This window comes from Cornus florida, unplaced genomic scaffold, assembly GCF_030987335.1.
Source record: "Cornus florida cultivar Cherokee Brave unplaced genomic scaffold, ASM3098733v1 CherokeeBrave_3.0.0_Hap2_Chr11, whole genome shotgun sequence".
NCBI lineage: Eukaryota > Viridiplantae > Streptophyta > Magnoliopsida > Cornales > Cornaceae > Cornus > Cornus florida.
This window is the reverse complement of record NW_026775581.1, coordinates 112342994-112415082: the sequence shown is the minus strand read 5'-3', so window position 1 is coordinate 112415082 and position 72089 is coordinate 112342994. Positions and strand designations below refer to the sequence as shown.

Genomic DNA, 72089 nt, shown 5'->3' with positions numbered 1-72089 from the left:
GGATCATCTCTCATGGATCAGACATGCTGGAATTACATATGGTAAAAAAAAATTAAGGCCCAAAGCTAGCCAGAGGAAGCCATAAAGAACTAATCATGCAACAGCATCAGCATAGCCAGAGGGAACAAGAACCAAGACAAGACCAAAAGTCAAAATTCTAAAAGCAACTAAGATCAACAACAACAAAAGAAAGCAATATTCTAAGGGGATTGAATGCAACAGCTGGGAAGAGACCACTCAACAGCAGTTCTACAAGAAATCAAACCATTGTTGAGCTTTGAAGAGAGCAATATATATAAATAATATATCAAACGTACTGTATCCCTGATCACACCAATAAGAGCAAAAAGAGAGAGAGATTGATGGATGAATTGTGAAAGGATCTATCATTCTTTTCGCGCCAAATGAAGCAGATGGAGGCACCAAAAACAAGCTTGTGAATCAAGAATTTGAGGGATTTCGGAGGAAAATTCCATGAGGAGACTGCCAAGCTAACATAAAGGTCCCATGATTGCAGATGAACATGAATACCACAAGGGTTAGAAGAAGTTCCCAATGTGCCTAGAAAATGAGCATTCGAAAAAAATAGGTGGGAGCTAGTGAGATTCAACAGCATAGTGAGTGACAAAGGATGCAAATTTTGAGGCACTGTAGAAAGGCTAGAGAAAGATTATCTTTGGTTGAAAGTTTTTTTTATCAGAACTGTCATCCAAAGAACAAAGCAGTGTTTTGGGATTTACAAGGGGAGAATCAGTTAAGGAGGGACCAAGAGCCTAATGGAGGGAAGGAGAGAGGGCTGAAATAGTTCTAGAAACAGAATTTTGTGAAGAGAGGGGGTCCAATGAATAGAGTCCTTAGCATTCAAATTAAAATATGGAAATTGAGGCCAATCATGACGCTCAGGCACTGCCTTAATCATATGACAAGAAATCTGCCATTGATTTTTAACAGTCAAAGAATTGATTCTTCGAAATCTACGAGTGTTTGAAGAGAGCTTTCTGAACCTCTGGCGTTTACTTTGTTTTCAGTTTCGGGTTTTTGCATTATCGCATTTTCACCTCATCTGGTGTCCTAGAGCTCAGTCCTTGAAAAATATGATTCAGAACATGAGTTAATGAATTGGAGTTGTGGAATATTAAAAAAATTGGGGAGCCTGAAACACCTACATTTTTTTTCGCCTTTGCTAGATAAGTGATTTTATCACTAATAAAAGAGAGAGAAGCAAAACAAAACAAGACCCTGTGACTGCAATTAATCTTTCTAAGAACCAGGCCTAAAAATGTCCCAGCAATTGTTCAATCACCAATCTATAATTATATGATCAGGATTTTATTTATTGGGATTTTCTTGTGGCTTGTGAAGGATTAGAACAATTTTCCTATTCCTTTCCTAAAAAGAAACCGAAAAAAAGAAATTGAGTCCGGAAGTCTACGAGAGTAGTTAGTTTGAAGAAGTTAATTAAATTATACTTAAGGTAGAGATGCCACAAGCTATACACTAGTATGATGAAGCAAAGTAAAAGAGTTGCACCATTGGAAGGAAAAAGCCCCAATCTTTTAATGGGAAAAATGTAGGTAATAAAAAAAGTTCTTAATTACCACTAGACTTGCTCCTAAACTGAGAAATTCTACCAGCTAATGGTGCCCAATGACATTCAAGAGAGCATGGAACAATTAGTACCATGGTATGTTCATGCCATACACATTTCAAAGGATCACGAGCAATTGCTTAAACAGCTGCAAGGAGATGCCTATGAGAACCCTTCAATTTTGTTCTAAACTCCAAAATAACTCTTTCACTATGAATCAAAAATCCAAAAGCAGACACAATCAATAAAGAACTTAACATACCTTGTGGAAATGCATTGACTTGAATTGAGCCACTAATGAGGCATGCCAACGGATGATCAAAATTAGAGATGACCTGCTTGTAAGCTTCAGGAAAGTACAGCTAAAGCTTTTATCCATTATCAATCAGATTACTTCACATGTTCAATATATATATATAAAAGAACTCAAAAAGTTAAATTTTTATTAAGAATCCTTCAAAATCAGATCATAAGTGGTCACTTTGAGCCCGCACAAGTTTAATCCCATTCAGCTGATCCAATCACCCCTTTTCTGGTTCAAATGTGCAGAAGTTGGTTTTATAGTCCTATTGTTGGTGAAGAGAATCAATGAATAATTTTTTAATAATTCTTTTAATAGTGAATCTGACGTCTGAGTATGATGAAATTGAACCAGAAACAATGTGAGAGTGGCAATTGATGTATCCTGATAAAGAGTTAAAGACTACAAAAGCGGCAATTGGAACTGTTTAAAATAGAACTGGATTCAAGGCCGAAACTTGCTAAAATCTGACCTAGAGAGAAATTTGCAATTTCCAACAATTTAGGCTCAAATTTGACGAGCAATGGGACTCAAAATCCATATTGTGGTAGGCATAAATAACTTTAAGAAGCTCACTATGAATATTTGCTAACTACATGATCCAAAAGAATTTGAACTCAACTTCTTAACCTAATAAAAAACCATCAAGATCGTGTACATTTGTGAATCCTTAAGATACTTCTTATCCCTACATTCTGCAGCCAGACCTGCCCGCATAGAAGTACTTGTAGAGAAAAGGAGATGAGTATAAGAAGTTAAGGAAGTAAGAGAAGAAATGTAGGCATGTCACAAGATTTTGAAATATGTTTCTCGAGTGGAGGCCAAAGGGCACAGAGTCATATATCAATCAGGTATTATTTATTAACAGAGAACCTAAAGTGGCTGACATAGACGAAAATGGAGCATGGAAGTGGTCAGGCCACATAGATAACTTCAGAGAGATCGAGTGCCAACTGAGAAAGAGTCTGATCAGGTGGTCTGGGTAGACGGAAACCAGCCTTAAACATTCAGAGATGCTTGGAAATCATCTAGACTGCAGCATAACAAATGCCAATGGATTTATGCAGTCTGGTTTAGTGGATGCATTCCAAGGCACTCCTTTATATTGTAGCTGCCTGCAAAAGGTGGATTCAAGACTGGATTGTCTAGTGCAACAAGGTATTGTGCAAAGTGATTGCATTGCTCTGTGTAGATATGCCTCAGAAAGCTTACAGCATGTGTTTTTCTAACGCAAATTCACAACTGAGGCATGAGAAGCTATCCAAACTGAAGTATGTTAAAGTTAAATTGGATGGGAATTTGAGGGGCAAACAGTGGATTAATAGAGTCAACAAGGTAGCCTTGGCTGCTACCATTTATAATTTCTGGAGGGAGAGGAACAACTGAACTAAAAAAAAAAACCAAAACTTACAAGGATGTACAGACTACTGCTAAATATAATAATATACAGTTGAGGATGTCATAATTAAATTTACTGCCTCTTCAGATGTTAATAGATCTGAAATTAATGATGGGTTACAGCAAATATAGCATTTACCAGATACAATTTTTTGATTAGAATCTTGATGGCTGTAGGCTGTAGATGGTTTTTTGTTGGGAGGCCTGTTGGTGGTTATATATTTTTATTTTTCCTGGTGGTTTTTGGTCTGTTGTGTTTGAATGGTATTTGTGCATAGGCATACCCCCCTTTATCCTTGGTACTTGTACTCTGTAGATGAGTTTTTTTGTTGGGAGGCCTGTTGGTGGTTATAGATGGTTTTTTTTTTTTTTTTTTTTTTTTTTTTTTTTTTTTTTTCGGTTGTCACTTTTGTTTAAATGGTTTTTGGAAAGGAGGGAGGGGGGACTTAATTGAGGAAAGATATTCAATGTGCAAGGTGCACCGGGTCAAAAAATTGAGTATAGACCTAGCATAGGTTTAGGTTTAGGTTAGCAAACTCAAGCTAGCAAAATTTGGTGGACCAAACTTAAAGAAGGCTCTAACAGTTTAAGTTTTTAGTATAGAAATGCAAGGTCCCAAGTTCAAACCTAACCAAAATGCCTGTTGGGTCAAAATAAGGCCACAAGTGAGAGGGCCATTGTGCACAAAATAACATGAGAGTTTAAGTTGTTTGATATACTTACATGAAGGACGAAAATAATCAAGGATCAAAGGGTGTGGTAGATTATGTTATATATTCACTCAAGTATAACTGTACAAGTAATGGGTGCAAGCAAGGTTTTCAACACATAGTTGTTGCCGTTAACATTGTCGTCATGTTGTACGTGGTTGTGGGGTGAAATACAGGTTTAGAGGATTTAAATGTTAAAGTTACACCCTTTCTAACAAGTTAAGTTTTTAGAATAGATGGTGGTTAACACACATAAGAATTTACATTGTTGGAAGTATACCTACATTATTAAGGAGGAAAATATATCAAAAATCCACTATCAAGGATCAAAGGGTGTATAGGCTAAGTTGCATGAACTCAAGTACAACCGTACAAGTAACAAGTGCACGCAAGGTTTCAACATATAGTTTCGGCCGTCAACATGGTCGTCGAGTTGTGGTTGTGGTATGTAGCGGTGGTTTATAGGATTTAAATACTACACTCTTTGTAATAGTTCAATTTTTTAGAGTAGATGGTGTTTAACACCCAAAATCATAACAAAACTACAAAGAATCAAAACATAATCACGTAAGTGCACAAAATAACGTAAGCCAATCTTACGTTATTTGACAGTGTACCTAGATCAAGGAGGAAAATAGATCAATAATCCACTAGCAAGGATCAAAAGGTGTTATAGGCTCTGTTGCATGGGCTCAAGTGCGATCATACGAACAGGCACGGACAGTGACGGGCCCAGAATTTTTTTTGAGAGGGGGTGTCATCGAAGTTTTTCATATTTTTAGTAGGGGCATTTTCAAAATTTATAAATACATAATGCAAATAAAAAAAAATTCAGTAGGGGCGGTTGCCCCCACTATTCACCACATAGGTCTGTGCTTGGGCACAGATTCATTAAGGAGTCAGTGGGGACAACCGCCATTACTTAATGTTTATTTATTTATAAAATTACCTATAAATTTTGTGAAAATCTTAAAAATATCTTTACTTTTTTGTCTAAAAAATACCCCCTCTCAATTTCTAATGATACCCCACTTATTACTGTTGTTCAAAGCTGCCTCTTCTCATACAATTCTCTTTTTATCATTACGTACGAATAACTACGCATAACTAACGTAAAGAAGGTTTCAACACGTAGTTGCAACAATCAACATGGTCATCTTGTTATGTTTGTGGGGGTGTAAGGGAGATTATATAATGATATTGGTCATCAATATCGCGAAAATTAAATTTCATCCTCACCAAAAAAAAAAAAAAAAAAAAACTTAATCAAAACAAACTCGTACACAACTTTTATCCCAATAATCTGAAAGCATATTCTAATGATTTCTAATAAATTCCATTGAAAATATAAAGGTGATTTTAGATGAGGAATGGCTTATAAATTTAATTTTAAGGTGAGCACTAAAATTAAGTTATAGTGTTCATTAAATTTATATAGAATAGCTAAACAATTATGAGATGCAACATTTTAAAGTGACAAATCAAACATGACATGTTGATTGTAAATCAACATGTCATGTGATGTAAGTAAACAATATACTTTATTTAATTGTCCATATCCATCAAGTTTTTACTTGTTCATGAAATTTTTATGAATTTCTAAGTTTTTTGGTCAATTTTTTAAGGATTTTTTAAAAAAATTTCATTCACCTTGTTGCTTTCCTTATATATATAAAAAACATATTAGTATAGACTAATATAAGTATTATATGAAGTGTTTATGTGTAATATAACTATACACAAGTATTGGTAGTTTAACAATATATTTATATTAAATACATTTTAAAATAAATAAAACAAAAAATTCAAAAAATAGGTTAAATAATGTGTGATGTCCCATATCACCCTTAGAAAGAGGTTGCTGACTCTTATATGTTTGGACACTCTTTTAACAATGAAGACGCATTTTAAAAATTGTGAGCACAGAGAGTGTAAAACGGACAATATCTATACAGTGAGGTGAGTTATGACATACAAAATATTTTAAAATAAAATAAAAAAGACTATGTCTACAATCTAAGATACAAAAAATAAATAAATAAAATAAAATAAAATTATTTACATGCTTATTATGAATACTCCCATAAAAAAGATACAAAATTTATTTTTTCGGAAGTAAAAAATATATATACAAAATATTCAAAAATAGATATATTGTAGGATTCGTAGCTTAGATATGTGAACAAGTATGTTAAATCTAATAAAAAACATGTTTATAATAGATCTAGGTGAAAAATGGGTGGTCATTGCCGTAAAATTGTCAAGCTATCAAGTGTAAGGACGCAGTTTGAATCCTAAGAGTAATTTCTTTGTATTTGAGTAGGGCTAATTCGTAGCTTTCTCAGCCAATTGTGTCGAGATTGCGGTGAAATTCACTCTCACCAATATCTTGGCTCAACTAGTGTCAACCTTATCCAAGTTGAGCTGGTCAAGTCGGCCGAGTTGGGTGGTAGTGTGTGTTTAAAGTGTTGTTTGTTAACTTAATTCCTAACAAATTGTGTTTTTTATAACACAATTTGAATATCAATATTTAAACAAGTTTCACTTAAATGGAGCAGATTCTATGTGATGGATGCTTAACCTTCCACTTAATATTGAACAATTTAAAATTCAAACAAATATCAAATAGTTTCTCAATTTAATTAGCACTTGAAATTTATTATTACCCAGAAATCGAAGTTGATCTTCAAGATCAGGAAATTCTTGATATTACCGTTCTTCTTTTCTTGTTTAACAGCAGGAAAATCTTTAGACATGCAACTTCTAATTCTTCATTTTGCAGGAACTTTTCTTTCAAGCAGTAATAAATTATTTATGGTGTGTAATTAAGTCATAAGATTGATGTAAAATGCAAAAATATGTGAAGGAGTACCTGCTTAAAACGTCATTGGGATCCATGTAGTCTAGAATTTTTAATGTGATGTCCATCTTCACCATTTCAAAAGTACGAGGGAGATCAAGGTGAATAATCAGATCTGGACATTTACAAATTAACATGAGCCTACTCATCACAAAACACAGAAATGTGTGGGAGTGCGATGGAAGCATAAAAGTAATAAATTCAAATATGATATACTTGAAAACAAAATTTCAATCCATTTAAGAAGAGATTGTTGGAAGTCAAAACAAGAAACTTCCAAAAATAAGTGTGTTACGGTTTTCAAAAGAGACATTTTTTTTTTTAGAACAGAGGGAACACATATCTATTCCAAAATATACTTGCACATCAGATGTGGTGGTGTCCAAAGGCCCAAGTTCGAATTCCCTTTTTACAAGGTATTTGCTTTAACTTCCAATATATATATATATATATATATATACACACTGTATATATTTACACATGCATCGTAGGGTGGCATACCCGTATGCCTACACAATTCAAGTCATTTTTTATTTAAGTGAGATCCATTTTATTGAAAGGTGTAAATAATAATAATAAGTTTTTTATTCGAGTGCTACTTTACTTTTTCTTTTGGCTTTAGGCTGCTTCTCTTGTTATCGGCGACAAAAATAATTGCCGCAAATGCTAATATTTGCAATGGAAAGATTCTGTATCATAATTTGTGACCAAAAAAAAAAATACCGTAGCATTTTATCATTAGGGCATTTTATCATTAAGGACGCCTTTTTAGTGACAACTCTACTCGACAACTTGTCATAGAAATTTTGTATCAAAATTTTCCTTTTGTTGTGACGTGTTTTGCATTGTTATTGCAAAACAGAGCAATTCAAAAATTTATTTATTTTTCTTTTTTCTTTCTCTACCAATCTCGAAACTATGACTTAGGAAGTTAAAGACTCAAAGCTATTAGGACAAAGGTAGACAAATACAATTCAATAATCTAGGTTGTTCAAATCAATTGAATTAAATACCAAGCTTTTGCCTATAGCCAACTCATATTTTCTCCCTCTCCAAAGTGAATGTCCAGAGTTCAAGTTCCCACAAGACACAATGATAGTTAATAATGTTGACAACCGAAAACATTTTCATAAGAACAAGAGTAATGAATCCAAAAAAACAAAAAAAAAAAACTAAAATAAACTAAACTAAACTAATATATATTTTATGTAAAAAAATAAAAAAAAAGTCTTACTAACCCACATTATGTTTGGTACAGTGAAAAAGAAAAGAAATGATAACATTAATTAGAAGATAAAAGAAAAGGAAGGAAAGGAGATGGTATTGTTAACCGCTTATTGTGTTTGGTTGATTAATAAAGAAAAAAAAAAGAAATGATAATAATCATGTTTGGAAAATAAAGGAAATAAAACTATTTTAATGAATTTACTACCATATTTTTTTTCACAGGTTGTCTTTTATAAAAATAAGGTCAAAATTGGTATTAATAAAGTTTTATTAAAAATGTTAGTCTATCATTTCTTGTCATTTCCTCCTATTTTTGAGAGAATAACAAAATCAACATATGATGTCTAAATTGTATCCTTCCGAATTCCTCTCTTCATTTCTTTTCCTTTAAAAAATACCAAATATAATTCAGAGTATTTCAATTCCTTCCATTGCCCTCGACAAAACGAGGCCTAAAATTTTAATGGGCCCTCCTCAAATGAGAGAGCCTTAGGCAAGCCTTAATGGCCTATATAGTCAGTGACGATGTGGAAATTTATTTTACCATTGAACATGATCATTTATTTATTTGACTAACATGACAACTAACAATGCAACAAAACAAGAAGTCAAAAAATAGAAGTGCAGTAATCAATTAAAAAAATTTAAATATACAAAATACAAAAATTAAGTTCATTAAATTGCAGTGAAATTTAACTTATCAAAAAAAAAATTGCAGTGAAATTTAAAGAACCAGAGTGGGAAAAATAAGAAGAGATAAAAAAGTTATTGACGCATAAATCATATGAAAAAAAAAAAAAAAAAAAAAAACGTAAGAAAAATGAGAGAATTTTGAAGAGAAAAGTTAGGATTTGATTCATATGAAGGGATTAAAGAAACTTGAAAAAAGGCAAAAAAGTAAAAAGAGAAGCGAAAAAAAGAATTGGAGAAATTTTTTTTAATTTTTTAAATATATATATATACACACACACACATATATTGAGGAGTCATATTGAGACGGTGATTAGTCCTTATAATAAGGTCCTAAATTCAAATTTTAGATTGTGGACCACACATAAGTGAATGTTGAAATATATGAATCCTTAAGTTAAATCCATCTACCAAGGGTCTTGTAATTCAGTAGTATTTTCTGTACTTTTTCAAGTAGACGGTGAAAGTCCAGAGCAACAAAGTGGGTGGGTGAGTTTTTTTTGCTAATGACAAAAAATAAAAAATAAAAATTTAACCCCTCTAAAAGCATAAGTTTTTTTTTGGTTAATTATTATTTTTATTTAAGTTACACATTCTCAAACAAAATAAAATTTTAAGACAATTTATCTACAAAATTAGCTGAGATGAGAAAACTGCATTAATTCAAATGCCTCGTATATGTGATCATTGGAAATCACGTATAGTAGGAATTACAAGGATTTCCTCCACATCTCTTCACACCATATGGACCTTTTCCTAGAATGAGCTAGTATTTAGGTGGGGCCCACTCCATGTCTGGAGGATTGTGCATCCCCCGACCGACTGCAGTTAACTAGTGCTTTGTACAGTAACTTCATAACTGCATGAATGTACCTTTTGGACAAGATCCTTACATTTCTCATAAAAGATTTGGTAGTCCCCATAGTCAGAAAGAAAAATACTATTACTCTGTTCCACAAAAAGATCATGTTTTTCATTTTAATTTATCTTAAAATAGTTGTCCATTTAAAAATAATATATTTTACGTCTTTTCATATACGTTCACAGTTTAAACTTGAATATAAAGACAAATTAATAACTTTTTAAAGAGACAAGACATGTCCCACATGTTCCGTTACAAATTCTTACTTTCCAAAAGTTACATCTAAATTGGGGAGTAAAATGCATAAAAATTGTCCCACATGTTCCGTTACAAATTCTTACTCTCCAAAAGTTACATCTAAATTGGGGAGTAAAATGCATAAAAATTTATTTTTCACTTCAATGGAAATTTAAAAATGGGCGTAATAGGAAAAAAAAAAAAAAAAAAAAAAAAAAAAAATTGGTTACACAAAGAAAAGGGTGAGACTTGTCTTCATAATATTTGATCTTTTGGTTACACAAAGAAAATTAAAAGAGGAAGAAATAGAAAGGAGATTGTGTGACTTGACAGTTATTCCATTTCAAAATGAAAAAACTACTATATGGTACTTGCAAGTTGCGAGCCCATGCTCCTAGACTTACTTTTTCATAATAATTTACAACCAAACAAAAAACACTTACAAAAAACAAAAACCAAAAATAAATAAATGTTGAAGGAAAGATGCTACTCTCCAAGTTTTCGAAAGGGAGCCAAGAAAAGACATGAGGATCTAGGAAGGAAGGGGTTTAATTCTCTCCCCCCTTCCATTTTCCTCCCCTTTTTCTCATCTACCAAACATAAGAAACAACTTTCATCTTTCCCTCTCCCTTCCTTGGCCCCAAACAAGGCTATAATACAAAAATCCAAGAAAACATCCAAGCAAGAATATCAAAATTCAAAGCTAAACAACTCATTTTACCTTTGCATTCACTTGTGCAATCCGATTGGCCTTTGGTTGCCTTTTGCTCTATTAGATGATTCAAATGTCCTGAAAATATATAAGACATAACAAATTCTTTTTATCATGCAATGCTATGACACTCATTGAATCCAATTAACTCATTAATCTAAATATATACTAATATAGTAATAGGGAGAGAAAGAACACACAATATATACAAACACAGAAGCTAGCCCACCTATAATCATGTATATATGAATCTTTCTTTCTCACTTTCACTATATCTTAAATAACTAAACCATGCAACTCTGTGTGTGTGTTTGGGTGGGGGTGGGGGTGAGGGAGAGCAAAGAGAACATTCTAATATATATATATACACACACACGCATAGCGTTTAAACATTCTAAATAATAAGAAAAGAGTTGGTTAAGGATTCAATATGACAGACTAATTACCAAATTAAAGAAAACAAAAAATACATACTGATTATTTTAGTTAACATGATGAAGTTGTGCAACTCTTTTGGATCTTTTCCTTTTCATGAGGTGTTGAATATTTGTAGTGATTTTCCCTGCAAACCCAAAGAAAATTTGAGAAGACAAGTCAGAGAGATATATATATATATAGAGAGAGAGAGAGAAAAGAAAGAAAATATTGAAAAGTTTTTGGAAGATATATATATAGATGATCTGAGTACACCAATTAACTAGGTAGCTAGCAAATTGAGGGTACTTTGAAAAGAAGCCCACGAGTAGGACGCGACAAATTCGGGAAAAGATAAAAGACTAGACCATTAAATACATCACTGTTCTACTTCTTACATGCACAGAGACCACAATATATATATATATATATATATATATATGTACATAATTTACATATATATATATATATAGAGAGAGAGAGCGAGAGAGAGTATTATATATGGATACTAAATAGTAAATAGTCACATATATACAGGACGATGACAGCAGGCACTAGGCAGGGCTTTCTTCCTTCCTTTCTAGAGCAGTCTCTGGCTATACAAAGGTCGTTACCTCAATACATTTGTCGTCACTCATCTTCTATCTTCTTGCTTCTGCTGCTGCAGAGGATTAGGTCGTGTATGTACGGTTATCATCATGCGCTTTCAGTCTTTCATCTTTCTTTTCTGTTCCCATTGGCAAAGGTCGTAATACATACATACATATATAATAATAATAATAATAATAAGGAAAAAGTAAGAACACTCTATGTTTACATTAAGTAAAGTACAATTACATTTCCTAAAATTTGGTAAAAGGACCCTCAAAAGAAATTTTTTTTTTGAAAAAAAACACCCTGAAAGTTCAAAAATAGTCAAAGACATCCCTTTACATGAAAAATTGACCAAATTACCTTTTGACTGTTTAAGAGGCTTTTTAACTTTACAATTTAATAAATTGGACCAATTTACCCTCATGAATAATTTATGCATAAAAAAAAGTAAATTTTTTTTTTTTTTTTTTATATTGTTCACTTTATTTATTTATTTATTTTTTGTTATTAGTTTATAAATGTCCCAACTTCTTATAAATGTAGACGTCTAAAATAATTTTTTGATTCAATACATATATTTCAAATAAATTATATTTTGTTATTACTTCTTTTCTTTTTTTATTTATTTTTAAATTAAGATGTTTAATTTTTTCATCTAAAAAAATTAAATCAATCTCTTTTCCTTAAAAATAAAAAATATGGTACCAGTATATCTTTATGTATCTTAAATTATATATCAAATATTATGCATTTCCCAACATAGAATGGATAATAATAATAATAATAATAATAATAGAACAAAGGGGGAAAAAAAAAAAAAAAACAAACAAAGAGAAAAAAAAAAACAAAGGCATGCATAAAGTTAAGATAGTACCTGTTTGAAATACATGTATTGAATCAAAAAACCATTTTAGACATATACATTTTTTAGAAGTTGGGACATTTATAAAGTAAATAACAAAAAAAAAAAAAATGTGAACAATATAAAGTTTTTTTTTTATATGCATAAATTGTTCATGAGGGTATATTGGTCCAATTTATTAAATTGTAAAGTTAAAAAAGTCTCCTAAACGGTCAAATGGTAATTTGATCAATTTTTTCATGTAAAAGGGGTGTCTTTGTTATTTTTGAACCTTCATGAGGTGTTTTTGTACAAAAAAACAAATAAGTTTCCTCTAAGTGTTTTTTTATCAAATCTCATGAGGTGTGATTGTACTTTATCCTTTAAATTATAATAGGTATTATTGCATATATATCAACTATCTTATACTTGTCCAAATCTTTACCCATCGTGATCAAATGTGAGACAATCTAGCATAGCTAAGGTGTACCAAAATTAATAGATTTTAATGATAACAACCAAATAATAATGAACTTATAGAGTCTATTCTCTGTACATTCAAGCATTTTAACGAATCTTATTTTTGGCAAATCAAAATCTAATGACTATATAATATATTAGGCCACATATTTGATAAAAATTCTTACACTCTAATCATCTCAAGGTAAAAGAATAGTGCTTGATAATGATCCTTGTCCGATCATATTTGCTAGAGAGATAGACCTCATTGTTTTATTTTTAAGGCCTTGAGAACCAAACTTGAGTTATGAGGAAAGGTTAAAGCACACACCATTTCAATTAACTGGATCAAGAGTTTTTTGAGTTTGTTTGGTTAAGTTTTTTTAAACTACCTAACAATTTTCTAATTTTTTAAAATTATACAATAATTTATTTAATTGACAATTTTTGAAAATTGATTTTCATAAAACTCAGTTAAAAAGACGTATTTTTCTAGAACTGTATTTTCTAATTCCCTTAAAATTGTTTTCTAAGTAACAAATTAAATATCTTTCTTTTAATGTTAACTCAGATAAATTTGGACGGCTCGCTGCGCTAGTACCAATTTTATTTTATTTTTATTTATTTTTTGACATAAACCACGTGCTAAAAATATCTTACTGAAATTACAGCGGCCTGCGGCCCCACTAAAAGGAAATGATGATGCATAGGTGGAAGAAAAAGTAGAAATTCAAAATGGGCTTTCACCCCATGGATAAATATGAGTGTATTGTGACTTGTCTTTTAAGTGCTCTCTCCTTTTTTGTTTGTGCTTAAGAGAAGACCTCTCTTTCTCTTTTTTCGAAAAATTAGGTAGATTGTTATTTAAAAAATAGTTCTCAAACTTATAAAATAAAATATGAGTGTATTGGAGTATGAATCTAATTTCCAGCCAAACATACCCAATCTACCCTGATATGGTAAAGTTGAAATCTTTAACTTGGGGCCATACCCACCCAACCTACCCTGTTATGGTAAGGTTTGAAATCTAAGTAATTTGGAACCCCAATGCCCTTTTCTTATTTTGTCCTCATTCTTGATGAATGTACAATCTATATTTAACTACCACCAAAAGTCTCCCTTAGCTTTCCGCTACTTGCGAATTTGTTCTTTCATTTTCGATTTAATATTGGTGTTTGTATTGTTTTCTCATTCTCAATTTAATGTTATTGCATAGGTATTAAATTGCCGATAAAAGACCCAATATGCAAGGGAGAGGATCCTGCCTCTAGTGACCACACACACACACACATATATATATACTAATAATAATAACAATAAAACCTTCTGTTCATATTGGTACTATATTATTATTACATGAGTTATTTTGGAGTTCACAATATCTTCTGAAATATTAATTTAAATTTAGCTAAAAGAAATCAATAACAATCCCCTTTTAATTGTTTAATAATTCAATTTAGTATTTAATTCTAAATATATTAAGTCATAATCAATGTGTTTAGTAATTTTTTTTTTTTTAAATTCACATATAAGTAATAATTCAACTTGTCTGGGATAAAAATTTGTGTGTGATTTCACTTATTACTAAATACTTAAAACACTTAAAATTCAATTCAAGTGTTAAAGAAATTATCAATTTATACTTACTATAAGAAAAATAAAAAATCTCTACTTATAATTAATATTAAGAAGTTTAGTATTTAAAATCTAACCTTAAAATTTTTAATACTTAACTTCTAATTTTATCAAATAGATTAGGAGTACACTCAAACTATGTACTAAAAATATCAGTGTGTTACTTTCAGGGACAAAACAGTGTTACCAGTGATTTGGGAGATAAGTCTTTGAGGTCTTACTTTAGAACTGTACTTCTGACTTAAATAATATGTGTATTATGAGGTCGGTGCTCTAAAAAAAAAAAATAATTAAATAAATAAATAATATCACAATATTTGCCCAAAAAGTTTAGGAAAAGGACGGAAAGAGCCAATTATATCGAAATTTATATCTTTTTAATGAGTTTTTTTTTGGTCAGATTAGAGTTCGTGAATGTTAATTCTAAAAAACATATAAAATTGGTCTCACAAAACTAAACTAAGAAGACCCAAATTTAATCCTTGATTGGGCTTTATTTATTAATAAAATAAAAAATGTAAGGTTACAAAAAAAAAAAAAAAAAAAACCCCAATAATTGGAGTATGAATCTAATTTCCAGCCAAACATACCCAATCTACCCTGATATGGTAAAGTTGAAATCTTTAACTTGGAGCCACACCCGCCCAACCTACCCTGATATGGTAAGGTTTGAAATCTAAGTAATTTGGAACCCCAATGCTCTTTTCTTATTTTGTCCTCATTCTTGATGAATGTACAATCTATATTTAACTACCACCAAAAGTCTCCCTTAGCTTTCCGCTACTTGCGAATTTGTTCTTTTATTTTCGATTAAATATTGGTGTTTGTATTGTTTTCTCATTCTCAATTTAATGTTATTGCATAGGTGTTAAATTGTCGATAAAAGACCCAATATGCAAGGGAGAGGATCCTGCCTCTAGTGACGACACACACACACATATATATATATACTAATAATAATAACAATAAAACCTTCTGTTAATATTGACTATATTATTATTACATGAGTTATTTTGGAGTTCACAATATCTTCTGAAATATTAATTTAAATTTAGCTAAAAGAAATCAATAACAATCCCCTTTTAATTGTTTAATAATTCAATTTAGTATTTAATTCTAAATATATTAAGTCATAATCAATGTGTTTAGTAATTTTTTTATTTTTATTTTTAAATTCACATATAAGTAATAATTCAACTTGTCTGGGATAAAAATTTGTGTGTGATTTCACTTATTACTAAATACTTAAAACACTTAAAATTCAATTCAAGTGTTAAAGAAATTATCAATTTATACTTACTATAAGAAAAATTAAAAAATCTCTACTTATAATTAATATTCAGAAGTTTAGTATTTTAAATCTAACCTTAAAATTTTTAATACTTAACTTCTAATTTTATCAAATAGATTAGGAGAACACTCAGACTATGTACTAAAAATATCAGTGTGTTATTTTCATGGACAAAACAATGTTACCAGTGATTTGGGAGGTAAGTCTTTGAGGTCTCGCTTTAGAACCGTACTCCTGACTTAAATAATATGTGTATTATGAGGTCGATACACGTGCTCTAAAAAAAAAATAATAATATCACAACATTTGCCCAAAAAGTTTAGGAAAAGGACTGAAAGAGCCAATTATATCGAAATTACTATAATACTTTTTTTACTAATCGAAATTTTTAATTTTGTATGTTATATTTGGAAGTATTAAATCAGCGTCTTAAATTTAAAATTAAAAAAAATTAGTTTAAAATTTAAACAGAATTTTTTTCAATTTCAAAACCTGATTATGTGCTTCCTAACACAACCTATCACATATGTTCATTTCTATAAAAAAAACATGGCTGAGGTTACACTGTATTGTGGACCCAATAATAATTGCAAACAAGTACCCCAAGATCACCCGCCAACACACAATAACACAAGTACACCACCTAAACCCCTATTCGGTCGTTCCTTTCTCCTATTCTGGGCTTTTTCATATCTTAAATCCTCCGATTGCCTTTGTCCTTCAGTGGGGCTCCAAATCTACTCAGATTTGTTCCGTTGAATTTCAGACACAATCATTCATTTATGGACTCACCTTGCCATCCACTCGTGTTGTTCGCGGGCAAGTTGAGCATGTATAACATTTTCTTCGTATTTGACAATTTTTATGCTTTATTACTTCCTTTATCAATAAACATGAATAAATATTTTTAGAAAAGGTAAGCAATATTCACCTCCACTATTTTTCAATTGTACTTTATTTATCAATTTTTTATTGTATATAGATAATTTTATTTTTGGCAGATCAAAATAGATAATTTATTCAATAGTTATTTTATTTTTTATATTATTATTATTATTATTATTATTATTATTTTTACAATCGAAACACATAATTTATTCAACAAAATTAATTTTTTTTTGCTATTTTTCTTCCAGTCCTGTGAAAAGAAATGATTTATTCAATAGAATTTTTTTTTTTTTAATCAAAAGAGATAATTTATTTAATAGAAATAATTTTTTTTAATACCGTTTTATTTTATTTTATTTTATTTTTGATCTTGACAAAAAAGATAATTTCTTCAGTAAAGATATTTTTTTTGGGGGTTTTATTTTTTATTTTATTTTTCTTGTCAAAAAAGATATAGTTATTTTTATTTTTATTTTTTTGGTTCTTCACAAATCTAAAATATTAAAGATTAGAGATAAAGAGAGAAAATTTGAAAGAGTTGTTATGTCATTTAAAAAATAATAATCATTCATTTGTAAAGTTAGAGTTATAATTATCATTTCGGTTAAGATCGGAGTACACGTGTAGAAAAATGGATTGCAAATATCCGCTTACCTTTCCCAAATTTTATCAATATCCTACATAGACCCATCTAAGTTTCATAATCACACTTACCTCCTTTGAGGTTTTAGTTTATGTAATAGATTTGCCCTTACTGCTAAGCACCTGACAAAAACAAATAGAATCCGTTGATATTAGCATCCATAAAATTGAAAAAAGATCAATTTTGCCCTTGTAACACTTAAAATGAGAACAATTATTTTATGGATATAACGGTTTAATAACACATTATTATCGTTTACCAAGTTGGATGGACTTCACTCACTCGATGGGAAGGTAAATAAAATTATTACATAGAGGGGGTTTCCATAAAATATTGACCTCCCTCAGTAAGTACCCGACCTTATTCATGGATATACGCCAGCTTTATTCAAACTTGACTCACCTAATGAGCATTCATGAATGTGGTCATTCAAACACCTAATGAGCATTCATGAATGTGGTCATTCAAACTCTCACTCTATTTTTCCGTCTCTCCCCTCTCTCTCTACTAACACACAACACATAATGAGCATTCATGAATGTGGTCATTCAAACTCTCAACTCTATTTTTCCATCTCTCTACGAAGTTTTTGCTGCCGTACCTTTTTGACCGTCTCCCTACTAGGTTGACCAATTTTAAACAGGAAGATTCCCAGTATCCTCCTTTACCCAACACAATCTCCATAAGTTGATGCATCATCTTTTTGCCACATGCTATACGTTATCTCTGGTTGTAACTTTTACCTGTGTTGTGTGTGTGTGTGTGAGTGAGAGAGAGAGAGAGCTAATTCAATCACCAACTGAAAGCAACCTATTTTTCACCAGTTGTGGTTCATATGATAGCAGATCTCATCCAACCATAGAAAACTGTAAACGGACATAATAGAGAATGGTTCCAGGTACCAGAATAGCCACCAGTGGGCGTAGCTGTTACCAATTTCCCAACTCATTTTGTACTAGAGAAAAGCCTATCTATGAAAATATGATTAATCTAGGTTTGGGGTAAGTTTTGATGGAGAAGTTGTACACTTTTCCGTACTTCGTATCCCAAGTAATTTCCTCCACAGTATTTGGCTTTGGCGAAACCTTGCCTTGGCCCGAAGGAACCTTAAGCACTTGTACAATGCTCAGGTCAAGGCTCTGAGCTTTTGAATCTTAAGCACTTGTACAATGGTCGGGTCAAGGCTCTGAGCTTTTGAGAATTGCTCTTTCAAGAGCACAGTACATGAAAGTTGTAATATGCGGGAGAGAGTCGTTGTCTATCGTTGTCCTATATGGTAGAATCAATGGGCGACCAAAGAAGCGAACATTTGTCGTCTATGGTAGAATCAGCAGGGACCAAAGAAGCTAACATTTTCCTGTGTGTAATAGTCCTGTGTGTAATAGACACCAGTACTTTTGTTCCAATCGAGATTCGAATTCTCAACCTCCTCTCTCAAAGGTTGAAGCATAACTAAATTATAAAATTTCAATTCAACTTACTGTAACCTCTTTTCGTATTCCACTTCTTTTTTTCCATGTTCTTTCACATTTTTGAACTTTTTGTCCTGTTCACTGACAGTACTTGGTTAACCACACAATGTAATTCGGTATGGAAGCCAAACAATCTTTTCCACAAATCAAAGCATGCTACTTTGCATGTCAAGGCACTCCTTATCATATTTAATACAAGAAATTTATCCACAAATCATAGGTAGTGTTGAAAGACTAACAAGAAAACAATATCACATTTCATTGATTACTTCAGTGTCAGTACATATAACTCATCACATTATGGGCCTACTGCTACACAATGTTGAAAATGAACAAATAGTTCGCGCAGAACTCAATGGAAGTTCGGCATCAGCAATTTCAAGTACGGAAGAATATCTCCATCATGATTTGTTGGGCATTCGGTTTTTTATTTTAATTCTAAGTTTATGAGAAGTACCTTCTGATGGATCAGCCCTCACGTCTGTCCTCTCTATCACTACCTTAGATCCGCTGGGTTCATCTGGTTTCAATTGCACAGACACCATGCTTGTTCCAGGTTCCTCTTTCGTACCAGGTAATTCAGCTAGAGGTGCCTTCGCCTCCTCTGCCATTGACATAGGCAATCTATTTTGAGTTTCGTCGTTCTTACTCTGCAACTCTAATAAAGATGACTTGGCCTCCTCACCGATCAGTGCTAATCTAGCTTCATATTTCTCACTCTTATTTTGCAGCTCCATTGAAGAAGATGCTTTTGTATCCTCAGTCAGCAGCTTTGCCATCTCCTTTTCTTTCTGCCGCTTCTCTTTCTTTAAGCGCTTCCGTTCCAAGTAATTCGGATCGTCCCGGTGACTTTTGTGGTTGTCCCTTTTTCGTTTCTTTTCTTTATTTTTCTTCTTCTCTTTCTCTTTGCTAGACAAACTCATAGCCAGTGAACCACTATCAAGATCGCGTATTGCGACAGATAGAGTTTGCAGACTTGCATATTTATGTGTCTCTGTCTCTGCATAGTCATCTTTCATGATGGAGGGCGATGAACGATCATCAGGTGGACATGGTGCAGAAACTTTGCTCGAATCTGCAGTGCACTGGAGTTCCTTCCCGAGTTCGTCACCATCACTAGCGAGTTTGGCGCTGCCAATACTGGCAGTGACCCTGGACCCAGGATCGTGGCATGAGTTGACTTCCTCAAGATTTTGATTGCTGACGCTTGCAGCCTCAGTAAAATTTCTTTGGGGTGCATCCACAGAAACGGAACTACTGGCACCACGGTCTGCATCATTAAGCCCACCTTGAGATTTTTCAACTGTCACATTATCAGCATCGTCGGCTCTACTGGATGCAGATTGTTTCACCCTAATTTTAACCACTGGCTTCCTTTGTTCATGACTGTTGGAAGCAGTATCTGCTTCCTTGGAGGCTTCCGGAATGATCAAACCATCATGTGAAAGGTTAGGGGTGCCCGGAGGAAGTTCGTGAGGCTTAGATTGCTTAACTAGTGCCGCAAAAATATTCTTCAGTTCACTGCAAGTTTCTGCATGACCCATTCGAAGCGTTTCATCTCTGGGGACTCCATGGAGTGTTGGGGGCCTGAAAATGAGAGTATGAATTAAGGTTAATGCAATGTTAAAAAGATGTTAACTTTGGACGCTAAAGCGAGAACAATAAATTACCTTCTATTAATTGAAATAAATTATAATTGCTGAATTATTGCCTACGAAATATTCTCAAGTTATTTTCATTGCAAGGACAATTCTAACTGTTTAATATGCAGAGACTAAACACCAGATAATGTTACTCATGTATCTACAAAATATTACAGGGAGATGATTGTCAGAGCACCTGCCCGCAAGGACTTGTAAAATGCAGAACATATAATGTCGTAGAATAACATTGTTGAATGCCATAGGACTCTCAAGCAGACGAAGCAAAGCCACAAGAGTCTCGCCCTTCACATCATTGTCAGGATCAGATCGACTCCTTATTTGACATAATCGCATAGCATGCACCCCCAACTTCACCTGCCCTGCAATGGAGCAGAAACTAGGTGAGAATAAGCACCAGCAAAATGACAAGAATAAAACAAAGACTCCAATAGGCTATTGGAAGAAAAATCAATCGGTAAGAAAGAAGATTTATCCAATAAAAGTTAATAACCTCTTAAAGATGGCTCTTCCTCCAAGTATTTAATGAACAACATTAATGTTGCATCAATCCCTTTGCAATGGTACTCAAGATCAAGGAGTGCTCTACTTGCTTCAATTCGAACTTGCCATACCGTCTTTAATTCCCGAAATGGCCTAATTAGTTCACAAACACGATCCTGCAACCAGCAACAAATACTACAAGTGAGACAAATTCAAACTGCAGCTGTTTTCAGAGGGAGGTAAAAACTTACGATGGGAACAAATCCTGAAAGCTTTAACGCAATCTGAGTCAAGGTCCGGATGCAGCTGATTGTCAACACCCCATTGTAGCTTGGCATCAGCCTGGTACATGCCATTTCCACATACATGCAGTGAATAACAAGTATAAATGATATAAATCATTGTATCTAATATTCTGTGCGTGAATTGACCTGTCAAACTGCAAAAGGCGGTCGATGCGCTTGAGAAGAGATGATAAAAAGAGAATACTCTGCCACCAGATTAAAAAGTATCAGAAGGTACGGTTTAAAACAAGATCTTCAAAGTCTAGGTAAGCTATTTTTGAAACTTGGATATACCCATCTATATTCAAACAGAAACATCAACCAAAAAACAAAAAACTGAAAAATAATGACTCAATATGAATGAAGGTAGAAAATAGCTCAAACGGAGCAGTTTTTTAGGAGGAACCAAAAAGCAAAAACTACAAATGGACAATAAAAAGAGTAATACTTACAAACCTGATGGCCAAATTCAAGTTCGCCAATTGCCTGCACTAATGCAGCAAGCCAGAACACATCCGAATATGGATTACCGTTGTTATCATTATACTGCAAGATAATTAAAATAAAGAAAACAGAAAAGGAAAAATGAGAAAATATATAAAACAGAAAGGAAAAGAAACAATTAAGTATGATTGAGGTATCAAAGCAAAAATCTAAAAACAATGTTTTTTTTTAAAAAGAAAAACAACTATATTACTTGTCAAAAAAGGCAGTTGCCTCAAAAATGTTGGGTGTAAGGAAAGTCATAATTTAACTTTCAAATGCTCATTTAAGCATCAAAGTGACAAAATTGTAGCACACAGTACAAAAAAATGAGCACCATAGGAAGTAGCAAGTAAACAATAAGAAAAATAGACAAAGGCATTAACAACATAGTATTAAAGCAGAGGAAAGCATGCACTTCAGAGAAGTTGGGGCAACATAAAGCTAAATTATCATAAATATAATAGGACTTCTGTTTTTAGATGTGGAGCATCAAATGATAACTGCTTTGTACATGATGTCCTCAGGGTACATCTTATTTTCTCTTTCATTTTCCTAAAGCTACAGAGTTTGCATGCTTTATATTTTCTCATACATACTCCATTCCCAAATTGTTTGTCCACCTCCTTTCAGGATGCCCCATAATAGATCTCCACGTCACAAACTGCATTTTTAGTAGGAAATATTAGAATGTTTTCTAACACACTAATACGTGAAACTTTCAACTTCCGAGAATCAGTTCCAAAAGTTTCAACAATCATTTTTCAATATTAATGCATGTGTTTCCTTAAAAGGTTGGAATATAAAAAATGGACAAGTAATTTGGGATGGATGGAGTATCTTTTGCTTGCATCCATCAAAAAATGCACTAGTGACTAAAGTTTTGGGTCATCTTTGCTCTAAATGAGGTAATCCACAAGAAAGAACCATGATAAGTGTGATGTTGTGGCCTGAAGTTTATTTCGGGGACATTGCGAGCTGGTTGACCTGAAAAGGGAGAGGGAAGGAGAAAGAAGAGCCGGGGGGGGGGGGGGGGGGGGGGGGAGGCGATTAGGGATTGGAGTGGTATAAAATCGCAGAAAATAAAGTAGAATGAGAGCTAGGGTTAGGGGGTTAAAGCTTGTAATCTACTGATTTTTGCATAGTAAAATCTTTTGTTGGATTTTCACCGTGGACGTAAATACAACTTGCACCAAAGCATGTAAATCTTTGAGTTATTTGTGTGGCGTATTTACTTTTCTGTCGTGATTCATGATTTGTTCTTGGTTCACGGTTGTTTGCCATACCAATAAGTCATCCCATCAATCAATGACATCAAATCACAATTATAATTCGAAAAATATCCCTACTTAAAAATTATATATAAAATGCAAAAACACATCATGAGGTTTACATAAATTGATAAATTCTCTAAAGTCACAAAGAAACTTTCTTGCATGTCTAACATACCAACTCTCTCTCTCTCTCTCTCACACACACACACACACACACTCACACACACGGGAAGAACCTGTAATTTAGGTTTGTCAGCCATGATCTAGAAGAATAAACTAATCCAAAGTAAGATGGAAATGGACATATTGAACTTATAATCTCTCAGCTGCTGAATGTAGGAACACTCTTTTAACCAATTTAACAACTACATAACTGTAGGCTATATTTTTAGCTATGGTCCTTTGATCCAAGAGGTCCATGAATGGTGGAAAATGATTTGTTAAAAATAGGAATGAACTGATGGACTTGGCTTTGGCAAGAGTAAAATGCTTAAAACAAAGAGAGTTATGGCAGCTGTGTGCCTGAAAGGATGTGCTATTCAGTTCAAAGTATTGAATGCGGGTTCACAACATTAGGTAAGTCAAATAGGTCTTGCATGCGTCCAGGGAAGTTATGACAAGTTAAGCTACACGCTTGGAGCCAATTACACCAACTAGGACCTCTAGCATGCTGGGATTGCATCACTGGACCTACATCCCACTCTAAATAGCCACAACAACAAGAAACAAAACCTTTTGCCAACTAGTTGGGGGTAAACCATATGGATCCTACTTTTAAAATCTACTTTGCCCAAGGCCATACAATAAGTCAAAAACCATGTCATCATATCTTCTCTACCAACTTTATCTTTTAGTTTTGTTCTTCCCCCACCCCTAGACAGCCACACCAACACAAAACAGTCAATTTGAGTTTGAGGAAATTGGGTCCAACGTGCATCCTGAGGACAACATGACATCTCCCTCCCTCCAAAGTCAAACAGCACATATAACCCACCCTCAATCATATTTAAGGTGGGACTACCTCAACTAGCTGCCAAGCCTAGAATCCTAAGTAGTTTCATCTAAACAGTTATATGGTTTGGTCATCCCATGTGACACATTGAGCTCGTAGATTTTACTTGAGCAGTAGGCGAACATCCGAAACATGTTGACAGAAAGGCTCAGGATGTCGCACTAAAATCCATCTCAAGGAACAGCCAACACCAAGCTACCCCACACCAACACAACAAATTTCAATTAAGTTTGAGTGAATGGGTCCAAAGTGCATCAGAAGGATAACATGGCATCTCAATCCCTCTTAAATCGAACAAGACATATATAACCCACCCTCAATCAGATTAAGGTGAGCACTACCTCAACTAGCCGCCAAGCCTAAAACCCAAGTTATTCCATCTGAACAACAGTTGTATGCTTTGGAGATCCCATGGAACACATTGAAATACGCCTTAGGATGTCATACTCAAAGCCATCTCAAGGAATGGCCAAACCACAGACATGCGGCTAAGTTAACTCTTTTCTGGGCAGCCTTCAAAACTTGAGCACCTAACCATTTGACCCATAGTGAGGTTCATGCCCAAAACAATGTGCCATCGTCAAAACTAAGCATTAGGGGACTCACTCACTCACACACACACACACACACACACACACACACAAAATGGCAATACCCGAGTACAACTCATTGACTTGTAACAGCCAGAGTCGGTAGATGCGATTTGAAGTCTGAAACTTTCCAAAACTCACTCAAGACATTCCTAATTAGAATTTAATTACTCCAACACTATTAAAAGGTACTCTAGGGTTCTCTAAATATAAGCATAAAATAAGAGACACAATTACACAAGTGTAATAGAGATTGAGAGCTTTGCTTTTGGATCACAAGCGGTTTCTTCATAAAATACCATATATTACTGTCCGATTGAGTTCTAAAGCAAGGAGCTTCATTGAATAATTCAAGATTGGTAAACCACAACACCTACACATCAAAGGATTAGATGACTAGTCATTAGAGATCAAATCACGGACCCGTTGACAGAGCCATCAGTGTCAGGAAGTTACTAGGGGTTATAACGTTTAGGAACAGTTAACCTAATTGCAAACTTCACTCTCATGATGGATTTTATCTACTTGGCCTACATCCCGTGGGTTTTCCCCGATAGGAATTTTCACACAGATCTCTTGTCCTTCATTTACTTTATTGCTTTGTGATTTGGATTATTTGATTGGATGAGGTTTGCATAATTATATGATTATTTTGTTGATTAAATAGGTTAAAATTGAAATTAAGTAGAAATCATCAGTATGCAAAAAACCTATTCACCACCCTCTAGGTCTAATTAGAATACCGTACTATAACATATCAGTGCCTCAGGTCTCACAGTCCCTAGATTTCCAAATTGTTTTCTTTGATATCAGAGCATGTCAATTGTAGACTTCAAACAAACAAAAATTTTATGGAAAGAAACAATAAAGGCAAGTAAAATGTTCAAATGTTAAAAAATGAAAGACATGTTCAAATCATTAAATGCAACACTATTTTACAAAATAAAATAAATATGAGAAACAGGAAGATCAGAATGGTCAATTTTGAACAGTGGTATCATGCCTTACATGGTGTACAATGCATGTATAGCACGACACTTTTTCAAAACAAATCAATGACACAATATGTTTCCCAAATGAGGCACGAGGCAGGGAAGTTCACGAGGTAAATTAAGGCTAGAATTTTATATATTAAATGAGTTCCAACTTGGCTCTACAGCCACTTGAATAGGCCAATGCTGGACTGAGGTTGGCGCACTACTCACCACCTTTTCTTTTTTAAATTTCTATGATGGTAATCATAGCCTCATACTAGATGGCCTATTAACCAGAAGACAAAACTAGTTCATCTTACTAAGAATATTTGAATGATATTTCAAATAGAGTCAACCAGAAAAGCTAGAACCAGAATTTCCATTTATTTTCTAGACACTATTTTAACCTTGAAAGTTGAACCTAATGCAACACTTAAGACATGCAGGAATAAATTAAATCCTACACAGAGGCATCAACCTTGATTATGACAACATACCACTGAACAATCAGAAAAGTACAAAGTTTTGAACTTAATCTTTAAAATTTTTCTTTCTCACAAGTAAATTTTTGTTTATTAAAAATAGATACTCAAATAAAGTAGTCAACAAAGTCGAAGAAAGTAAGACATAGGTCAAACAAATGCAGTCAACAAATAGCATGTAACTACCTTCAAAAGTTGTAAAACAAACTCCACAGCTTCTCTTGGGCTTTTCTTATCTGTTGATCTGACCATAGCTATGGCATGTGGAATAGCCTGAAAGAAAACGAGAGAATTTAAATGGCCATTTTCGAAAAAATTAGAAGATTTATTTTCATCAAACAAGCACAATCCATCCAAGGTAAAGTCAACCACCAACCATCATAATTATTATGAAACATGAACATTATGCTTTAATTTAAAATTAAAACCAAAAAACAACTCCACTATTGTGTATTCCCAAACTAAATATTCGTTAAGATTTGGGGACATGTATCAGTTGCTTAATTTAGGTCCACAGTTGGATTGAGAGATCCCAACTAACGACACTGGTTTGGGCTGGGTTAAGACCTCAAGCAATGTCATCCAACCAATCCCAACAACATGCACAAATAATCGAAGGGAAGGAATGGAACTTTGCTTCCACTTTTTATGAGACACATGTCAGAATAGATGCCAAGCCCTATCAAAGCATGTTTAAAGAAGGTGCAAAATAGGTGGATTAAATGAAAATTCGCAATACATTCTGATCACAATAGCTGGATCAGATGAAAATCTCATATGCTTGTCTTTTCACTTTTAATGAGGCATCACAACATATTAAGGAAGCAGACAGACATTGATACAGAAAGAGCCCAAATGAAGCAAAGATAGAGTAGAGTAGCTTCAAAAAGATTTCCATTATAAGACCAGAAGCTTCTGGTATTCATGGGGGAAAATAATAGAAAAATAAAAGCAAGAAAAAGACGTAAATTCAATAAACGTCATCCACAAGAAGCCTTTTTTGAAGATGGACACACTGCTTGCGACATCGTGAGTTCAAAAATACCCACAAAAAGGGGGAAAAAAGGAAAGGAAAAAAGAAAAGAAAAAAAAGGGAGATAAATTAAAGGAAGAAAGAAATTAAATCAAAAGAAAACTAAAGGTAGCTTCCAAAATGAAAGCAGCTTTTATAAATTAAATGCAATTGTAAAGTGACTTTCAAATTTGTTGCATCTTAGAATTTAAGACCCATCTCTAAAACTTTAAATAATTATATTAAAAATAACTTGAACTTTATTTATCAAAAAAATAAAAATAAAATAACTTTAATTTGCAAGCAACCTGCAAAACACATGATAATGCCAGCACTGCTACAGTGACACCAAATCCTTCTTGTAACTTTTAGCTAGGGCTGGCAAAAAATGACCCAACCCGTCAACCCGGCCACATCTGCCCAGTAATTAATGGATTTGGGTGAACCGTTCTATGCTCCGGATAAGATATGGGTGGGACTTAAATGACGCTTGCATTTAGCAGGTTAAAAATGGGTACACATTCAACCCATATTCACTAGTCCAATATCACCTATATAAACACACACCAAAAGAAACCCTAATTCTTCAATCTCTCCCCACACGCTCTGTCTCTCTCTCTCTCTCTCTCTCTCTCTGCATCGTTGCTCTTTCTATCTCTAGCCGAACTCTTCCTCTCTCTCTTTGGCTCAATCACGATCCCCCTCCCTCTATAATTAATGTTCAAAACAAGTTAAACACAATAGCAAATTATAAATTAAGTAATCTGATCAAATCTAGCGTATTACACATCCTACCTCAATGCATTACCTCAAGTACAAAGTATTCTGGGAAATCATGAAAATCATTAGGCCTGGAACGGAAGAAGAGAACAAAACTGATCATATAACTGGTCTGCACAGGAAGTTTGTCAAATTCAAACTATGAAAATCAAGAAGCTCACTTGGGGAGTCCAATATTTGCATCAAATCTCCGACTTTTATAAAATTTAACAAGATGGAGCAAACCAGCCCAATCAGTTTCCTGATAGAGACAACACAGTGAATCACAAATCAATGTCATGAACAGAAGTTACAGCATCCAAACAGAGAGTTAAAAGCATTGCTGTTTAAACATGCAAAACCAAATAAGTAGTCTATGATAAAGCGCATGTTTTTATAATTTATTTATTTTTATGTAAGTAACATATTAAATGGTGAAGGGTCTTCCATACTTCACATAATAGATTCTCCCTCTGTCCCATATTAGATGTCCTTTTGGGGGAGTAAAGCTTTTTAAGGGGACACGTAATTATTGCATTGTCCCTTTTGAACATACTAAGACCCTTTCAATTTTAAATATATATATAATCAAGTTTGAAATTTTTTAAAACTTCAAGGGTATTTTATGGAAAGTTGTGAAATGTGTTGTTTGAACTTTTAAAGTGGACAAGTATTTTGGTGCAGCCCAAAAAGGAAAGATGGACAACTAAATTGGGATGGAGGGGGTATTAATTAGCTTCACATAAATTAATATAGGAATTACTCTATGTTCCCCATCAGTAGTTCATTAACAACTAAGTTATGGAAATTGGCTATATATAAAACCAAAATCATCAAATCAAGGAGTTAGTCCATTCCTGATGACGAAAGAACAGTTAAAATAAACATATGGTGACATTCACACACTACATTATATAGCAAAGTAACTTAAACTTTTCATCAGTAAATAAAACCTTCACATGAACAATGTAAAATAATTTAATTACTACTGTGAAGCAGGCAGCATCACAGTAATACTCCTGATAATTGTATGTGTCCTTATGTGAAACTTTCATGAGATCTGCATCTGTGAACAAGAACACAAATGTTTTCAAAAAACATGTCAAAGCACTATATTACCTCAGATGCTGTATTAGCCAATGCAAATGCTGCCTCGATCCGGACTCTCCAGAAGGCCTTGACACCACGTAAGAAAAATCAATATGCATCTTTTAAACAATAACCAAGTATATGCTTGAAAGCATGAGATAACGTAAGAGAGAATATGAAGAGAAAACCTTTGAGTCACTGAGGAAATTATTCAGAGCATTGACAACAGAAAATGAAAGCTGTGGAAATGTCTCTAGTGTTGCAATTGCTTGTGCCTGCGCAACAACATCTTTGTCCTTCTCTAATTGGTTTATCTGAATAAGCATCCGCATTTAACAAATACCTAATCAAATTAGTAATCATATGGACGAAAGAGGTGATTTCTTCAAGAAAGATATATATATATATATATATATATATATATATATATATAGAGAGAGAGAGAGAGAGAGAGAGAGATGCCCCTCAATTAATTACGAAAGCAAAATAGTAAATAAACTATTACAAACGTCCGAGCATGACGCCAGTACAGATCTGAATGCTGGGGAGGGAATAGAGACAGACTAAACCTTTGCATTATTTGACGCAAAAGGGCTGCCCCCAGACTCAAACTCACATCCTCACGCTTTTGAGCCTGAGCTTTTACCACTACACCATGAAATGACCCAAGAAACTAGATAACTTTGGTGTGATTTGCACAACATATACACAATATTGATATTAGTTGGTAGTTGGTACACAATCACTTAGACAGCAGCACAAATGACCCGTATTTCATCATGTCACACATTCATGTGAAAACGTTTTGTAGTGTCTACGTGGTCTTTAGGCAAAGTAGCTCTCCTGCAGATCAGATTCCTCACAGGTGTGAATCCAAAAGGGGTGTCAAATATAAAAGAGTTGCCCAAGTGGTTACTGCAGTATCGTTACAGTGAATAAACACAAAAAATTGCCTAAATAACGGACTCGTGAGTTTGCTCATATAAAATTGTTAGCCAGAAAAGAAATTAAGGACTTAGTTGCCCCGAAAGGACAGGCTCTAATGCTTAGCACTAGTTCCTCAACAGTCACTCAGAACTTCTGCGGGCATTTAGAAATAATACCAGCTCAAAATATAAAAGATCTGTTGCAAAGCATAAAACGGAAGCGAAAAGATAAATAAAACAAGTAGAAGACACAGATAAATAAAACAAGTAGAACCGACAGTTATTACGTGGTTCAACCACTAGGGCCTACATCCACAGCACAAAGAGCCCAAAGGGCTACATCACTTTTATAATACTCTCTCAATTCATATACAATAAAATGGTGGAGGCTCCTTTATATAGGAGAAGCAATTATGGGAATGGAAAGAGATAGAAAATAGGAAACAAGAAGAATTTTTCCCCATTGATTCCTCCAGTAACACTAAATCTTTAATAATAGGAAACAACATCAATTACTGAAAGATTTTCCTCTACTGATTCTTCTATTAAATCTTCAATACTCCCCCTCAAGTTGGAGCATGAATGCCTAACTTGCCATTGAGATGACGAGTAGCACCAAGTGTGAATGATGAAGAGAGAAGAGAGAAGACGAAGAACAATACTACCGAACACACCGACAGCCCAAACTAGTCAATAAAAAACTACCGGAGACATGGCAAAGGAGAGGACAATGCTACTGAACACACCTGCAGCTCAAACAAACTAATAAAACTGCCGAAGACACGGCAAAGACGAAGATAATGCTACCGAACACACCAGTAGCCCAAACAAGTCAACAAAAACCTGTCGGAGACACGGCAAAAGTGAGGACAATGCTACCAAACACACCGGCAGCCCATACAAGTCGATAAAAACTGCCGGAGACGTGACAAACGCGAAGAACATTACTGCCCAACAAACCGACAGCCCAAACAAGCCACAAATAGCACCGAGAAACCCTTAGCAACATTTTAGATGCTAAGGGAATACCTCAAAATAGGGGCTCTAATACCATGTTGTAAAGCATAAAACGGAAGAGAAGAGATAAATAAAATAAGTAGAACATATAGATAAATAAAATAAGTAGAACACACAAATATTACGTGGTTCAGCCACTAGGGCCTACATCCACGGCACAAAGAGCCCAAAGGGCTACACCACTTTTATAATAGTCTCTCAATTCATATACAATACAATGGTGGAGGCTTCTTTATATAGGAGAAGAAATTATGGGAATGGAAGGAGATAGAAAATAGGAAACAAGGAGGATTTTTATCCACTGATTCCTCCAGTAACACTAAATCTTCAATAATAGGAAACAACATCAATTATTGAAAGATTTTCCTCTACTGATTCCTTTATTAAATCTTCAATAACAATAAAAAGAACCAAGAAAACAGGTCCATGAACTTCATGTCTACAAATTCCAAGTAGATGAAAGATTAAAAAACAACTACTACTAACAACCAAATAATTTTGTAGAAAGAGCTTGTGTTTGAAATTGAATGATCAATTTTCCCATAAAAGAAGGCCACCAAAGAATTGGAACAATATATATTCCACTTAAAGAGGGAACTCCAACAGAAAATGAAAAAAGGCCATTCTTACCCACATCTGCAGAGGTTGATTAAAATGAATTTCAGCAAGATACTCCATTTCTGGGTCTGCCCTGAGCCACAACAGGGGAGAATCAGCACTGCAACAACCCATATTATGAAACATTCAGGTAAGAGTTCCAGAAAAAATTTCAATATCCAAATTCTAAACAGAAAATTTCACAAAAGTGCATTAATAAGATAGCATACTTGGAACGCATGTCTAGAGTGGGCCCAGCATCACCATTATCATCAGAGCCATCAGGTTTTGAAACCTTTTTTGGCTTTTGGAAACGTTTGGTAGCAAGTTTCGAATGGCATTGTATTTCCAGCAGCTGCCAAGTTTCTCCTGCCATTGGTAGAATTGGATGATCATACATGCCATCGAGCTCATGAACCCTTATACTCATCATCCCAGGCCATCCTTCATCCCCTTCTCGATTTTCAGAATCAGGTTTACCATTATGAACTATCACACTCGTATCTGGTGTAGCTGTGCATCCCCGAAGTACTGCCAGTTCAACCATATTTTTCCGTTTGCTATAGGAAAATCCCATCCTAAGTGGGTCCCAAAATAAGGATGGCGATTAAACAGATTACATCAGCTAAAGGATGTCAGTTGTCCAAAAACACAGGAGGAGCAAGATATTTAGTGCACTTAAATCGTACCTTAGAACTGGACAACCACAAGACCCCACCCAGCGAGGAAAAAATTCTTTAAGAAATGGACGCTCGAGATTTCCAACCTTATTAGCCAAGTGCCGGAACTGCATTTCAAAATTTTCACCGAATAAATGAACCTCCAGATTTCAAATGAAATTATGAAGTATCCAATCCGTTGCGAAATGCAAAAGATAAACAATCAACCATGACTAAGACATTCAAAACCCATATACCATAGAGAATACTTTTATGATTATATCAAAATGAAACAAGTATTTGGCTTTTAGGATTAACGACTCAGAGGAGGCTGGACAAAGGCATAGTATTTTGGACCCCCTTATTGTTCCATCCACATATATAATTGAACCCAGATAGTATACCCAACGGACAATTTTAATTAAAGCACAGAGTCTGAAAATTTTGAAATCTTCTAAAAGGAAAAGAAAGGTACAATAGAGTGAAATGTGAAGTTCATGCACATGCGGATACCATTGATGTGGGCTACGTTTATGAGGAAGGGAATGAAAGGAAAAATTGACCCCCTATATCACATCATGTTTTCAATTGGGAGTCGATAGAGACACCTATTGATAAATAAATGGGTATGTACTAGTGCAAAGGGAAGCTATATGAGAAGGCAGAGGTGAGGAGGTCTTAAATGAATGCTTCCATATACTTTGGAACTACTGCATCAATGGACAGAAGCAACAGGAATATAGGAAGGGCTGACTAAGAACAAGAAAAATTAAAAATACGAAGTGGTCCATTCCAACAATAGGGTTTATGTAACAAATATGATCATATCAGTTGACCATAGCCTTCTCCATTATTGGAACTTTGGCAATTGGACCTCACAATCACTAACTTGCTCCAAAATTGGAGAGTGAATATTGCGTGGTTATAGAGTAATGACAGGAAGTCCTTTCTAGAATCGACAACAAATCCCCTTGCTACTTCACAGTGCTTATGAAGGAGAGATTTAATAAAGAAGAAGAAGAAGAAGAAGAAGAATATTGAAGGGATGAGATGCCTATTGACTAAATAATGAATTGGCAGACTTCACAAAATTTCGCATTCATCAATTTTTATTTTGTGCAATGTAGATAAAATAAAGAAGAAGAAGAAGAAGAAGAAGAAGAAGAAGAAGAATATTGAAGGGATGAGATGCCTATTGACTAAATAATGAAAGTCTGCAAGCTACTCTCTTGGCAGACTTCACAAAATTTCGCATTCATCAATTTTTATTTTGTGCAATGTAAATAAAAAAAATGGAATTTCAATGTATTCGTAAATAAGAAATTATTGCAATTATTACAAAAAGCATACAGACTTTACAAACATATATACAAGTTTACCTTTTGCAGTCCATATTGGATTATTTTAGTTCACAAAGTGATGTAGTGTAGAACTTATAAATAGTTTAGTTATTTTAGACATCAATAGTAATTACTTCTGAGTTTTATGTTAGTTTTTAGTGATTTCTGGTTCTATGACTTTAACATGTAGGAGATCTCCACATTACTTAAGTGAGTTTATGCAATGCACATGTAAACTTAAGTGCCTAAAGTATGACGCTTGGAACAACTGTGGTCTTGACATGTAAGCAAGGAGAATACTTGGTTGTAGGCTATGTCACATAATTCTAACATAGGAGAGAGATTGGTTTTTAGGAGTGTGGAAAACTAAGGTGGATGCTATCAATCTCTCTTTACGCCTCATCTTCTTTGGGTTACTCCCCATACTTGCATGTTCTTTTCCTTCCATACAACGACAGTTTTGAGGACAGAAATCGCATAATAATATAAATTTTGAATCTTCCCAGACCTTCATTTGATTGATTCGATTCAGATGTCTAGCCCCATAAATGGTGGAAAATAACCCTAGCCCATTGCTTAGAGTTAATATATTTTGTCCCTTCTCTTAGACTTACTGAGTTTGTGGACTGTTTGGTATTGACAATACTTGTGGTTTATCAAATCTTATTCAATAAAGTTTATTTGTCAAATTGAACTCGGTCCTCTCTGAATTTCCCACCTCTGTTATTGTTTGGTGTCCATGCATGCTAGTAGAAATGTAGAATGGTAGTTTAAGTTTGCTATACATAAAGAACTGAATTAAATGAGCAAATTTAAGTGACCCTATAGCTGCATTACAAAGCTAAATACATGGACTCCGCTATTCTCCTTAGCATACCGGTGTCTGATACAAACCTAAATCAAACACCTGGATCCTCTCACTAATAGTGATGATGAAAAAAAAAAAAAAACTCAAATTCGTATAGTCAAAAATAGATGAAAACCCCCTTTTCACCATATTTCGTTTAATTTAAATTAGCATGAATATATTCTTACAAGAATAACAACATCATAAATTACACTTTTATATAGCATATTATGTTTCAAGTGTGCAAGACGTGTCCACATTTCTGCATCCAAGTTTTGGACACATTTCAAGCCGAATCCCCAGAATCAAAGATTTGGGACACTTACCCAAAAAATAAATGTACCCGAATCCATGTAACATAATTACAAAGTTTAAGAATGTAAACATCATTTAAGCATGGTTTATAATTATTTGTCATTCAAATCATAATACATATGATTATTTATTGTTTACTCCATGAATGAACTACGTATATGTTTTTTTTCTTATTTTGCAAACTTATGTAAATTAGGGTCTTAAAACAAAACCTTTTTCAATTAATCCACCAAATCACATGTCATTCAAGTCACGCACCTTTAACACTTCGAAGACAGAAAATAAGATATCCAAAGTTCCTCAATGAATGGCAAAGAAAAACAGAGCTAGCCATACAAACTAAGGTTTTAGACCAGAAATGTCATTTGACTCATTTTACACAAAAAATAAATAAATAAATACTTCAATAGTAATAGCACCTTGGAAAATACAGTCAAAAACTAAAATGAAAATAAAAATTAATTGCTATCTAAGTAAAAACTACAAAACCAGGGTATAAAGATGATATTAACATTAAACAACACCAAAGGCAGATGCTCTTGCAAAGAGGACTGCTCTTAAATCATTGTGCATTGTTGGGGACAATAAGCCACCTTACATCTCTTCTAGCTCAGAGAGGGCTCCCTCAAGTTGGAGTACTTTATTGGACAATATACCAGGCATATCTCTTCCAGCACAGCAGCATGGGTTGTGCTGTTTTCTTGGTCTTTGAATATTTTTTTTTTTAAATACTCTTGTGCCTAGACCCTCTTAATTTTTAAATTTTATCCTTCAAAAGTGGGGAAAACATAAATAAGAGTATAACTAATTACCTCCTTTGTACTAAGACTTTTCACAGCACGAGTAGTATCTTGAGCCCGTGGAACAATTCGATGCAAAATCTATATATGATAAACAAAAATAAGGAAGAACAGCCATCAGAAAACTTGAAAAGCTTTCCACAAAACATTAATTAATAAAAAATACAGCAGAAGAGAGAAGGTGCACTTATTTAGCTCCAACTGACATAAATGGAGAAACTGAGGCATAAATGACGCATATGGCAATGCTTGAACAAGAGAAAGAAGATGGTATTAGAGAAAGTGTCCTGTTAGCATCTATCTATAAACCAGGAACTGATACTAAATAAGCATAGAGCAATCATCGAACAATTTTCCTTGCCTTCAACTAAAAGAAAGGTTCCAAAAAGGCTATTACACAATGTTGATCTGTCAATTCAAGTGTAGGCGTGTGAACACGTCCCAAATATGTCTTGCAACTCCCCATGGAAATTCTGAGTGCATACAACATATAGAAGACACTTTCTAGGACGCATGTTCTCCAAATAAACCCCGTCCATAATTATTGACAGCATGAAATTAGTATAGCTGTATTTCCAATCTAAGCATTCTGGAACAACAATCAATCACCGTCTATTGGTTAACACCTCAGATTAAGAAAGAAGATGAAAGTGGCTTTGTGGGAATTTGAATTCCTTCACATAATTCCAAGCCTTTTACAAAAGGTTAATACACAATACGAGAAAACATATTTTGGCACCCTTAACTCGGAAGTACCATTGTTTTGCTTCCCCTTCTCTGTCAATTGGAAAGCCAATCACCAGTGTGAACCTAAGTCACACAATCCTTCTCAACAGGTGTCGCTGTCATGCTCCGAGCGCGCTCCCGCTCTCATGCTCCGCGCACTCTCTCACTCAGATTCTCACAGTTTATGACTTAATTATGCCGCTCTCACGCCCCCACTTTCGAATTCACTCTCGCTCCCGCTCCCGCTCCCGCTTTATGTGACTTAGGTGTGAATCATCTTTTACAACTCTATGGAGAGACAGCTTCTACCTTCAAAGCTGCAAGCTGGTTTCAACACATTGCAGAATAATAGAACGCTGCTCATAAGCACATAGAAAATCATCTTCATTCCCCAAAATAATCCATTCTACACAGAACCCAAAGGATTTTGTCCCTATCCATATTGGTGAAGAAAATAGCTTCTATTGAACTCCGTTTTAAGAAGGCTTGTTATAAAATTTCGAGTTTACTTTGCTGCCATGCTGGTTGACAACCATGGCATGATGTCTTGCCTATGAGTTCAACTTCATGCTCTTAGTTCCATCTGTTAGGTCACGGGACTATGTATTTGCAAATCTCATTATAAAATCCAGATTTTATATTTTTTTGTTTAGTTCATTTACTTTTAACTATTGGTTGATTTAGTTAGGGCTAGATATACCAAGATGAAAAGGAAAATCCTGACAAAGGTAAAAATGTAAATTTACTTCTTAAATACATAACTCACCAATTACTCAATTAGGGTTTTATTTCTTTTCCGGTAATTATTCGGGTTTTATTTTTGTGTATTCATATTATGGTTTGCATTCATATCATACATTATGGTTAGGATGTATTCTATACAATGCAAAATATATAGAGGTTTTAAGGAGAAAATTTGAGTTTACCAAAACAGGATGTGGGATCGATCAACCCCAATTGGCTGAATTCGATTAATCAAACATGAGGTGGATCAAATGGAACTTGGGCTATTAGCCTATTAGAGAGCACTTATCTTTTTTTATTATCTAGCATACTACATTAAAAGAGGAATCTGAGTGTTGACAAATATACTTAAGAAGTTCGACACCAGAAACAACAGGGTTAGATTGTTGGCAGAGGAGATCTAGTAATAGTAAGAAGAGCGGATCACGATCACATTGGTAAATAATCTCGTATATCAACAGCAGTAAAGTTAGAGGTAGACGTCGGATCTGAGGTAACTTAAGTGGTTTTTGCAAGAGCTATTAATGATCATGATTATTTCTTGAAAACCAAGCTTCGGTAACTATGATGTCCTATGATTATCATGCCAAGTGGGACCAACATGAGAAGAACAACAATAATTCCTGTAATGGGAAATCTTGAAAGGAAATTATTAGCCTCTTTACAGTCATTGATTGGAAACAAAGAGGTATTCTTGGCATACTGTGACGTTGCACAAAGGATTTGGTTCTCCTCTCAACCGTAATTATAACATGAATGGAAAATAATAAAGAGGTAACCTCCATTAGACAGGTCATCCAGATGGCTATCTCCGGAGAGCACAAAGGCAGAAAACATTTAGATTTGTGCTGTCAATGATGTGGTCCATTTCAATGCACCAGAATAGTATTTTCAACAGGCATACCGAATCCCATGGAGAGACACACAGGCCCAGAATTTTTCCAACCAATTGTTAGAGCTTATCATTTCCCCACAAAATCTTTGAGCAAAAATCTACCCAGGTTAACAAGAACAATGGCTCCAATGCTAACAAAATCCTTCAGAGCAGGATTCTCTTTTTGCAAGGACAGAGACCAATATGGACGTCGCTTTTTGACGGAGCATGGAAGCATAATCAACAATGAGCGAGGGTTTATATTGCATGAAGAAGACTGCAGATACATGGTTCAAAGCTGCTTGTTACTGTGAAGCCACGAGTTTGGTGCACATGGAGTCAATGACTCTCTTGGAAGCTATTAAGTAAATGGAGACAGTGATGTAAATACTGCTGTCCATACTTTTCTAATTTTTTGCAGATTTTGCCAAGAGTTTACAGACTAGAGGAGTTTAATTGTATGGGCCAAGCTTCACGAAAAGGTAAAAGCTAGGGCTGACCTGCAAGAGGATCTGAGTTCTAGCCTAAGACTGCATGCAATATAATTCCAAAGGTTATGTTTGTCTATATCATTCCCCTCCCAGCACCCCACAAGGCAGCAGTAGAACTAAGTTACCTTTAAGAATGTAATTGAATAATGGTATTGTGGATCCTGCTATACAAATAACGTCATCGTATAGAAAAAAGGAAGTAGAGATCTCTAGAGGAGGCTCATGCAAATCTACGTTGGGTCTCAGGCCAAGATTTTTTTTCCAAAAAGTAGTCCAGAACAGACACGATCTAGCTCTTGCTGATAATACATGAAGATCTTATTTTTTTTAAAAAAAAAAAAATGTACAAAACAATAAAAAAAGAGTGGAGCCTCCTCCGCATCTCAAAATTGGGTTGTATTTGGTGTTGAACTATATTTTATGCATTATTTAATACAATTCTGCAGGTTTGTTTTGTTTGAGTGTTTTTTTTTAACTTTACAAGCCCATGGTTACTATCTACGTTTCCCAGACACAATATGTAGCTTTGTAGTGGTGCCGGTGATCATTAAAATTTTGCCCCTATATATGTTATTCAATATTTATATGAAGTGCTTAGCAATTCTGAGATTGACTTTACCAGTTAAAATATATAAATTTACTTCCGAAAGTTGAGCCCAAGTCATTTTAGAATTAGGAATACCTTCAAGCATGTAAATAGCTGTCTAAATCTTTCAACTCAATGAAGGACAAGTAAGGAGAGCTTTCCAGCAACTATTCACTTAGAAGATTGTGTAATGCTTTTTAAACCATATGCGTGAGAGCTCGGGAATCTAAAATTCATGCCTAAAATCTTTTAACTTCTGAATTTAAATCCCTCCTACAAATGACAATAAAGTACTTGCTAAGTAGATGATACATTTGAGCAAAGATGTGTGGAACAGTAGGAAACCAATAAAAGAACTCAATAGGAATCTTAACAATAGAGAAGTCACTTCAGTTCTTACTTGCATTACAAAACAAAAACTGTTGCTTTCTCCAAGTTCTATGTGTAGATGGATGAAATTCCCAGTCAGAGAGCAGTTATACATTGATCAGTACTGCATAGAATCTTAACCAGAGATCTACGTGAAAATATTTTAGAATATAGATGGGATTCTAAAGAAAAATTTACAAGCAGATCCGTCTTTAAGATCTTTCATTGTTCTTTACAAGCAAATTTGTCTTTAAGATCTTTCATTGTTCTTTCTTAAGTAGCAGCATCTTGAGGTCCGGGTATTATTCGTGGTTTGGCCAGCATGGTATGAGGTGGACAATTTCCTAAAAAGTAAATCTACAAGACCTGGGGGAATATAATGTCACAATCTCTTCATAATCTCTAGTCATCAAACAGAAACATGTTCATTTAACTTCATTGATGATACTGTAGAGCCTGTAACCAGACCAAGAAGATCATAAAGAATTGCACAGTTGTCTGCTGCATTCTATTGCATAAAAGAAATGCCAAAATTTTCTGAAATACTAACTCTATTGAACAAAGGTTTTTAAAGAAAGCAAATTAACTACCAATATATAATTGGAATAACAAAACATCTTGAGAGAGTGATAGAGTTGACTTCTGATATGTATTGGTTCATTTGCCACATCTGTGCATGTGGCTTTCCTCAAATAACAGTTCCCAACCTTCTTGTATGGATTCATATATAGTTCCCTTACTAGTTAGTAATGATAAAAAAATATGAATGGCTATGGCGTGCCAGTGCCACAAATGATCCATGGCAGATCCCCTATGGATAAACCTTTAAGAATTAATTATACAGCATGAGACAAAAGGCACAGCAAAAGTAACAAGCAATACATAAGAGTAACCTCCTTAGTCCACCGAAGTGTTAACAAATATGGTGAAAGTATAAGCAGCTTGGATTCTTACTTTGCGGAATGACTCAGGCCCCATCTGTTTTTCCAACATTTGAAGGATTGCCACCTATTAAAAGATGCAAAACGGTCAGGCCAGAAGACGATAAGAATTGAACAAAAACAACAAGTATGAAAATAATAATAATAATAATAAATTTAACTTACAGACTTCCATGATCGTATTTTGCCATATAAACCAATGCACTGGGTTCCATACAAATCCTTGGATGAAGCAGAGGAACATAAAGTAGTTGCACCACTATCATCTGCTTTGCAAACAGCACAATTTGCCTGCACTTCAGGGGAAAAAATTAATAGATAGTAAAAATATAAAATATCAACTATCGTAATAGAATTTTTGCATTAGTCTTTTGGGGAGAAGACAGCAATGATTTTAACTTTTACATATTTGTACAAAGTTTCGAAGAAAAACAAAATTGATAACGCCAAACACTCGTCGAAAAGAATGTATTACAATAAAATATTATAAAGCGTAACAAAAACAAAAAAAACAAAAAAACAAAAAAAAACAAACCTTGCCATATACAGAATGTGCAAATACCTAGTGTTCAAAAAATCCCCCCACATTTTCCAATTTGAGCAAATAAGGACAAATCTTCAATTTGCCGTTAATTGAAGAATGAAATGACAAAAATACCCTTACGGCGAAATGAAATTTTTAAAAAAAAAAAAAAATCTGATTTTCCACCAATCAATTTATTTTTTCTTTCCTAATATTATTATTATTATATATATCACCTCTATGCATTCAACCGCCGCCACCACCCTCTCCATCTTTCCACCACCACAACCCCTCTCTCTCGCTCCATCCACCATTTCCCTCTCTAATTCTACTTTTGTATGTAACAAACAAAAGCACAAATCAAATATACCTTGGCCGTTGGATCTGTTGTCACAAATCAAATCCACCTTGGCCATTGGATCTGTTGTCACTGAAACCAAGGCATCAATATCTTTTGGAATCAATTGATACTTGAGGGCTATGTCACCATCAAATAGATTTGTAATTGACACTCAGAAGTTACCTGACCCGCATCAAATAGATTTCTATTACAGCATCTCTACTACCATGTATATCTACTACACACACGTGCGCACATATAAGCCTCACCCCCATTTTATTACGCATTCACGGTTCCACCCAAATCACATACACTCGTTTTCCCTGTTTTAATTGATTTTTTTTTTTTTTTTTTTTTAGAGTTTTATATATTTTTTGCTGTGTATGTGTTTAGCTTTGTGTGTGTATAGTGTGTGTATATACACACAAAGGAAGAGGGAGAAATAGAAGAAAGAGAAGAGACTGAGATAGAAGAGAGAAGAGAGTGATGGAAGAGAGACAGACGAGACAAAGAGAGAAAAAGCAGAGAGAGAGAGAAGAGAGATTAAAAATGGTATTTTGGGACTTATAAAAAAAAAAATGGTATTTTGGGATTTTTCATTGATTTTTTTAGCCAAAATTGACAGTCAACAGATGTATTTTAATGAGGGCAATTTGCTACAAAATTTCAAATTCTCGTACCATATAGCAGGGGTGTTTCTTGCACATATTTTATATAGCAGGATTTTTTATTTTTATTTATTTATTTATTATTATTATTTTTTTTTTTGCACTTTACCCTATTATAAAATTTATGGTTTGAAATTGTCCCCACATATGAATCCAATCAAGCATCAGTTTACCTTGCTATTTACTAGGGCGGGCTAGAAGTCATTTTAACTCATATAGTAGGAAAGTAAGCATCACAGATCATAGATGTGTGGGCCAGGAGAGAATTAGGAAAGTAATATTGCTGTTCTCCTTAAGAGACCATCTGGAAAGAAACCAAACCTTGTATCGTCGATAGCGTGCTTCGTTATTTCCAAGAAATCTCTTCATAAATGAATCGGTTAGAAACCCAGCAAGACCATCCAACAACCACTCTGCCAATAAGCATTAAGCAACCACATCAGCACAACTTCGTTTTCTTCAAAGCAAGTGAAATTTCCAATAACATAGATCTCAGATCGAAAAGTAAGACAAATATTTTTTAGCAGCTTACCATCATTTGGTGACTCAGCAGTGATATATACTCCAAACCATTGTCTTGCAAGGGCATATGCAAGTTTAATCCTCGTTTCTATGGTCTGTTAAAAAAAAAACTTGAACCATCAGAACATGAAAATAGGACCAACAAGGAAATGTTGACCAGATGCGATTCATAAGACAAAGGTCGAACATAAATTCAGAACACGAGAAGATGCTACGACGATATCAATGCATTCAAAATCACTGATTAGTAAGACCCTGTTGATGAAGAACATAAATTCAGAACACCAGAAGATGCTATGACGATATCAATGTGTTCAAAATCACTGATTTGTAAGACCCTGTTGATGAAGAACATAAATTCAGAACACGAGAAGATGCTATGACGATATCAATGCGTTCAAAATCACTGATTGGTAAGACCCTGTTGATGAACTTCAATGCATCTGATTAAGCTTATCAAAACGCATACACAGCCAACAGAATTCATTTCAAAATAGTGTTTCAAACACACACACAAAGTCTTGTTTGCTCAAAGTGTGAGGGCACTTTTGCTGAAACACAGAACCGCAAATGTTGTCTTCCTTTTATTATATTTTTCGGATAGAACAAAATGCCTCCATAGGATATTACTAACATAAATAAAAAACACTACACTGTCTCTTCTCTCTTTCTCAACTAAGAGATGTCTCACCACTGCCTCACTATTACTAGTCTACTACACTCCTATGATCCTATCTTTTGCATAACCACAGGCAATCGGTGGTTTGGACAGGCAAAGACTGAACAGTGAAGACGCACAGAGGTAAAAGATACAGCTAGATAGAGATCGAAAGACAGCAAATCTTTTAAACAAGAAAAAAGTGCTTATAAACAGCTAGGGCACAGGAAAGAATAAATACATGTTTTCATATATATGATCGTATGATATAAGAATATCATTATTGTTGGTCAAACTAAGAAGCCTAACCCTGTGTAAACTAATAATTAATGAGGCATATCGATAACAATAGTTCCATTTTATATGTGTCATTCAACTAAATCAGCTCAGAAACAGTGCGGGGTGTGTGACTATCAACTAGGAAAAAAAAAAAAACTCAGTGACAGTGCAAGTAGATCAACAATAAGTCATGAAATTATTGATCCTATGAGGAAAACATACAAAGCACCCCCTAAGGTTGGCCTTTTTCTTGGTCGTAGAGTCCCATGGCTTTTTCGAGCTTTGGCGAACATCCGACCGTATCTTGGTAAATTTCAACACTGCCAGCTTAAAGGAAAGTTTCATTTTAAGCTTCTCCGTTTACACCTCTTGACAGAGTTGGATAATAAAGAACTAGTCACTGATCTTTAGGACATGACTTTTAGAATTTTAAGGACGACAACAACATAAAGTATCTCCTATTAGATAGGGGTTTGACTGTATCTTGGTTAAAAGGTATTAGGAGTGACATATGCATTACAAATTCACAATTAGATTAAAAGGTAATAATCTAGAATGTCTTAGGCTAAAAAGGTACTTTAGTAGGGGGAAGATCATCAATCTAGAACAAATAAATGTAACAACAATGACATGGTGGTGATGGCCAGACACTAGAATAGAAGATTTATGACTATACCTTTCACTATTGTACATGCAATGTTTCTCGTGTTAAGAGTCACCATTGCTCCCTGCTGTCCCATCTGACTTATATCACTTGTGCATATATTATTCATTGACATAATTTATTTCATTTCAACTAAAATTTTTTAGGTAAGATAAAACACAACCTACTATGAAAAAAACAAGGATAAGAAATAACACATAACGCATGCATATCTCCTCCTAAGACTAAATAGTAAAAATATCGTCAACCAAGCTATGTGCATACCTGATCAATAACCTTCTCATCAAATAAGACTTGAGAACTAAAGATACACATGGAAGCTCCCGAACTCGATGAGGAAATAGCCATCTCCGGAGCAATAAAAACTTGTGTGTATGACCCAAATGGAAATTTTGCAGAAAGGTAATCCTCATAATGGCTGTAAATAAAATATAAAGGAAGTCAATGGAGCGAAATTAATGTCCAAAAGGTAACTAACTAGTTCGCAAGTTACCCAAAGAAAACTGGGCAAATGTCATGAAAGAAGGCAAAACCTGAATGCATTATGGAAAAATCCTACAGTATTCCTTAGCTTTGGTAAGTTAGCTGGCAAACACATGTGTGATAGAATACCACTATGATGATCAGGAAGGATTTCAAATGGTGCAACTGTCAGAGATATCCACCTTGCAGTGACTGGGACATTTAATCTGTAAACATATGTTTTACGTGGAGGATCATCCTTGCTCAATACCTACCAAGAAGAAAAAAGAAAAGAAATTTTCAAATACAAAGTTCAAAATTACTACAGTGGCTGCTAACCTATGCAATCACACAATATTATAATCATAGGAGAACTGACTTATCAAAAAAAAAAAAAAACATAGGAGAAATGGTCTGCATATTAGTACAATACCATCTTCCATACAGAAATAATAATCACTAAGTCCATAGAAAAATCAATGACTGAAATTTTAGCAAAACATTACTACATTACATTTTAATAATATTTTATTAATGAATGACCACTGCATATAAGCACCATGAAATTGCAAGTGCTTAAGAGAAAATGAGAGGAAAGTTCTCTCTCAACAGACTCCAAAGCAAGATAAAGGATGAAGACTTCGCATTCTTTTTGTTTTTTTTTGTTTTTTTTCCTAGTTGGTACTCACACACAAATGCCTCCACTGAGGCTTGAACCCCTGACCTCTCTTTGAGAAGTAGGGGCTTGGTACCAGTAGGCCACTGGAGTCTCTTTTTGTTTTTCAAGCAACTAAATATGGATTATACTGAATCAAAAGATTCTTACAAACTGAAAATAGGCAGCTAGTAAACAAGCCTTTATGAAAAAACATACCTCAGACACCAGGTGAAGGAGAGTTTTTATTGCACTCTCCTCATTTTACCTTCTGGGGGGGACGGGACTTGAAAATGGCTTATCCACCAAACAGCCATAGAAAATTGTTCATAATGATCAGCAAGTAGTAAACAATAACACCAAGAAACAATTTAATCCACAACAACTTAAGAAACAAAACATTTTTGGATACCACACCAAAATCTTGGAGGCCGTTAGATGGAATTATGGTCTTTCCTATTTGCATGATTATAAGATGGCAATGAAGCTGTAAATTGTTCTTTTTTAGCCTTTAGGAGGTACAAGTGTTGTCAAACGTTCTTGGAGGCGGTCAAAATTGGCAGCGCAGTTCCATCTTACAATAAACAAGTTTCCAACCTCAAACTTCTCTTCAAGAAGGAGCTGACTTTCTTGCATCCAAAAAACTTGATGACAACCTGGATAACACCAAGTCGTCTCCTCCTCCCAAGTGGCAGTTTACCACTCTGCTCTAACACCCAACTGCAAAGAGTAGCTTAAAACATGCTAATGTTTCCTGATATTTCATGACTAAAATTTTCGAAAAGACCCTATCTGATTTGCCCATGATTAATAATTTCTCCAATTGTGTTCCAATTATCACAAACATGGAAATGTCAAACTGCACAGACTCTATAGTTAGTTCAAACATTTTCCTATCTTCTACATCTTGCAGATTTTTATCTTTTTTTTATTGAAAGAAAAGGTCATTTACTTGGGGGTGGGAGAGAGAGAATAGCAGATTCAACCACAAACATTTCTTCTCAATTGCAAGAAGGAAAGCACATGCACATTTTGAAATTATGCATGTAATTTTTTTCTTAAATTATCAAAAAGATATCAGGCCAGTGGAATTCATCACTTTACTGGTCCAAGAGAACTTTTCTTTATAAGTACTGATGCGATCAATGTCCATAAGATATACATTTAATTGTTAGTGATTAACTTTTTGAAATCTGCACTGAAATAAAAGAAATAAACCAAAAAAACACACTATTTTTCAACCTAAATCTTAAAACCAACAAGTACTACATACCCATCCAAAATTCAACCAAAATAAAGATTTCCAACAAAACCTAATCCTGAATTCCACACAAGACAGATTTACAGCTGCAACAAGGAAGCAAGCAGTCACTCAAGTCAAACATCTAAGGTACAACAGAGCAAACTGATTAATTGCATCACACTCCGCCATCTAATGGGTCCAAACTTTAAAATTCTGAATTGCAATAAAACAACAAGGCAAGAATGCTACAATTTGATTGACATGTGTCTTTCACTTTTTCTATCAAACACATACAAGCTTCCCACTTACAAAAGAAATTGAACAAAATGGAAAAGCTGCTTTTTGTAAAATGAATCTCAAAAATCATGTGACTAAAAGATGGACTTTGACACTTTAGAGGTGTCTTCCCAGTACAAAAAGATGTCTTCCCATTATATATATATATATATATATATGACCTATAAGAGTAGACCTTTTCAAAGGGAAACTAATGATGGTCAGGGAAATGATTATTGGATGTACTATTTAAATTTTACTGTATGGGATTTTTTGTGAATGAAGGATTCTTCTTGTCTTTTGAAATCTGGATAAGGAAATAATCCACCAATACCTTTCATGTTATCTCCTAAAAAAATATGTTAATTTGGAGCAGTAGATAATGACATGTAGCATCATATATATATTGAGACTAAACTTATCCAGCACTTTCATGGACCTTCAATTTTAAGACATTAGCAGATTGATTATAAGTTACAACATCATTCACATTGTTCACAAACACTCATAACCTCTCTAAAGCAAAACACAACAAAACCAATATATCTGACAGCAAAAAGCACAATTTTCATCCAAATGGGTTCAATCAAGAAAAATTATTCCACTCCAGATCCTGGGATGCAAAATAATTTGTTTTATTTTTCTACCTTGCATTCAAATTAACCTAATGCCACTTACCACCCCTTGCATAAAAAAATATGTACATCAAATTTTCTCTCACCTGGTACAGCAAGTTTCCAGTGCTGACAGCAACAAGATTAATGGCAACTGTGAACTCCAAGTCATAGCTGGACAAGGAATAGAATAAATAGCATGAAATCATGGTAGACATAAAATTACAAGAGCATACATAATTAAAGCCAAATCAAATTGTTCATACCAGCAACGCTGTGAACTGTCATCCATACAAGGGAACCAACAGCGTGCTCGCCTTATCTGGTTATCCGTGTATAAAACATTATCCTTAAAATGAATTCCTGTTTCTGCCTTCTCGACCCAATAGTCAATGCGAACCAATTTCACATTCTGCATTCAACATAACCTACATGAGAAACCACACAGTGTAAACCTCATCACAACAAATCTTCAAGCAGAAAAGAATAAAAATAAAGTTTCACAAATAAAGTTTCACTGAGCAACAGTGCTAGAAGTAATTCACAACCCAGTAATGTATTAAAAAAATAAAAGACAAGCTATCAGCCTTAGGGTGGCGTATGGGAAACCCATGTGGAATCCAAAAATAAATTGAAAGGAACAACTGAGCATTCACATTATTTTAATAAAATATTACCTGTGCATGGAACTGGAGAGAGCAAATTAGTTTCATCACTGGAAGAAATTTCATTTATTTTGTGCTGCTGTAGAATTTTGTTTTTCTTCTCGATATAATAGACGTGATCCTCGTGCTTTGGTATGTTTATAGATAGAAAATATACTTGAAAATTGCCACATCAGCACATTTTGCTCATCTTCAAGTTCAAATTGCAGAAGCTATAAATCGTCCCAACAAATGGGAAATCCACATGAATCCCCTATTTCCACTCTTTTCTGTTACTACAATTTACAAGCTATGCCTCCTATTACATTTAATTTCTTAACGTCATTTCATAATATTCCTTCAGATCTTAGTTTTGTTTTGTCTCTTTATCCCTTGTCTTCTATTTTGCTTGTTATTTTTTGTATTGGCGTATATTCTGGTTTACATTGTACAAACATTTCTCTTATTGTATCACTAATAAGTGTCACACCTAATATCTTTCTTACAAGTCAATTATAAATACTTTCTGTTCTTGTTATTCCTATCACCTATCTCAACCACATGGATAAAAATCAATGAGCAAAGAAGCACAAAAGGAACTTTTTTTCATGTGTGCTTGTGTGTGTGTGAGTGAGACACAGAGAGACTACAAGTAAATAATACGCCACTTACAAAAGAAAAGGAAAAGGTCAAACATGGCCTATCTATACAATTAACTGAACCATACCCACATCATATAATCCATAAATGACTAGCCAAGACTAGCCATTTATGGATTATATTTGACTAGCCAAGACACAGCCAGCATTTATCCAATGCATGGATTGAACCTAAAGAACTGCTAATAACAACTGTAACCTGCTTGGGTTCGCCTGGGGACTGCAACCCATTTTCTGAATTCGGTTGTCCTTGTTGCTCGCTTGCTGATTTGACAGACTTGCAACACATGATCAGCAAATTTGGAACCAATTCTCTTTCAAGAGAAGATAGATAAACAGAGCCTGCAGCGTCAGCAGCAGAACTAGTTGATGAGACTGAGCACCATCTACTATCATTATCCAAATGCAGATAATGTGGGAATACTTCAAACTCTGCTGGCTCTCCATCAACTGTAACACTCTCAATCGCCAAGTTATCCGCATGCAACCCAACAATCCCATTATCTGGCACGACTATTTCCAGCTCAGTGTAACTAAACAAGGCAAATAATGATCACCCAATCAACAAAGTACTCAATTTTACTAAAGCTAATCAAGTAAACAGTGGAACTGAAACTGTTGTGACACAATTATTTCTTCATTTTATAATAATTCCATAATTAGATTATACCTAGCAGTTAAGCTAAGTATTACCAATTCCACACGAAATTGAAATAAATAAAAAAAACTTGAATCCATAAAAGCCACAAGCATACAAAGACACCCCATTTGGTCAACATATCAATAGGCAATCCATGAATGGAATCAAAGAACAAATTAGATGGCAAGTTGGAGAAGTTTAGAGAAATAGAAGGAACTTGAAGAGAGAACTATTGGCGGAGAACCAAAGAATCAATGATGACCATGCAGATTCCAAAGTCCCGATTTTTCAATCGGGCAAAAAGAGAAGAATTACAGGGATAGCATCCATGAATATATTTCTATATATATATAGAGAGAGAGAGAGGTAAGTTAGAGTGAGCTGTGCAGAATTGAGGAGTGATAGAAGCAAATGAATGAAGAGCTGAGACGAACTCACCCGTAGATTCGACGCTTGTCCATGTCGATTGAGAGGCAGAGCTTCTGATGACGAACCACTGCATCTGAATTATCCGCCTTTTGGTCTTCGTTCTTCGCCTTGCGAGGCTTCGCCATTTTTGTACAACACTCTCTCTCTATCTATCTATCTATCTACGCATACAAATTTGTATATATAGATCTCTGCTCTGCGACATAGGAGAAGGGGCCATATTTATAGAGGATTCGCCCAGAGAGTAGAGGACCCTCTGTGTTAAGTCACCGTGACCTAGCAGGGTTGGTTTGATCTTGGCCCTACGCGTGTCAGACCACCTTGTTTTAACGGTGATTATAAACCTAGATATGCAGTATGATGTCACTTGATCTATGAGATTGTTGTATTGTGTATCCGCTCGTACACTTGGTATCTGTGATTCGAGTTATATTATGAAATGGTCCATTTAGCCCTTGGTTTTAGTTTTCTTTTTCTTTTTTTATTTTTATTTTTGTTTCCATAAAAGTAGTCAACTAGTCTTATATACACCAAATCAAAGAACCAAAAGAAGGAACCGAGACATTCTCAGATTCTTGATCCAGTCTAGGAAGTACAAATACTTAGGCGTGACATCACTACCAAGATAGGTCATATCTGGAAAAATATATATTTCTCCCCGCTTCAAAATAAGTATCGTGTATAGGAAACCTTAATTTTTAATTTTTAATCAAATACGACACTTATTTTGAAAAGATGAGAATATTATATATATTTATGAATATTATGTTAATATATTATTTATATAGATAATAATTTTTGATCTTTTTTTTAGTTGGCACTTACACACTCTCTAAAAAATTATTTGCACCTAATTTTTAATTTTTAATCATTTTATTCATAGAATCACAAATAAAATAATTAATTTGGAGCTTAGTGCTAGATGTTACAAGGAGAGTTTTGTAAAATGAGTATTAAATGGGTTGAATGTTAGCTCCACCTAATAGTTTAGGGTTTGCTTGGTTTGTAATTATAAGAACAGTTTTTTCAATAGAAAACTGAAATATAAATTTGTACAAAAAATTCTACTTAATTCAGTTTTTTTTAAAACTTTATAAAAAGACTTGTTTTCAAATAATTGGTCTTACTTGGTTTGTAATTCTGAAAATAATTTTTTATTATCAGAAAACTAAAAATAGAAAACTGTACAAAAAACTTTGTTTGGTTCAGTTTTTTGAAAACTATTTTCTGAAAACTCATTTATAAAAAAAGCCTGTTTTCTAAGAACGTCTTTTATTATTTTCAGAAAATTATTTTCTATTCTTTGAATTCTTGAGAATTATTTTCAAAGTTACAAACCAAACAAGTCCTTAAACTTTTGAGTTGGCCCATAAAACACTAAACTTGTTACAATTGATGTAGGGCTAAACCCAATCCCTTTGTCGGACCCCAACCAGATAAATGTCTCAATCCCTTATTTTGATTTTTTCATTGATTCTAAAGACATTTTTCTTTTAATAAGGGTACATCCTAAAACATTCAACCATTGGATAATGGACAATAATTAATTGAATCACAAACCCTGATCCTTGATCAACCTTTCCAGTTGGCTAATTTTATTGATATTTACATCCGTGGCAATTTATTTTTATATTGTTTTATTAAGGAATTTTTGGATTTGATGTTTATTTGTTGTATAAAAGAGTTTCGGACTTGATGTTTATCTGTTGCATAAAATAATTTTGGAAGTGCCTTTTGTTTTCCTTACTTACATTCTCTTTGAATTATCTTGTTTTCAATCTCTGAATGGGCTCCTTTACAAAATATGTTGAGATTCAAACTCCATTCTTATAAAAACAATACTAAAAACATAGAATGAACAATTCATGGTCCTTCCCAAATTCCCTTTCAAATGCCATACTTGAACTAGTCACCCTTCCACGACCATGCTCTCTCATTAGAGAAGCTTGTTTGGACAGTCTCCCCTTGTGGTATCTTTAGCCTAAAGCACACTTCTCTCCACCTTGCAGGCTCTAGAACGCAGTTTTCTTGGCACAATCTTGTTTGGCGAGCTCCAACCATTCCTAGAATGAAATTCAACATGTGTGGCTAGCAGTACAAAGCAGACTATCAACTCTTTGATAGCAGGGCTATGGCTCATCACGAAAACATTTGCGTTCTCTGCCACATCGAGACTGAATCCCATTCTCACCTCTTCTTCACATATGCATTCTCATCCCCACTTTGGAGGTTCATTCGAGATGGATGCAAATTCTACAAATCATTCCTCAATTGGGAGGACTTGATCCAATGGATTAGCCAGCGATGGAGGGCAAATACTCCTCCAATTAACATGGATATATCTGTCAGCTATGGTGTATCATCTTTGGGAAGAGTGGAATAATAGTATATTCCGAGGAAAGCCATCGTCGCAGAGATTAGTTCTGGCCAAAGTTAGTAACTCAATCACATCTCTTCTTCAGCTGAGGTGCCTCAGGGATTGCTCAGGTTCAAGATCAATTTTGATATTTGGAAGGGATTCAGGGCTGGGCTTTTTGCTTTAGGTTTGGCCTTTTAGGTCTCGGTTGCCTTATGGTCATTTTGAGCCGAAGGCTTTTTCTGGGCCAAAGGCCTTTCTTGTAATCTTTTTTTTTATTATTAATACAATTTGCTTAATCTTTAAAAAAAAAAAAATTACTAAAAACATAAAATTAACTGTTCATAGAACAGCCTTGACCAACTGTGCTTCTAAGCTTGACATAAAATTATAAAAGTTATCACTAAACATGGTACATTGATCTGTTAAAAGTAATATTATTATTTTTCATGTCTTTCCTCTTATCTATTTAATTTTAATTTCCTACTTGAGTTGTATAAATCATTTAAAGATCTGTTGGGACCTTTGTTTCAATCTCAGGGCAGGCATAAGTAACACTAAAAATTTGCATTGTAAAATTTGTACGTATTTAAGTCTTCTTCCTAGGTATCAGGATAAACATGATTTAAGAGTGATTGCATGTATTCGGAAGGATCAACTCTTTTGTTGAAGGATGGGTGTCTTGACTTACCCGATGCATGTAGTACCGAAGTATCGAAAGGTACTAGTCTAGCTTTGAAATGGATGGAGATTTGAAGACACTCCTTAAAAAAAATTAATTAAAAAATAAAATGGAGGGTCTCAAGTCAGATGAAGCTTTGTGAGGAACATAATTAGAATACCAATTTAGCTGATTGAAGAAAAAATGCAATTAGAATACAATTTAACAGATAATTTTGCGCTCTCTTACAAAAATGGAAGAACAGAATGGGGATTTAAACAGCCTTCTGTATCATTCCAATAAGCCACAATTTGTGACAACAACCTTTGAGTAAGGGCGGTTGAAGCCTCTTTCTGCAACCACAGCTCTTTTATCTCCAATCAATTTGGCCACCCTGATTGCCAAACAAAGAAAAGAGAGGTTTCATTACCCTCAACAACAAAATGGGATAAAAAAAATAATAATAATAAATAAATAAAATTATGTTTTCAACAAAAATGATTGTGATATCATAAAAGAATTCTACATAATTGTTCGAGCTTTAGTTGTTAAGGAGAGAACTGAACTTCAATCTGTCATGAACAACCTGATTGATTTACAACTCTACTTTACATCTTTACTTGGACTGAAAACATTGTTGGCCTCATATTATGTACTGCATTATCCATTGTATGCCATTGATTGCAAATGAATAACACAAGTGAAATAATACCCAACAAAATCCAATACCTGAAATAGGGAGAACTAGTGTTCTCTTGCACAGTCTTCACCTGGCCAATCTTCTCCACAACCCCCATCCCTTCCAAGACTCTCCCAACCACCAGAGCCGAGCCATCCAACTCCGGTGAGTCTCTGGTGGCGATCACAAACTCCGTCCCATTGGGGTCCGTTCCGACCTCCTCCTCATCAATCTCCAGCTTCCCTTTCCTGGCAACCAACTTCACTTTGGGGGGTGGTTTCGAGGGATCCCTCACAATGATGCTCACACTTCCTGCAACATTCTTAGTCCCCGGACAACTCTCATTCACTCTCTCCCACTCAGCTATGAGACTATCAACTGCCAAATTGCTTCCTGTTTTCTTTGCAAGGTCAGCATCCACACCATATGACCTCACACCACCATGTTGCACATAGTTAGGCATGATCTTGATGAACTCTTTTCTTCTGTAACTAATCCCAGCAGCCCCACTGAGAAGGCTACTGAATCTAGCAGTCCCTGCCGGGGCATTGTTGCCGTAAAGTCCGATGATGATTCGACCAGCAGGCTCCCTATCAATGGATATATCAAGGAATGCTCTCTTGATTGGAGTATTGTCTCTGCAGCTATCCGCACTAGTCTCTGGATTTTGTTCTTGTTCATCGTTTATAGTGAGATTAGCAGCATTTTCTTCTGCTCTTGCCTTTGATGGTTGGAATGTGACTAGTGCCTGACAGCCCAAGAGAAGAAACAATGATGAATTGCTGCAAATCGCAAGCTCTCGCCGTGATATTTTGCAGGTCTGTTTAAGGATGTGGGGAGATATGGGAGTGGGTGTTTCTTGAATTTGTCTAGGAGGTAATATTGGTGATGGGGTTTGAAGGAATTGGGCATGAGATTGGAGAAGTTTTGAGGTCTGCCACATTTTTTGAAGAGTTGTGTCTCTCTCTCTCACTGGTTCTAACTTCTTTTTGCTGTACAATGTCTGCTTTCTCATTGTCCATAGAGACTGATTTTGTGGATAAGAAGGATAGGAATCTAATCCACATGATTTATTTACCAGTCCATATATATCGTATGCCATCAGTGTGCACAGTACTTATTGGACCATTATTGGATTAGTGAAAAGGTTTAGTGTTGGTAATCTTATAAAATTAGTAATTGTAATATCAAGCAATGACTCCTGGAAGTTTGGAACATCCTTTAATTTTATTATTCGGATCCCAACAAATACAACACAAACAGCACTCTTTCCCTGCAAAGCCTTCAACCCTCCTCAACAATCCAAGAAGGTACAGAGGAGTTTATAAGGAGGGTTGTTGGTGACTCCATCGTCATTTCCACTGAGCTTACCTTCATTTCTTACAAAGGTTAAGCTCAGTTAAGCACGTATAAATCAACCTAAACAAATTTCATTTCCAGGTGTGGTATAAACTCTGAGAAACTTCAATCGAGAAACATCGGGATAAAAATAAATAAATAAATTATGGTGCCATGCAACTTTCTAGGTAATACTCGAACAGATGATTCACCATGCAACATTGTTTACAAGACAGTTCGTCAAACTCAAGAAGGTGACAGTCAAAAATGTTAATCTGGATGCTGAGAGACCATTTCAGAACCATTTTGAGAAGACACGTTGTAAAATGAAGAATAATGAAGTTAAAGCGACCCATGTATCTTAAGCTTCCTCAGAAGTGAATACCTCTCTAAATGGATGAATATTCATAAAGTAATAAAATCAGATGTCCTAAAATCAAAGGGACCATCCATTATTGCCAAAAGCAGCAGAAAGGGCAAAAAAATCCATCTGGGTTTTTCACCACAAAAGCAACACAACCTGCTCACATTTCTCAACCACAATCTATAATTTCTAATAATGTAAGCCAGCAACCACATCCTCAAGAAAAAAGTGTTCTAGATTACCCTTCTGATTCTAAGACAACCAATAAAATTTTTATTTTTTACCTGAACAAAGATTCCAATTTCCTGCAGAGAGAAAAATTTGATGATGCACCAACAGGGCATGATCAGTCAGGTCTCCATTTGGACAGACCGAAGCTACAAAAATTCTCACCAACTTCAAATGGCATGCTTGAGAAAATACGTCTGACTGGGAAGCAAGTCAATTGAGCTCTATATCCTGAATCGAGGCCAAGTTGCGTATGGAAAACCAAACATACCCATCAACAGCTAAAACCTCCCTCCTTAGTCCACCACTTGTCAGGTCAATATGCAGACATTTTCAAGAGCTAAAATTTGAAACGCACACGGAAGAAGGTTTGAAATGGTAGCATAACAATTTTAAAATAAAATTTTACAGCAATTGTCACAAGTGCACTCTCCAAGACTACTGCTCTTCCAAAGGGAGGCTCAATAACTTAAAACCCATTAAATGAAATAAAAGACAATAGCAATCATCAAAAAAGAATTCATAAATAGTTTCAGCTTTACAATAACAGATGAGGTACATAAAATCACAAGACCAAATAAAAGAGCTGCAGAATCACCTTCGAGTTTTTGGCAGCCATCAGTACTGCCCATCTAGCTCCATAAAGCAAATTTAAGAACATAATTACAAAAAATGAAATAAAGGTTTCTTGTCAGCAAAACTTTTCAGTTGCCCCCACTTCCATGTCGGGTTTCAGAAATAGCCGACGCCTTTTAACTCTGCTCCTGTTGGTTGCTGAGCATCAGTACCTTTCCCTAGAAATACAAGGCGACCTGCAATGCACACATAACATGATAAAACAACAGGGAATGGTTACAATGTCATGCCAAGAATTTTTTCTCTGTTGCATGTAAGACACACGGAACAGAAAATAGTCACAATGCCACGCCAAGAATTTTTCTCTTTCTGCATGTAAGATACACACAAGAAGAATTTTTTTTTTTTTTTGGGGGGGGGGGGGGGGGGGGGGGGGGGGGGTTTATGTAAGTCAATCTGTATCCACACACAAACCCACAGTTGCCCCTACGGGGACTTGAAGCCCAACCTCTCGTGGCAGAAGACATAGAACCCTGTAAGCTTTCCCACCAAAACCTAACTGTTTAAACTCCTATTAACTAGTCTACTAACGAAAAATTTATGTAATATATTATGCTGATAAGCCCCATTAGTTTACATGAAAATCCTTTTTTAGCAGAAAATTTCATGTCTCAGTTACACTTAACTCATTAAACAAGCTGATGTTGGGTCCACAACAATTAACATCCTACAACTTTTCAATTATTAGGTTTCCAAAATAAATTGGCTCTTTCTTCCTTAAAATTTTTTTTTTAAAAAAACATTCCTAGTAAAATGCATCAAAGAAATGATTGTAATCATGAAAATATTGGCATACATTTCTCCGAACAATATTTCTACCACAATGCATCTTAACTTCTTTTAATGTTTTTGCCTCAACAAACACATGCGCTCATCAATGATTGCTTCTCATATAGCAACCCAAAGATTGCTTCACAGGTCAGTATCTCAAGAAAGTAACTGTTTAAGCATTCCAACTGCTGCACAAATATATTATTATAGATGCTGAAACATCAAAGCTCCGCAAGAATGGAATGAAATGCTATAAAAGGCTATAATATAAAGCTGAAAGGAACAGAGAATGAAGAAATTGCAATATTGAGGAGTGTTCCAGAAGCCAACACTGATCAAAGTTTGTTGGTTTCCAGAAGCATTTTGGAAAGAAAAAAAAAAAAAGTCGGAAATTCATTTTAGAAACGTTAACAGCATGCAGGGTAGAGATCTGCATGCTAAAGCAAATCATCACAGAAGTACATTTTCCCAGCAAATTTTTTTTTTTTTTGAAAGGTATGTTTTCCCAGCATTTGTCACAAGATAACATCAGAAGTTTGATTTGCTTAACAGGTTTGAAAATTACAAGTTGGGAAGTTTCACGTATTTATTTACAATGATCACTACATTTTCATCATATCATTAGAGCTCAAACAGCTAAAAGTTACTGGGACATTAAGATTAGTGTTATCGAAGGCCCAAGGCGCGCACTAAGACGCTAGAGGTCCTTTGGAGCCTAGACGCAAGAAGAGGCGTGCACTTGAGTGAAGCGAGGCGCACAACTGAAAAATTAAATTACTATTAAAGCATATTCATATTCCATATTAACGGCGCAAATGTTATCCAAGACGCAGTTGGGAACACAACAGGCGCAAGTGTGAGCCTGTATGAGCCTAGAGCATAGGCGCGCCTTTATCAACATTGTGCAGAACAATGCATCAGAAACCACCGCAGCTTTAATATATAGGGCAAAATTTCACATTTCGTATCTTTAAATAGTTTCCACAAAGTGTAGAAAAAATAGTAAATGTACCATGTCGACGTATGGCAATCTCTCTTATGCGCCGAACAAGACCAGTTACTGGATCAGAGAAGATTTTAGTCTCCAGATTTCCTTCCAAATACAGAATCGAACTGCAATTAGCAAAACATCAAAATAATATCAAGAAAACAGAGCTGAACTGAGATATCATTCAAGTGCAATCGAAGAGTCAAAATAAGTGGAAAGGAGAACCACTATCAAAACCTAATCAAACAATATAATAAACGAAAACCATATCATGATCAAAACCAAGTCACATGACAAAATGAAAAATCGGACCACGATAAAAGCCAAATCAAACAATAAAATAGGAAAACAACATAAGAAATTAAAACTTCACACCCATTAGAAATTCTATGAGATAGCACATGCCTTGATAGAAAGGTTGAGAAAGACCACAAGAACTAATTCAAAAGCAAAATATAAGAAAATTCTCAAGCCACACAAGGGTGCAGCTGGCTTAGGAGTTTGGATCCAAGCATCTCATATTTGACTCTTCCCAGACCAATCCAGTTCACTTGGTTTGTTGGTAACTGCATCCTCTGTGTGGGCTAATCTCAACTTGAAAAAAGGTTGCTAGCACCTTGATGCAATACAAAAAAATGACTTTCTCAAACAATGCTTCTTCTACAAGTAATTTTCTCAAAATATCTTTTATAGGAGACGATTTTTCTACTAGCTAACCTAGAATGAGTCACCAAATGATTCTTATAACATTGTATAACATAGACTATAAACACATAAGATGGAAAATCTAAGATAACCACAACTTCTGGCTATATTAATTCCCCGTACCAAATATGTACTAGTAAAAACTTGATGACTGCATACAGAATAGTGTAAATTTTTATATATATTTAGTACTACAAAGTATATATACTATTACAAATCACAATAATGTAATACCTTTAATTTGTTTGTCGGAATGAAAATTTGACATTCATTTAAGTACTTTTCAGATTTCTGAGCCTGAATTTGATTAGAAGGTCATATTTATTTTTATGCACCCATTCAAGGAGTTATATATGAATTGAGATTTTCATCAATATTGATTAAATCTGTTGCCCATTGTTGTGCATTATAAAAAAGACTACCATGGCATCTTAAAAGAGAGTTGGTTATGGTTGCCAATAAAAAGGGACCATTACCTAAACGTGATCCTTCTTAATCGAGTATGTTAGTGGGATAGACTAGATATAAGCCTAGCCTTTCACATTTGCACAAAGTGGCTGCCATCAAGATTCGGACTCCTATTCTCACACTTGATAGCCCAAGAATTTTATCTGTTCACTCAGTAATGGCCCCCTGATATATTGTTGTCCACAATCATTGGACCTACAAAAAAAAAAATTCCACTAACTTCCGCAAACCTTCCACTAAGGGCTAGTTTGGTGTGGTGGAATGAAATAAAAGAAAGTGGAGTGGAATGGGTTTTTTTCCATTCTCGTGTTTGGTGCCAATTTTAAAGTTGGAATCATCATTCCCCACTATTCTTGGAGAATGACCATTCCATCAAAATCATTCCATCTTCTAACAAAAGGAATGACCATTCCATTCCATTCTCATTTCATTCTCATTCCATTCTCACCTCCATTCTCATTCCATTCCAATTCATTCCACCACACCAAACTAGCCCTAAGTTCTGCAAATTTCACTAATTTGGTTCCAAGTGTTTGTTGCGGGAGTTCTAAGCTTGGGTCCATAATCCATATGTGTGTCTGTATATTACAAAAAAAAAGAAGATGGATAATTGAACTCAAGCTTCTCTCTAGTTTTCCCTGTTGTCCTTATAATCCCAAGGTTTCTCCATGAAGTTGGTAAACATTATTCATCTCTATTCTCTAATCTAAATCCACGAAGTAATTTCAGGGGACATATGGAATTAACAGCAGTGCAGCAATCGTGTAAAAATGCACTAGTTCAATTCAACATATGCATATTAAATTAGTAAAATAAAACTAAAACCAAATCATGAACCTTGATAAAGAGCAATAAAATTAGTATTACTGAAACTTTAACAATTCTCAAGGCAATATTAAAATGATTTACAAAGAAAAGAAAAGAAAAAAAGGTAGTATTAAAATGAACCACATAAAGCATGCTTATTCACACGCAATATAACAACAAAAGCATTCAAATTCCCTATGAGATTGGCCCAAGATAAAGCAAGGCATGCTTTGGCAGAAGGCTTCACATAAGAGAGTGGATTGATTGAATCCATTATACGAATCCTTTAGGTGAAAACATACATTTGCATACCCACAATCTAGAAAAATTCAGAAATGTGAGAAGCCAACCAAAAAAAGCTCACCCAGGAACAACGTGCTTCATGGCAATGTCCCCCAACCTCTCCGGATAAATGGAGACGCGATGCCACTGAACAGCGCATCGATTCGCATATTCCCTCGGATCCTCATTGTCCAACGGCCTCCGGTTGTTCCTAATCCCACCCGTCCCCACCGAAAGCAGCGTCACCGTCCTCCCACTCCTCAGCCTCTTCTGCAATGGACTCTGCCCGACCTGTCCCACCAATATCGCCTATACACAAAACCCTAACGATCAATCAGCTTCAATCCCAAAAAAATAAAACTTTAAACAATAAAATTATACGCACACATTCATACATATATACATGTATATATATGGTGTGGGGATGCGAGTGTACCTTGTAAATGCCGACGTCAATCCCATTTTCGAGGGGACGATCGTAGATGGTTCGTTGCTGAGTTTGGTCTGGTGATGGTGTGTCAGAAGAGAGTGATTCGGACTCGGGTTCAGGGCCGATAGTGGGATCGTCCAAGTCGGAGGTTTCGGCGGAAGAGAGGATTGTGCAAAAGGGCTTAGAGAGGTGAGAGAGTCTTGTAGGGTTTGAGAGAAGCGAGCGATACAACGTTCTTGATAGTGAAGAAGCCATTGAAGAAGACGCCCTTTGAAACACTGGCTCTCTCTCTCTGCTCTTTTTCAATTTTTATATTCTCTGCTTAAACCCTATTTTTGCTTTGTATGAAATGAAAAACCCTGGCTGGCCTGCGAAAATGCGAAAGGGTAAAAGGGATGATGTTCATGAGACTTATGGAGTGGTATTTTGTAGAATTTGCTTGGATAAAGTGTTTTTATTTTTTTACCCACTGAATAAAGTTTAGTAGTATTAAATTTTCCATAACTGTTTTTTTTTTTTGTTTTATTACCTATGCTCAGTGTTCTAATAATAAATTTTAAAAAACTTTGAAAAAACATAATAATAAATTGGGTTGTTTTCTCTATTCTTTTTTTTGTTGTTAGTTAATACTTGTATATATGTTAAGGAAATGTTATACTTAACAAATTTAGGTTTTATGATTTTATATCGAATTAGGGTAGTTGTGAAGTAGTATAACATTTTTTTAACAGGGTAAAAGTCCATTCACATTTTTTTTTTTTTTTTTTTTTTTTTGAGGTTTGGCGAAAGGACATGAGATAAAATTTATTTATTTATCTATTTTGATAAAGACACCTTCTTCAAGTTTGAAAAATGGACAAAGAGGTCCTGACGATGGTGAATTAACTTTATTACTCTTTGATATAAAATTGATATTTTAATTACCTTAAATATCCTTAGATTAAATCCAAACCCAAAACCAAACCCAAACCTTTATTCATTTCTCTCGGTGTGTGTGTGTATATATACACACACACACACTACATAATCGCCGCCGCCACCACTGTCAAAACCCACCTAATCGCAGCCCAATCATCAATTGCCGCCACCACCCACAATCCCAATCATCAATTGCCGCCGCCACTCACACAATCATCGCCTCTCAAACCCACCACCAATCCACGGCCTCTCCCGTAAACCCAGATTTTGCATAGCCCCTTTCTCCTCATATATTTATATACACACACAGAGATTACAAACTTTGAATAGTTGAACTAAACACTTTAAGCATCATCTCTCTTGTGTTGGGAGTTTATTTTATTCGTAAATTTGATTCGATTTGATTGGATTCTTGTGTTTGGGTTGATTTTTTAATCTATCCAATCAATACCTTGATTCATAAATAAGTATTCTTGTGTGGATCCAATCAGTTCATGAATTTAGATTAGCATAGATTTTTAAAAATTTTGGGTCTCAAAAAAATTAACTGATTCATGAATTCGATGAGTTATTTAATATAATAAATACAAATATATATTACAGTGTATATATATATAACCTAAGCATTTTGATGACATTTGTTTTTGAACTTCAAATTTTTAAAAAATTCGTTGTACAATTCAAACTATTTTTATGGGCACAAGTCATTTGCTTTTAATAATATTTTGCCCAAAAGTCGTTCCAAGACGACGGCGAAACTGCTAGCTAATCTTCTGACACCAAAAACCTTGATCTGACGGCGGATGAGGGATCATGTAACGATCCCAAAACTGATACTTTTTAAACAAAAAAAAAATTCGGTATGACCTTCCCTAAAAATAGGCCTATCACAACCTGTTTAATTGCATTTTTAACCTGTCATGGCTCAAATTCTGAATTCACGGCAATAGTAGATGATAATACAACCAACTAATCTAGACAATGCTTCAAACTAGGATTATCCATCTATTATTGCTGTGAATTCGGAATTTGAGCCATGACAGGTTAAAAATGCAATTAAACAGGTTGTGATAGGCCTATATTTAGGGGAGGTCATGCCGAATTTTTTTTTTGTTTAAAAAGTATCAGTTTTGGGATCGTTACAAATTTGGCATCAGAGTAAAGGTTCGAAAACCTTTAGGACAACGGGTAGAGGCCTACTTAGGGTCACATGGAATGTTGTTTGTGTTGCTTACTTGACTACTTGCTACGTGATATTTTACTTAAATGAGCATGCTTAACTGCCTATGTGCTTACTGTTTACTTGTTTATGTTAAAATGTTTCTTGCATAGTTTTGCATGCTAAGTGTTGTACGGTATCAATTCTTGTTGAGTCGTTACAGATCATAGTAGTCGTTGGGGATGCGCCACGGAGAGCGGTGTAGGTAGGTGTGGTAGCGACGGTGGAGGCTAAGGTGCGGTGGTGGAGGCTAAGGTGCGGTGGCGGCGGTCGACGACCCCTGCACCTGCCCAGCCGGTGTTGATGGTGGACCTGGTGGTGTTGTAATGTGTATAATATATAGGGTAAAGTGCAAAAAAAAACCCCTTCAACTATTGGCCATGTGCATTTAACCCCCCTGAACTATAATTTGCCCCCTTGAACTATTAAATTTGGTGCAATTAACCCTCAATGTGACATTTCCGGCCAATTGGTGAAAACATAAATAGTGAAAGACAATTGAACCCCTTATAAAAACTGCGTCGTTTCAGTTAAAATATCAGCAACAAAAATAAACATTATCACTATGGTCTGACATGGAGGGTGTAATCTCAGCATCCACTAAAAAATTGACAACACGCACCAACCTTATCACCATTAATCAGACGTGGAGGGCTTAATCTATACGAAAAAACCACTACCAGAATATACAAAACCAAAATACCAGTCAAATTTTTTTTTTTTTTTTGGGTAAAATCTGTACAACATCTTCCATGGGCGAAACCGTACCCTAACCAATGACGACCACGAACGGGGACTCCACTACCACTGTCAAGCACCGGGAAGGAGTGGGGCTGATTCGGGCAAAGCCGCCGTCGTTAAGAAGAGAGGAATGGAGGTTGGATCAGTGCTGGGTCAGTTCCGAGAAGGAGCGGTGGGTCTTTTTCTGGAGGGGGAAGCCACCGCGGTGCTTTGCTACCGCTGCCGACGACCTTCGGTCCAGTGAACCAGATCGATGGCCTCCTGCTCCGCCGACGAGCTGTTCTTGAATGATCCGGCCGAGGCGACAGAGGGTGTGCATCAAGTATGGCAACAAGGATCCCAACAAATTTGTAGAGTGTCAAGATCCTAGCAAAACTCGACCAAATAAAAGACGGGCGCAAAGTGAGGGTGTTGCAGAGCCACCATGAGAGAGGGTATTGGTTAGAGAGAGAAAACGTGTGTTTGAGAGAGAGCGTGTGTTGGCTGCCATGGTGGTTGTTTGTTTTAATAAAAATGTTTTTTTTTTTTCTTTTTCTTTCCAATACAAATTGTTGTATTCAAATGATGATTCAACTGATTTAGATATACATGATTACAAAGTGTGTGTGTGGGGGGGGGGGGAATTCGATTGAGAATGTTTGGTTGGAATTAATGGTAAGGGGCATTATGGTCTTTTAGCTTCATAAAGGGTTATATGGTCATTTAAAGAAATTTGGGTTGTCACATGACCCATCATGTGCGTCTTTACGGTCAAATTCAACCGGCTTATCACCGGACGAGGTTAATTACACCAAATTGGTTAGTTCAGGAGGTTATATGCCAAATTAGTAGATCAAGTGGGTTTTTTGCTCAAGTTTATTCCAATTGGCCTCTATCAATTTAATTGAGCATGTAACCAGTATTATGAATATAGTAACATTCTCTAGCCATATCAATTTCTTTCTCCTCATATTTTTCTTCACAAAACAAATACCAAGATAACTACAAATACAACAAACAATATTTTACCACTGAGTGTTTCTTGGGTAATGAGTTATGCAGCAGGACCCAGAACTACAATCAGACAAGCAATTACGTTCCGAAGTTGCACTAATCCCCAAAAATCCCTTAGCCATCTCCCAACAGTATTTCACAATGCCAAGAGTGTATTCTCCAATCCATGAAAGATAATAGCAGTTGCATTCACAATGCTATCCATCTGCACAATCATAAATAAATTTCTAATTGCGCGCATACAATGAAAAAAAAAAAATGAAGCATATATAAAATAGAAACAAGAACTCATTGTGGTTTGACTATTCCCCATATTCAAACCACAATAGTATAACACAAGAGGTCAGTTAACTTCATTGTGGTTTGAGTATTGGTTTCTAACATGACCTCTTGTGCAGACCGGCCTGATCAAGAATGGTATTGCAATTTTGATGATTTTTTAGTTTCTAAGATATCTATACACCACAATCAATTTAGGAATTAGTGAGTATATTTAGCTATATTAATTAGTCAATTTTGATGGTTTTTTTTTGCACTTTATCCTAATATATATATGCATATGCCTGTGTGTGTGTGTGTGTGTTAGCAGATAGAGGTGTAGATTATGTGATAGGAAGAGTGAAAAGAAAAAAAAATTAATAAAGGGCCATTGCGTCTAGTTTGATATTTTGTAATATATCTGAATTTAATATGGAAGGGTAATTTTGACTTTTCATATGTTTTAAGGCTTTGTTTGGATGGAATTTCAAAAAGAGGGGTGTCATTGTTCAAAAAATGAGTAATTTTCATCAGTGTGTCCTTTTGTCAAACTTTAGAGGTGCGACTGTACTTTACCCTTTTTAACATATTGCGTCATGCAAAAGCTTCGTTGTTTGGAATACGAAAATGAATAAATTAACTAACTTGACCGAACTAATGATCCCAATCGAACTTGGAAAGGGATGCTTAAAGGACGCGCAAAAAAAAAAAAAAAAAAAAAAAAAAAAAAAAAAAAAAAACACCCTGCTTTTCCTTAAACTACGGCGTCTAGGAAGCAAATTAACCATAAGTGCCGTTAAGTCTCAACTCTCCCCTTCTCCCTCAACAACTAAGATAGCACTGTGGACCTCTTTTATAGACTAGGTCCTTAGTTTATATTCGATGCTATAGTTTTGATGTAAATAATGAACTTGTAAAGGGCCGTGTAATTCTTTTGATATAAGCCATGCCATGTACTTATTTGAGGGCTCATTAGTATTTCTAAATCCATTTAAGGCCTTAAGGCCATGTTTTTATGTATTCGGACTCGTTGTAATTTTCATTAATGTATTAAGTTCATTATGCTTTAACTAAAGGCATGGAGGTTTATTTATGTTTTATGCTATTGAATCCATATTTTCGGGATAGGTTTATACCATAATTAAGATCATAAATGGACCAAAAGGGATGTCGAGGCCTTACACTAACAAACACAGGTCAAAAAAGGAAAAGAGGGGCAAACCAATCGATGCCTGGAGATTTCATGTTCTGCAGTAGCTGCAGAAGGGCATAAAGGCTAAACTAGTTGACATGTACCCTACCCAATTTTGGTTCTTCCCTTGTTCTTGTTTAAACATCTCTCGTGACCAATCCTGAGATGTTTAATGATGTTATAGTGTAGTATAAACCTCATAATGATGTATTAATTACGACTTGACGTTGAAAATGACCATAGTGCTCTTAGTAGATCTCGGGTTCGATTAAAGACCCGGATACTGATCCGGACCCTCTAGTATGGGTCTTTACTATCTATTCTGGAAGGTCGATGAGATATCACTGGCCATAAGACCTTTGGTGAAACTTCTAGATCAGAGTAGCTCAAATATCAATATAAGTTAACGCATAAAGTAAAAGTACTTATTCACGTAATAAAATGTAATTAATATAATTAATTGTTTATATTAAAAAAAAATTATTTGTAAGCTATTATTTTTGTTCCGTGAGTTACAAAATTACTAATTTTGTTAGATAGACTATAATAAGATTTAAAATAAATAAATAAAGAAAAATATAACCAAGTTTGTGCAAAGTTAGTGAAAAACTTCAATGAAAGAGTTTCTTTTATAACTTTAATGAAATTTATTGATCACTTTATAATGAATGATTTTCTCCTTTAAAGTTCATCGGTCAGATATTTTAGAAGAGTTGGTATTTTTTTATCTATTAATGAGTTTAATGTTATGACTGGGTTGGTAATATTGGTTTTCTTCACCTTGTGATAGTATAAGAATTTATTTCTCTTTCTTTAAAACAACCTCTCGATATAAAGTTAGAATTTTCTTTACTTTATATTTATTATATGTAAGTACACTATAGTGAACATAAACACTTAAGTCCTATTGAGAAAATTGTAATTATTGTATTTTTAAAAAAATTGTTTTCTTTTTTATTATTATTTTTTAATAAAAAAAAATTCAAGAATAAAAATTTGTTAATGTGACAATTTTTAAACTCCATGAATATAATAAAACTAGGTTTTACATTGTTTATTTATGTATAATAGATTTTTTAATCACGTGCATAACACGTGCTTTTGCCTAGTTATTATTTTATTATTATTAAAAGTATAAATAATTTCTATCCTATTTTGAGTTTTCATTCAATTTTTAATTAATTAACAAGAAATATTAGAACATGTTTAGCTTATGCGCTTTTGGAGTACTTTTGTGTTTTTTTTTTTAGAACATGCAAGTGTTAGCATGTTTAGCTTCTCTTTTGAAATTGAAATGTAATGTTTGGTTTAACGTGTCATTTTTAATTTCGGATATATAATGAGTGCCTAAACACTCTTTTTAGTACTCATTTGATATGTATGATTTGTGGCCAAGGGCTAATCATCTTATAGTTTACATTTTTGCTATTTAGTTCTTTGTTTTTATTTTTGAATGAACTTTTTATGAGCATTGGAGGTTTGGCATATAATTTTGTGAATTCAACGTGTAATGAGGCTTTGAGCCATTGTATCACCTTTCTATATGTGTTTTACACTTGTGAGTATGCTCACACACTTGCACAACTCTAAAGTGTTATTTTTGGACCAATTCATGTTAGGGTTTGAGGCTTGGGTAAAGCCTCAACATTTCTGGTGCATAGCAGATTCTTTTGCACCTTCTCAAGTCATTTCGAACGACCGAAATAACATTTCGGTTGACCGGTGACTTTTTGGTTTTAGTTGATTGGTTAAAACTCATTTTCCAGTAGTTAACGTATTATTTAGGTCACAACTAGTCCATCGTTTCTTCATTTCTGTCGACCTAAGTGATTTTTCTTCAATTCTCAATCTTCTGGTGATTCTGGGTTCATTTCGGTCGACCGAAATGCCTCAGGCTCACTACTCTCTTGTTTTGGGACAACTTTGTTGCCCGAACTCAAACAGTCATATCTTTTTTATTTTTAATCCAAATAGGGTCATTCTTAAGCCTAAATTCAATAATTTTGAGTCAGTTTTTCAATGGTACCAATGTCATTCTCATATTCAAATCACAGTGGGACTTATTCATGTGGTTAGTGAGACAGTGTTGGACTTTTCTTAAACCGAGATTGGTACTTCGTGGGATTCATGGCCAAAGTTCTTAAAATGTTGTGAAATGATTAGATTAGGTTATATGGACCTCATTTGATTTGCTTAGAGAAAATTTTCCTTTTTATTTGTAATTTGACCATGTCACCCTTGATTTACGAATTTTGCCTGTTTTAACCCTCGTTTCCTTTTTTGTTCTCCTTGAGTTCCATGACTTCATGGAAAGTCACTTTAGCGTCTTAGGGATGATGTAAATCTCTAGAGACCTTGGTTTTATCTTTCACTTCCGTATTTTGGATCTGTTACCGGGTCAACTTTTGGGTCATCACTAATGCAATGGGTTTGTAAAACCAGGGCCGTCACATAAATAATGTAATACTTCAATCCTTTGTTACAGAGACATAAAATTAATGGGTAAATAAGACATTCATATTGTGATTTTTTAATCTCCTTTTGTCCCTTGTGTGTAATTAAGGTCACAATTTTAGGCTAATGTTTTATTATGATAAATTCTATAGCTTTCTAACCCAACTAGGAGGTTTCTAACACCTTATAACTTTCCAAGAGTTCTTGAATTAATCACTGGAGTAAAATCAGTGGTCTCTCTCTCATTTTTCAGTTTTTGACAAATCAATTGAATCCTCTGTCTGAATAAAATATATACGAAGTAATAAACCGTAGAAAGAAAAATCGCAGGTGGAGACTAATGATTGACCTCACTGGAGTAAACCAATAAATCTACAAAGTTTACTCCTGACAGAAGGGGGCAGACAAATAAGAAGATAAACTTTCCTCTAAGCTTTATTGGCGTGACATTTATTAATAGGGAAAACATTTGACTAATTAATATAGCTAAATATACTCACTAATTCCTAAATTGATTGTGGTGTATAGATATCTTAGAAACTAAAAAATCATCAAAATTGCAATACCATTCTTGATCAGGCCGGTCTGCACAAGAGGTCATGTTAGAAACCAATACTCAAACCACAATGAAGTTAACTGACCTCTTGTGTTATACTATTGTGGTTTGAATATGGGGAATAGTTAAACCACAATGAGTTCTTGTTTCTATTTTATATATGCTTCATTTTTTTTTTTTCATTGTATGCGCGCAATTAGAAATTTATTTATGATTGTGCAGATGGATAGCATTGTGAATGCAACTGCTATTATCTTTCATGGATTGGAGAATACACTCTTGGCATTGTGAAATACTGTTGGGAGATGGCTAAGGGATTTTTGGGGATTAGTGCAACTTCGGAACGTAATTGCTTGTCTGATTGTAGTTCTGGGTCCTGCTGCATAACTCATTACCCAAGAAACACTCAGTGGTAAAATATTGTTTGTTGTATTTGTAGTTATCTTGGTATTTGTTTTGTGAAGAAAAATATGAGGAGAAAGAAATTGATATGGCTAGAGAATGTTACTATATTCATAATACTGGTTACATGCTCAATTAAATTGATAGAGGCCAATTGGAATAAACTTGTAAGTTTTTATCCCATATTCTGCGGGTTGACAAATGGGATAAATCTAATATGGAATCCCTATATAAAGAGCTTGTGGTTGTCTGCTTAAGTAATGGGATCATTAAGCTGGATGATCCCACAGAGCTTGGCAACGACACTGCACATATCTGTCACTTTGGTCATGATGGTCCCCGCGGTCATCGCATTGAGAATGCTAGATGATTTCTCCAATTCATTGACCGAATCACGGATTGAGATAAACTCATCAGAAACATGCAAGAACGAGGTAACAAGACCTCTTTTTGTTAGCTCTTCCCTATTTTCCTTTAATCCCACTGTTTTAATGTATTTTAATCCCATTATTTGAATGCCTTTTATATGTTTCAGTTATTATCATGGACAAGTAATCAACCTTAATCCGTAAGGAATGATCTTAAAAGAGGTAATATGATGAACTCTTCATGATTATTCTCAATGCTCACAATATATTTTCATGTCTTTTGGCTTACAATGCATCTTCATGTCTTTTTGCCTTTTGAATTTTTCAGTTGGTGGCCAAGAATCAAACCAGTTTTTAGAAGATATCTTGTGAATGAAAAAACTTAAATAATTGTGACATCTTAGTAATGTAAACTTGAATAGTAGTTATATAGCTTTTGTTGGTTGAATGCTTGAACAATAGTTTTATAATTGTAATATCTTAGTGAATATAGTCTGGGAAAAATAATTCTATAATTGTGACATTTTAGTGATATAAACTTGAATAGTACCTCTATAGCTTTTTCTGGCTGAATATTGGAACCATAGCTCTATAATTGTGACATGCTGTGAATATAGTTTGGGGATAATAGCTGTATAATTATGACTTGTTGTGAATATTTAGTATGATAAGTTTCAAAGTTTAGTCTGGTAAACTTGCGGATTACATGCAGCATCAAACCTTGTAATTACTGATCCCTTTGTGCCAAGAGGAAACTGTTTGTTCACCTCTTTTTTAGATGTTACCACTGTTGTTATTTAAAAATTTAGCCCCTTAAGTTTGGATTTTTCAGCAAGACAAGTCTCATCCTCTTCGAAATGGTGGCTGGATCTTGTTGGTGGGGAGAGTTCTCCAACTCCAAAAATCCAATTATGTCACCCATAAAGTGGCAAAACTTTATGACCCCATCTTTCTTATGATGTACTCCTTGTTCTATGTAATGCTTTCTTCTTACCAGGTTTATGTGATGACCCTAGTTTTACCAACCCGATGCATCCTGTGATGAACCAAAAGGTGACCCGTTAACGGATCCGGAATGCGGAAGCGAAAAAGAGAATAAGATCTCTAGAGACATACATTGTCCCTAAGACGCCAAAGTGGTCTCCCGAGAAGTCCCGTGACTCAACGGAAGCAACAAGAAAAAGACTAAGGGTAAAATGGAATTGGATGCTACCAAACATGCCATTGAAAAGATAACGAAAAATTAATAAAGTTAGACTAAAAAATCACTTGATTCAGAGTCCGGACGAAAAAGTTATGATAGTTTTAAACTCTGGTTAAGAAGTTGCCAAAGAAGGCACCTTGACAAGCTACTATCGGTAGTAGAAAGCTGAAGTTTTTTTTTTTTTTGTTTTTTGTTTTTTTTTTTTTTTTTTTTTTCCTGAATGGGGTATTTTTTTGTTTTATAAATATTCAAAAGAGTACAATTACAAAAGGAGACTGATCTCCTAACTCTGAAAAAGGAATTAACATTCCAATTCCAGCAAACAACCTATCTCAAAATAAAAAACATTACAAGTCAAAAACAATCAAAAGATCAGCTAAACTAATATTTAGAAATGTGATTACATCCCAAATAATAGCCTGTACCATATGAGAGCTCTGTTCCTGTATTCCTGTATGTAGCATATCATTCCTACTGGACCATATCTTCTAAATGGTAACTAAAAAAATATCATTTAAGATCTTGGATTTAATAGACTTGGACACAGTATTCGGCAAAAACCAGTCAACAATGTGATTCAGACTTGTAAACCTTCGATCCTGAATATGCAACATATCAAAAATCACTTGCCAAATCTCGGAAGCAAATTCACAATGACAAAACAAATGCTCATTAGAATCATCCCCAACAAAACAATTGTGACAGATTGATGTAACTTATAGCCCTTTTTTCCTGTAAATTCACATAGGATAGATTTTTGTTATGAAGAATGATGACAACACAAATACTAATCCGCAGTTTACATTTTTTCCAATACAATTTAGTTCATTTACATTCATTCCCAGTAGCTCGACATACATTCCAAGCTGCCTTCAATGAGAAGTTCCCATGTTTCCACTGAATTTGATCGCTTCCTGCATGAATACCAGTCTGCTGAACAACATTTTCATGTTATTAGAAAAGATTGCAGGTAAGTCCCAATTCCCTTGATGTATTAACACAGACAAACTAACATGTCTATCAAAAACTTTGAATCTATTTGCTCCAAAGAGCTAAATTAAGGACTGATTTGACACCAAGGATCTGTCAACATCTTGAACTACAAACCATCCCCAACCTAAAATTTGACATTGTTTAACAATATCTCTCTGACCCCTAAAATGTATTTCTAAACAGTTGAATCAGACACCTTAGGAACAACCAGCCAAAAACTTGTCTTAGTTAAGTGCACTGCCTTCAACCATTGGATCCAAAGTTTATCTTTTTGCTGAATAAAATCCCAACACATAGTTAACTTTGCTGCAAAATCAATATCTCTGATCCTTCTAACATTGAAACCACCCTCTTCTGCAGGCAAAGTAACTTGACTCCACTTGAGCTGAGCCATCTTCTTGGTATTTAATTTGCCTGATGAGCACTGAAAAGTGCGCATTTAAACCCGTTAAGCTTAAGCATTCTAGTACCTTTATCTATCTTACTTTGCCGTTTTAGACTTATTACGTGTTATTTATATTTTCAGGCACTAATCCCAAAATTGAGCTAACTCAGCCAAATAAGAGCTTAATTGAAGCAATCCTGAGATAAACCAAAGGAGGGAGCAAAGTGGAGAAAGAAAGGAGCAAAAAGGAATCAAAGTTG

General features: G+C 34.6%; 3 protein-coding genes across 7 annotated transcripts; all 3 read right to left on the bottom strand.

The window, feature by feature from the left end:
• Nucleotides 1-19057: 19057 nt before the first annotated feature.
• LOC132283150 (transcription initiation factor TFIID subunit 2) lies at nt 19058-49655 on the bottom strand. 5 transcript variants are annotated; one of them, XM_059785059.1, is made up of 25 exons: nt 49443-49648; nt 48564-48897; nt 47328-47473; nt 47169-47235; nt 44345-44544; nt 44076-44229; nt 42221-42305; nt 42010-42101; nt 40323-40448; nt 40171-40224; nt 35439-35507; nt 32155-32252; nt 31696-32043; nt 31499-31586; nt 29114-29239; nt 28956-29012; nt 28019-28098; nt 27886-27928; nt 26252-26338; nt 21707-21796; nt 21398-21456; nt 21218-21308; nt 20977-21142; nt 20662-20845; nt 19058-20409 (listed from the first exon to the last, which is right to left on the bottom strand). In XM_059785059.1, the coding sequence occupies exons 1-25, from the start codon at nt 49556-49558 to the stop codon at nt 19224-19226; spliced, it is 4146 nt and encodes a 1381-aa protein (XP_059641042.1). In that variant the 5' UTR covers nt 49559-49648; the 3' UTR covers nt 19058-19223. The 5 variants fall into 5 exon arrangements, with proteins under 5 accessions (XP_059641042.1, XP_059641043.1, XP_059641044.1 ...); XM_059785060.1 differs by having other exon boundaries at nt 31499-31559; XM_059785061.1 differs by having other exon boundaries at nt 48564-48868; nt 49443-49646.
• Nucleotides 49656-52642: 2987 nt separating this feature from the next.
• On the bottom strand, nt 52643-54166 carry LOC132283420 (peptidyl-prolyl cis-trans isomerase CYP26-2, chloroplastic). Its single transcript, XM_059785362.1, has 2 exons — nt 53180-54166; nt 52643-52844 (listed from the first exon to the last, which is right to left on the bottom strand). Exons 1-2 carry the CDS (start codon nt 54142-54144, stop codon nt 52742-52744), a joined length of 1068 nt encoding a protein of 355 aa, XP_059641345.1. The 5' UTR covers nt 54145-54166; the 3' UTR covers nt 52643-52741.
• A 1351-nt stretch (nt 54167-55517) lies between these two features.
• On the bottom strand, nt 55518-60550 carry LOC132283421 (single-stranded DNA-binding protein, mitochondrial). Its single transcript, XM_059785363.1, has 4 exons — nt 60153-60550; nt 59799-60025; nt 57479-57579; nt 55518-55871 (listed from the first exon to the last, which is right to left on the bottom strand). Exons 1-4 carry the CDS (start codon nt 60399-60401, stop codon nt 55792-55794), a joined length of 657 nt encoding a protein of 218 aa, XP_059641346.1. The 5' UTR covers nt 60402-60550; the 3' UTR covers nt 55518-55791.
• Between the last annotated feature and the right edge of the window lie 11539 nt (nt 60551-72089).

Coding starts and splice junctions, on each gene's coding strand:
- LOC132283421 (XM_059785363.1), bottom strand. CDS start 60,401: ATGGCTTCTTCACTATCAAGAACGTTGTATCGCTCGCTTCTCTCAAAC. Junction 60,026..60,152: donor TTGACGTCGGCATTTACAAG/GTACACTCGCAT, acceptor TTTTGTGTATAG/GCGATATTGGTGGGACAGGT. Junction 55,872..57,478: donor GATTGCCATACGTCGACATG/GTACATTTACTA, acceptor TGTGCATTGCAG/GTCGCCTTGTATTTCTAGGG.
- LOC132283420 (XM_059785362.1), bottom strand. CDS start 54,144: ATGAGAAAGCAGACATTGTACAGCAAAAAGAAGTTAGAACCAGTGAGA. Junction 52,845..53,179: donor ACTAGTTCTCCCTATTTCAG/GTATTGGATTTT, acceptor TTTGGCAATCAG/GGTGGCCAAATTGATTGGAG.
- LOC132283150 (XM_059785059.1), bottom strand. CDS start 49,558: ATGGCGAAGCCTCGCAAGGCGAAGAACGAAGACCAAAAGGCGGATAAT. Junction 35,508..40,170: donor GGCCTGAGTCATTCCGCAAA/GTAAGAATCCAA, acceptor TATCATATATAG/ATTTTGCATCGAATTGTTCC. Junction 21,457..21,706: donor AACTTGAATTTGGCCATCAG/GTTTGTAAGTAT, acceptor ATCTGGTGGCAG/AGTATTCTCTTTTTATCATC.